This window comes from Capricornis sumatraensis, chromosome 22, assembly GCF_032405125.1.
Source record: "Capricornis sumatraensis isolate serow.1 chromosome 22, serow.2, whole genome shotgun sequence".
Lineage (NCBI taxonomy): Eukaryota > Metazoa > Chordata > Mammalia > Artiodactyla > Bovidae > Capricornis > Capricornis sumatraensis.
The window spans coordinates 33,205,391-33,277,479 of NC_091090.1; the positions used below are offsets into that span (position 1 = coordinate 33,205,391).

The window sequence follows — 72,089 nt, forward strand, 5'->3', positions numbered from 1 at the left end:
GTTTATTCCTTCCATCATTTCAAACATGGAAAGTAGGGCCCGTAAGGATATTTGCTCACAGTATATTTACGTCTCCCACATTCACACCATTATATATCAGATTTGCTCCTTTTTCTTTTACAGTGATTATTTAAAGTCTTTCTATAAAACTCATTTTGTACTGTTATAGAAAACCTCCATTCTGAAAATCTACATTATACAGAAGCTTGTCTTTAATGTTTCCAAACAAAAAAAGCCTTACAGTTCATTTTAATGTTTGCACTTTTAGATGCAACTTTCAAGGAAGGCATGAAAAAGAATGGGAAAAGTTATTAGGTGTTTTTAGTAAAATATTGCCCCTGTCTCTTTAGAACATGTAGACTATGCACTTTGAGTAAATGTTTTTAAAGCTAGAAATACTTTGTTATTGTAGCTAAAACAATTCTTAATCATAAAATTTCTGCAATTCTTGCAATTTCTTCACACTTAATAGAACACCAACTTATTATTTTTGTTTGAAGTGTGATTCCCAACCTCTCTTGCAAAAAAATAAAATAAAGAAGTGGGTTTCTGCTAATGAATTGAGCAGACAATTAATATTTTATATGTATTTTGAGCTGTGTGACCTAGTATTTTGATACTTGACAACTTGTTTCATTATGTGATTGATAAAATAGTGAAATATATTAATGTTAGCTTAACCATATATTTACATGACCTAAGAACATGTGATTATATTTCTGTGGGATAAATAATTTGTCAGTGTCCATCATCTTTTAAAAATCCAGTAGGAGAGCTTATAGTTGCTGCTGTTTAATCACTAAGTCATGTCCGACTCTTTTGCAATCCCGTGAACTACAGCCCACCAGGCTCCTTCTGTCCATGGGATTCTCCAGGCAAGAATCCTGGAGTGGGTTGCCGTTCCCTTTTCCAGGGAACCGTCCTGACCCAGGGATTGAACCCACATCTCCTGCATTGACAGGCAAGTTCTTTATCATTGAACCACCAGGGAAGCTTGAACATGAAATAAATAAAGAAGCACATTTTTTTAAAAAATGAGAAAAACTTAAGGAATTTCTGGGACAACATCAAAGGTACCAAGACTCACCTTATAGGGATCCCAGAAAGAGAAAAGAGAGAGAAGAGTGTGGAAAATGTAAACGTGGAGCTGCATCTTGAACCAAGTAGGGCTGGAGCAATCCTGAGGCTCAGGCTGGAACATGAGCCTAGGGGCAGTCCTGGGACACTGGCCAGCCCCTCATACAGATTTCAGTTCTTCTTCTCCTCACTGTTTCAGGAGCAAGTAAGTGTGCGTGTGTTCCTAAAGAGTAGAGTTCAAGCTTCCCACAACCCTTCTGTTAGTCGGACTAGCTCTCCAACCAGCCTATGGGGTTCATCTTCCCTGTGCAGGACCCTAGGGCTGGTATGCCCAGTATCTGGCTGAACCACTCACTCCCTGGGGAGGATCTCTGCCCATGTAATCTCTCTTTTCCTCTGAGTCCTCTACCAGGGCACAGGTCCTGACCTGACACTTTTCTTCCTACTGGATTTCATGTGGATATTTCTTACAGCCTTGGTTGTACAGGAGTCTTTCTCCCAATCTCCAGTTCGTTTCCAGTAAGAATTGTTCTACATGTAGATGTATTTTTGCTGTGTTCATTAGCGAAGGGAGTTCCCCACCCTGCTACTCCACCATCTGTTCTCTTCTAGTGCATAATTCATCTAATGGGGCTTTGGTGAGGGGTGTTTTCTATTTAAACAACTTTCTCTTCCCTAGTCTTTCTCTTTTGCCTTTACATCATGTCAATGATATATTCAATATTAGGTAGTCAGTATTTTATCTATTTTTTTATATCATTAAACAATAAATATTGTGTCACACAATTTTTTTCATCACCCTATATATATATCTGATTCTCAGTTCTTTTTTTATTACTTTTGATAGAAACAAATAGGTACTTTGTCAAACTCAGTTGTAATTAGAAGATTATTATGATTTATTAGAGTCTTTTATGGTAATGAGAATAAGCAATAATTGCTTCAATATAAGATGATATGAAAGTTACTTATGTCATATTCATAATATTTTGATGACTACTTGGTTTAATTCAAACAAAAATTATAATTATTTTTTGAGTATTTCATCTTAATAGTATAGAGTGGTCACATAAATATTTGATTCCAGTAATACATTTCTCTTGAGTTAATATCCCATTGTGTACAGAGTCTATGATAGCAGTTACCTAAATGATAGGTTGTATTATTTTACTGGTAATGATAGGTTGTTATATTTTACTGTTGATTCACTCTACTTTCGTTCTACAGTAAATTTTTTTTTTTTTTTTTGCCCACAATGCAGCATGTGGGAACTTAAGTTGTCTGACCAGGGAAGGAACCAGTGCCTCAAGCACTGGAATGTAAGTCTTAACCACTGCACTGCCATGGAAGTCCCTATATTACCTACTAGATTTATCATTTTGCTTTCTAAATATTCATTTTTACCATAAATACAGGCTGACTTGAGAGAGAGAATTCCTGAGAGATAGAATCAAACTGCTTCCTGACATACTCTAGTGAGAAGAATATGTCTCCTGGGGAAGGGAGGCAGGATAAGGATTCAGAACAAGGAGAAGAAATGAAGTAAAACTATTCATATACCATTTTTTCAAGGCAAGAATAGTTCAAATACATCGTTGTGTAAACAGCACAGCCAAGCATGCTTGTGTGTGTGTGTGTATGTGTGTGTGTGTAGCTGATGGCATTGCTAGTAAGAATATAATGCTATCAGAGAAGACACAGAATCTTGTCTGGGTTCAGACATGGTCCTAACTACAAAAAAAAGCTTCCCAGTGCATGGTCTTAGAAGATTGGGGAGATTTACATTCTCTAAATTTTGGTGAGGTTATATTGAGAATGTTCAGACAAAATTCGGGAGTGGATCATCAGAAGAAAATACCATCTACTTTTTTCCTCAAATATTAGGATCAAAGGTATGTGGTATAACTGATGCCTTAAAAAAAAAAGCCTGCATTAAATGGTAGATTAAAATGTGAAAATGGATAGACAACACCAAAATCATTATTCAGTTCTGGACATTATTTTAATCAGTTCTTTTTCCTTCTCTAAGTAGTATAATGATTTACTCATTTTGCCAGGATCCCTGTCTTAAAATTGCTATAAAGTGTTCCAAAATAATTACTTCTCAGGAAATAGATATATCTCTTATTTTGGAGTAATAGAAATGCCTAGATTATCCTGTACATGTTACTCCAATCAAATGATAGTTTCTGCTGGGTTATGTTGAAGCATCACCCAGCTAAATATTAGGTGCTCGATAAAATGGTTATGGGTGAATCATCTCTACAAAATTTAATGATCTATTTACATAAATTGTATCTACTATTCAAGCATTTTAGAAATGACAATTTCAGAATAACACATTAATATTTATTGAGTTTCCCTTGTATGCCAGGCACTGTACTGTTTAAGGTGAAATTTTAATAATGTCTCAGACGTTTCCCTTTAGCTGTTAGGAAACAAAGAAATATTTCATTGTGAGAACGGAGATTAATAAGGGACTGAGTCAGTGAAAGATCATTTCTAATTATGTGGCACTGACCCAAAATTAAACACTTATGCTGGATTATTTCCAATGCAGAACTGTATAGAATGCACCTGTCTTGGATCTTGAGGCTGGGGAAGGTGGCGCATGAAGTCAAGCCATTGAGGTATTAAAATTATCTTGTCTCCTTCCTCTGTTTATTTCATATACCCAACTGTCAGTCAAACTCCATCTCAAGATTCAAACTGTCAGAACCTTGTCAGTGTCCAATGGTCACTTAATCTTTTATTACATTGAGTAGGAATAGACAAATTCAATTTGCCATTGAGCATTAAACTTGTGTATCTTTAGATTAATATCACAGTGCACATTTGCTTGATGACTAACACTGAATATAGGTGATTTTAATAGCTTGGCAATAATAGGGAATATTGTAGGCAACATTCTATGAGATCATTAACATGAGGCTTTTAAAAAGTAGGGATGATACAGGGAGGGAAGTGGGAGGAGGGTTCAGCATGGGGAACATGTGTACACCTGTGGCGGATTCATGTTGATGTATGGAAAAACCAATACAATATTGTAAAGTAATTAGCCTCCAATTAAAATAAATAAATTTTAAAAAATAAAAAATTTTTTTTAATAAAAAGTAGGTTTTGAGACTGATAAAGTACATTTTAGTTCTCGATTTTTCAGTCGTGGTTTGCTTCTATGTTTCCCTTTTAACTCGAAACAATTCCTCAAGAAAGATAGGAAGGGCTTCATCATCCTTCCTTTACACAGAAATGATGGATCAGAAACTTTGTCAAGAAAATATATGAGGTGAGAGACAGAAGAATGTGCCAAATTGTTGTACTGCCCATGATGCTCCTTTCTGCAGACTCCTGATATCCTGCTCTTGAACAACTCATTCTCTTTCTATAGACAATGATTAAAATTAAACTTTCTTGGTATGTACATAAGACTGACCTCTACTACATGGAACTCAGGGTTCCTGGACAAAGATCAATAGATTAAATCCCGAAAACAATAGAAAGAATAATGAAAAAAATCAGATTTTACATGATGTAGAATTATTCCTGGTGACAGGAATGGAGAAGAGAATTTGACTGTCTGTATTCTCCCTTCCAAGTGAATATATACATTTATTTCTATATGATTTAATTTTTATTTCTAGACAAAGTATAATTCTTTGTCAGTTTAAATACTTAGAAGCACTTACAGATCTTCACTATCTTGGACATGTAATTTTTTCAGCTTTGTATTTTGTAAGGTTTTTTTTTTATTAAATTTTTATTTTTACTTTATTTTGCTTTACAATTCTGTATTGGTTTTGCCATACATTGACATGAATCCACTACGGGTGTACATGCGTTCCCAAACATGAACCCCCCTCCCACCTCCCTCCCCATAACCTCTCTCTGGGTCACCCCCGTGCACCAGCCCCAAGCATGCTGTATCCTGCATCGGACATAGACTGGCGATTCGATTCTTATATGATAGTATACATGTTTCAATGTCATTCTCCCAAATCACCCCACCTTCTCCCTCTTAAAAAGTATTTACCACAGGATGACTTTTTAATTCATCTTGTGGGTCTAAGAATATTAAATGACTAACAGCATGCATTAGCCCTCACCATGTGCCGCCTACCAGTAGGTTTCTCCCATTCCTCATATCCCCTGACTCTCACCCCCAACACAGGCATTTGCATTTATCGTCTACAGTCTAAATGAGACAAGGATATATATGAAATGAAATCTTTACAATGTCACTACTTAAGAGTCATGTATTCTCCTTTTCTGGTTGGGATTTCCACCTTGGTTCCTCCATCATTGTCACTGAGGAAATTGCAGTTCCTTTCAGATACAGGAAAATAAAATTAGTTTGAAAAATTATTTGGGTATTTAAGTGACAAGAAGAATGAAAATATCTCCACATCTAGAGTTTTTAAGTAACTGCATAGGTTATTATTGTGAACTGATGATATTTAAGAAAATATTTTGGGTTTTTAAAAACGATAAGTAAACTATTGTCTGTTTTCTTTGCCAAAACCTTTATTGAAATGTGTTCCTACATGAGGAATACAGATACTAAATTATATTAATTAATTTAATTTGACAGAATGCAAGGTGAATGTTTATAAATGCTATAAGTGCAAATGCATTATAATAGAATGTTTGATGTGTGAAAATTTTTTCAACAATTATATCTATAAAGGGTCCCTGTAACTGTGCTGACTTGTTAGTCCATATTTAACAGAATTTGGAAGAGTCCACTTGTTTCTATCTTGTTTTACATTGTTTAATCCCAGGACCTACAACAGTAATTGAAAAATACTTGAAAATACTATGTGTTCAATAAATACTTGTTGACTGAATGAGTGAAGAAAGCAAGTCAGTGGCAAAAGATTAGGAAATAATTAGGTATGAGAAGAACTTTATTTGATAAAATGAAAGGATAAAACAGAATTGTGCAGAAATTTCTTTTCCATTTTATGCCTGCTGACTAGACATATCTTTGACAAATCAACTGAGATAGTGAACATAAAGTAGGATTCAGTTTCAGGATGAGTCTAACTTCCAAACTTTGTAAATTTTAAATTATAGGTAAGAAATTTATCTCTTTGACTCACTAGAGCTTGTTCAGTTCAGTTCAATTCTGTTCAGTCGCTCAGTTGTGTCCAACTCTTTGCAAACCCATGGACCACAGCACACCAGGCCTCGCTGTCCATCACCAACTCACGGAGTTTACTCAAACTCATGTCCATTGAGTCAGGGATGCCATCTAACCAACTCATCCTCTGTCATCCCCTTCTCCTCCTGCCTTCAATCTTTCCCAGCATCAGGGTCTTTTCAAATAAGTCAGCTCTTGGCATCAAGTGGCCAAAGTATTGGAGTTTCAGCTTCAACATCAGTCCTTCCAATGAACATTCAGGACTGATTGCATTTAGGATGGACTGGTTGGATCTCCTTGCAGTCCAAGGGACTCTCTTCTCCAACACCATAGTTCAAAAACATCAATTCTTCGGCACTCAGCTTTCTTTATAGTCCAACTCTCACATCAATATATGACTACTGGAAAAGCCATAGCCTTGACTAGACGGACCTTTATTGGCAATGTATCTGTTTTTTAATATGCTTTCTAGGTTGGTCCTAACTTTTCTTCCAAGGAGTCTTTTAAGAGCTTGTTAAGAGCAATATAAAGATTTAAATTTCTATCTGAAAGAATCTTTCTTATGACTTCACCTTTCTTTTATTCAGGTCATGAGCATCAATTGTTCTTTGTGGCAGGACAACAGCATGTCTGTGAAACACTTTACATTTGTCAAATTCTCTGAGGTCACCGAACAGTGCTTCCTTTTATTTACCCTCATCCTACTCATGTTCTTAGCATCACTGACAGGCAACGCTCTCATAGCTCTTGCCATCTGGACCAATCCAGCCCTCCATACCCCCATGTACTTCTTCCTGGCCAACTTGTCTCTCTTAGAGATTGGATACACTTGTTCTACCATACCCAAAATGTTGCAGAACTTTGTGAGCGAGGCCCGAGGAATCTCTCGGGAGGGTTGTGCTACACAGATGTTTTTCTTTGCATTATTTGGTATCAGTGAGTGTTGTCTTTTGGCAGCCATGGCTTTTGATCGCTATATGGCCATATGCTCCCCACTTCACTATGCAACACGGATGAGTCGTGGAGTGTGTATCCATTTAGCAATGATTTCTTGGGGAGTAGGCTGCATAGTAAGCTTGGGCCAAACCAACTATATTTTCTCTTTAGACTTCTGTGGCCCCTGTGAAATAGACCACTTCTTCTGCGACCTCTTGCCTATCCTGGCACTAGCCTGTGGGGATACATCCCATAATGAGGCTGCAGTCTTTATTACAGCCATTCTTTGCATTTCCAGTCCATTTTTATTAATCATTGCTTCTTACGGCAGAATTCTAGCTGCTGTGTTAGTCATGCCCTCCCCTGAAGGCCGTCAAAAAGCTCTTTCCACCTGTTCCTCCCACCTACTGGTAGTAACACTCTTCTATGGCTCAGGATCTGTCACCTACTTGAGGCCCAAGGCTAGTCAGTCACCAGGGGTGGATAAACTCCTGGCCCTCTTCTATACTGTGGTGACATCCATGCTCAACCCTATCATCTACAGCTTACGGAACAAGGAAGTCAAGACAGCTCTTCGGAAAACTCTGGGCAAGAAAAGCAACCTCATTTAGAGGAGTCTGTTCTACAGATTTCATGGGTAAGATACTAGGGGAACAACTAAATTCCTGTCTGAAAAAGATGCACACTCAACCTAAGAGGAAAGAAGGAAAGGGAGGAAGAAAGCAGGGAGAGAGGGAGGAAGGAGGAAAGGAGGGAGGAAAGAAGGAAGAAAGGAAGGAAGAAAACACTGTTTTTGTCAGTATGTTTTATAAGAAGCTTCTTTAATAACAGTGACTGTAACAGTGATTGTAATTTTGAAGACAGCTCTCTTCTTATAGCTAAAGTTCTGACTGCCAAGTTCTGGAAGGAAGTTGGTTAGCAAAGAATTTTAAAGGTGAAGTCAACACTAGACTGGTTTTCCAGAATGTTTCATTTTAGGCTAAAGTACAGGCTTGGAGTATAAAGTACCAGATTTATACTTGGAAGCCTCAGAAATTATCACTCTATACTCTTAGGCATTTTCTATCCCCTGAGAGGTCTGTATGACATCTGCACTGGTCACTGGGGTAGTTCCCCCACATGTTTGTCTCATATGACTCGGTTCCACAATAACTATGATGTGAATTATTTCCTTCCATAAAAATGTTTTACAATTCTTCATTTTCAGTTATTGGTACATAATATAAAATTAAATGATTCTTTTTTGAGTTGTGAGTATATAAAAATGTATAAACATAAAAAAGCAAACTCTTAAAATTCAGAGGTGTTTGTTGCAGAAAATATGAGAAATTTTTGCCAAGAATCCTCATAATAAAAAATTTTTAAAAAATAATACTTAAATTTAAGAATAGAAGAAAGTTGAACTGTAAATAATTAATATGTGATATTAATATATGTTATCAATATGTACTTGATTGTGGAAATCATTTCACAAAGCACACATACATAAAGTCATCACATTATACACCTTAAGTTGTAACTCTTGACAATTTTGTCAATTTTATCTCGATAAAGATGAAGAAGAAAAAAATGTTATGATAATGTTACAACCAGAGGATGGTAGTGATGCTCACTAATGACCAAGTTGTGTTTTGCCACATATGCTGTTTTTCCCAAAACCTAATAAATTCATTTAGGACCAGAACAGCATATTGTGGTTTCTATTTGTATTTTTATTTGTGTGTAGTCAATGAAGAATGGAAATAAACTAAGCATGAAAAAATAAATACTTAAAAATTGTCCTACAAAAATGGGCAGGAATTATCTGTAGGCATTAGAGATTATTATTTATAAGTGTTTATTAATCTAAAAAATGAATGATATTAAAATTTTAAGCAAGTTAGAAACAATTTATGTAGCATGATCATTTTTGTTTCATTTACTAATTTTGAAAAGTTTTACTAGTTTGAAATGATCAAAAACTGGTCAGCTACATGTAAAAAACAAAATTACATTTCTTCTAACCATATACAAAAATAAACTCAAGAAATAGATTAAAGATCTAAAAGTAACAACAAGACTAGAAACCATAAAACTCCTAGGAGTGAACATAGAACACTCTTTGAGATAAGTCACGCCAATCTTTTTGGATCTGTATGCTAATGCAAAAGATATAAAAGCAAAATGAAACAAATTGGACTTAATTAAGGTTAAAGGCCTTTGATGGCAAAGAAAACAATCTATAAATAACAAAAGGACAACCTACTGAACGTGAGAAAATATTTGCAAATGATATGCTTGATAAGGGGTTAATAGCCAAAATATATAAATAGCTCATTCAATTCAATATTCAGAAAACCAAACAACTTGATCAAAAAATGGGCAGAAGGCATGAACAGACATTTTTCCAAAGAAGACATATAGATGACCAACAGGCACATTAAAAAATGATCATCATCACTAATTATTAGAGAACTGCAAATAAAAACCAGAAAGAGATATCACCCTCACATCTATCAGAAAGGCTATCAAAAAAAAGAAATCTTTGAGCAATAAAATTTTGGCAAGTATGTGGAGAAAAGGAACGGAAATTCTTCTTGATAGGAATGTAAACTGGTGCAGCCACTATGGAAAACATTATGGAGGTTTCTCAAAAAAAAAAAAAATATACAACTACCAATCCTGGATATGTATCTGAAGAAAACAAAAACACTAATTTGAAAAGGTACATAGAATCCAATGTTCATAGCAGCATTATTTATAATAGCCAACATATGGGAGCAATCTTAGTGGATAAAGGAGACGAAGGAGATGTCACATATGTACTGAAATACAAATAGTCCATGTCACCACTTCACACATGAAAAGTTGTCAACATGATTATTAGAGAAATGCAAATTAAAACCAAAAAAATCACCTCACACTTGTCACAGTGGCTTTTATCAAAAGGACAAGAAATAACATGTTGACAAAAAATATGGAGAAAGGGAACATATGCCTGATTCATGGAACTGAAAATTGGTGCAGACATTATGGAAAATAATATGGAGGTTCCTCCAAAAAATTAAAAATAGAACTATCATGTGATGCAGCAACTCATATTCTTAGTATTTATCTGGAGACACCAAAAACAGTAATTCAAAATGATATGTGTACATATTTGCTCATTTGCACCATTATTTACAAGAGCCAATATATGGAAACAGACCAAGTGTCCACTGATGGACGAATGGATAAAGAAGATGTGCTATTATAAACACAATGCAATCCTACTCAGCTATAAGAAAAGAATGAAATTTTGTCATTTGCAACAACACGGATGGACCTTGAGGGTATTATGCTAAGGAAATAAGTCACACAAAGACACATATCATATGATTTCAACTATATGAGATACTTTTTTAATAAAGCAAATGAACAAACAAAACAAAATTTATAGAGAAAAGATTGGTGTTTGCCAGAAGGAAGGAGGGTTGAGGCGAGGGAGAAGGGGTGAAGGGAATCAAGCAATATAATATCCAGATATAAAATAAATTGGTCATGGGGTTGTAATATACAGCATGGTGAATATAGTCAATAATATTACATTGAAATTTTTAAAATTGTTAAGAAAATAAATCTTTAAAGATCTCATCACAAAGAAAAACTGTAATTTTGCGTAATAACCAATGGTAACTAGATTTACTGTGATCATTTCAAAATGTATACAAGTATCAAATCATTATGTCATATAATGTAAAAGCAAGTTAATGTATGGCAAAACCAATACAATATTGCAAAGTAAAATGAATAAATTAATTAATTTTTAAAAGACACACTAAAAAGGAAAATAAATGAATAAAATAAAATTAGTTTTCAGTGTGTTGAAAAACCAAATGAGTCTATTTTAAAACAAATCTAGCAATAGAGGAGACGATACCAACTCCAATTCAGTAGGTAACTAATTATACATAAGGATCAGTCCCATGGAGAACTCTGTCCCATGGTACTTTGTCTGCTAGCTCGTCAGGAATAACCATAAATGGGTTGTTGAAAATAATGTCCAAGGGGCTCAGGAACATTAAAAAAAAAATTGCACACCACAAAGCACCTTTGATATTATTAATATCTACTAAGGTCTTTTTTTATTAAATTTTTATTTTTACTTTATTTTACTTTACAATACTGTATTGGTTTTGCCATACATTGACATGAATCCACCATGGGTGTACATGCGATCCCAAACATGAACTCCCCTCCCACCTCCCTCCCCACAACTTCCCTCTGGGTCATCCTCATGCACCAGCCCCAAGCATGGTGTATCCTGCATCAGACATAGACTGGTGATTCGATTCTTACATGATAGTATACATGTTTCAATGCCATTCTCCCAAATCATCCCACCCTCTCCCTCTCCCTCTGAGTCCAAAAGTCCACTATACACATCTGTGTCTTTTTTGCTGTCTTGCATACAGGGTCATCATTGCCATCTTTCTAAGTTCCGTATCTATGTGTTAGTATACTGTATTGGTGTTTTTCTTTCTGGCTTACTTCACTCTGTATAATCAGCTCCAGTTTCATCCATCTCATCAGAACTGATTCAAATGTATTCTTTTTAATGGCTGAGTAATACTCCATTGTGTATATGTACCACCGCTTTCTTATCCATTCATCTGCTGATGGACATCTAGGTTGTTTCCATGTCCTGGCTATTATAAACAGTGCTGCGATCTGGACTTTTTTTCTTTCTGACAGCATTATATCAAATAAAAAAACTCACATTGCTGAAGATATTTCTTAAGTACTCATCTGCAAACTACAGTTTCTTAGTCCTTTTCTGAAAATTTGAAAAATTCAAGTATGTTCCTTCACAGTTCCTTTTTCTGAAGTGATGTTTATCTAAAATAAGGGTAAGTAAAAAGACTTTTGCTTTAAAAGCTATCCATTCTTAGAGAAGGTTGGAATGTGTGTACATCATAGTGCCAAATATTCATAGGAAAATTGGAAAGTATTTCACTTCTGGGAACCTTCTTTAAACATTGGAAATAGCTAGTTTGGTACCTATAGAAAGAAACGAGATTTTTCTTTGTAATCAACTCAGTTTCTCAGTTGAACCGACCTTTTTCGTAAATTTTAGTAAACACTATATATGACAGATATTAAATACCTGAATTAAGTGTGTAACCTTCATACAATCATATGAACATTTTTAATAATAAAAATCTGATAGATCGACTTGTCCACATGTTTCATCCAGATGTTTTGAAGACAGATAAAAATATTTTCATTCTTAGCAATTTCTTAATCACTTAGAAAATAAATCTTAAAAGATCTCATCACAGAAAAGTTGTAACTTTGTATAATAACCAATGGTAATTAGATTTACTGTGATCATTTCAAAATGTATAAAAATATTTTTAAATAAAAAATAATATTTTCTCTCACATTACTTTTAAATCACTTCAAATATAAAGAAAATACTATGTAAAGAAAATTATATGTAAAAAGATACACTAGAATGATAATTTAGTGGAGAGACAAAGAACTTTAAACCTTCACAGATCAATAGATCCCTGTATGGTTAAACCATAAGCCTATGGGCTTTCTTTGTAGCTCAGTCGGTAAAGAATCTGCCTATAATTCAGGAGACCTGGGCTCAATCCCTGGATCAGGAAGATCCCCTGGAGAAGGAAATGGCAACCCACTCCAATATTCTTGCCAGGAGAATCCCATGGACAGAAGAGCCTGGCAGATACAGTCCATGGGGTTGAAAGAGTCAGACATGACTTAGCAACTAAATTACTATGGTTAAACAGTGATGGGAAATCACTGGAAGTAGATAAAAAATTGGATTAAAATGCCATGGTATGCAAGAGTTAGAAGTAATGAAATATCATGAGATTCATATGGAAAAAATTAGAGATCCAGGATAGAATTATAGCACTTAAATATACATTTTTGGAATGTAGAAATCTGAGTATATACTCTCATTATCTCTCTTCTTCATTGAAGAAATGTATTGATTTTTGATCCTTAAGAAATTTCCCAGTTATTAGCATACAATTGGGATGAATTATTAACAATATCTTAAGATAGGAATACTAAAGTTTCCTTTATCAAAGGATTTGGGGATCAGTACTAAATGATTTAATGGATGTAAAATGCTTCCTGTAGTGTCTGGCACACCAGGCTCATTCAGAATTAGTTGGAATTATTGTTTTATTTTTGTATTACACACAACTGACCTAGGTGTAGTGTGGAATCAAAGGGCCATAGTGATATCTTATCCCTAAGAAATTTTCTGTGACATTTCCCAGGATGGCTTTGAGGATTTAGTGAAACAGAGAAAATGAAAACTGTGCTTTGCAACCCTACAAATGTAGTCTGTTGCCCCTAAACCAATGTCTCTGATCCTAAATTGAAAAAAAGATTTTTCTCCTGGACACAAAGGCTGTCTTTGTAGCTACATAAAATTAAGTAAATCACTGATAACTGTCCAAGCTCTTACATAAAAATAAGATAATCCCACTCAATAAAGAAAAATTCCTACAACTTAGATAATTAAATTTTAACAAGAAAAATCAATTGCCCTGTTTAAATGAAGTAGTTATGCAAGACAATTTATAGCACAAAAAGAGATAATGCTTACTACTGACTGAATCCAAGTTTACTGAATGAGTCTAAATAGAAAAGGCATACCAGAAAGGTCACATTAATAGGGCTATTAACTGATTCTTATTGCTGGCAAGGTACATCAATATACCTCTTAGTGTAGCCTTCTTGTGTTATTTATTTACGAATTAATAAATATCTTAATTCTGATTATTTTCTATCTAATACATTCCATATGCACAAGAACAATTATTGGTACTCATTCCTCTGGAGAAGGGAATGGTAATCCACTTCAGTATTCTTGCCTGGAGACTCCCAGGGATGGAGGAGCCTGGTGGGTGGCAGCACAGGTTCTGTGGTGTTGCACAGAGTAAGACACGACTGAAGCGGCAGCAGCAGCAGGAGCAGCAATACCATTCCAGGACATATATCAAGAGAAAACTTGGTTTGAAAATATACATGCACCCCAATGTTCATTGAAACTCTCTTTAAATAACCAGGACATGGAAGCAACCAAAATATCAAATCAACAGAAACATCCATTGACAGATGAAAGGATAAACAAGATGTAGTAAACATATTCCATTGTATATATACATTCATAAGTGTATATATACATATACATACATATATACAATGGAACACTGTGGTATATGCATACATATATATACAATGGAATATATGTGTATACTACAAAGGTCCATCTAGTCAAGGCTATAGTTTTTCCAGTGGTCATGTATGGATGTGAGAGTTGGACTCTGAAGAAAGCTGAGCACCGAAGAATTGATGCTTTTGAACTGCGGTGCTGGAGAAGACTCTTGAGAGTCCCTTGGACTGCAAGGAGATCCAACCAGTCCATTCTGAAGGAGATCAGCCCTGGGATTTCTTTGGAGGGAATGATGCTGAAGCTGAAGCTCCAGTACTTTGGGCACCTCATGCGAAGAGTTGACTTATTGGACAAGACTCTGATGCTGGGAGGGATTGAGGGCAGGAGGAAAAGGGGACGACAGAGGATGAGATGGCTGGATGGTATCACTGATTCGATGGATGTGAGTCTGAGTGAACTCCAGGAGTTGGTGATGGACAGGGAGGCCTGGCGTGCTGTGATTCAGGGGGTCGCAAAGAGTCGGACATGACTAAGCAACTGAACTGACTGACTAATAGATAGATAGATAGATAGATATAGACAGTGGAATATTACTCAGTCATCAAAAAGAATGAAATAATGACATTTGCAGTGACACGGATGGATCTGGGGATTATCATACTAAGTGAGGTAAGTCAGACAGATGAAACTAATATATGATATCACTTACATGTGGAATCTAAAGCATTTCCCCTAAAGTCAGGAACAAGACAAGGTTGCCTACTTTCACCATTACTATTCAACATAGTTTTGGGAGTTTTGGCCACAGCAATCAGAGCAGAAAAAGAAATAAAAGAAATACAAATTGGAAAAGAAGTAAAATTCTCACTGTTTGCAGATGACATGATCCTCTACCTACAACACCCTAAAGACTCCACCAGAAAATTACTAGAGCTAATCACTGAATATAGTAAAGTTGCAGGATATAAAATCAACACACAGAAATCCCTTGCATCCCTATACACTAATAATGAGAAAATAGAAAGAGAAATTAAGGAAAAAATTCCACTCACCATTGCAAAAAAAAGAGTAAAATACTTAGGAATATATCTACCTAAAGAAACTAAAGACCTATATATAGAAAACTGTAAAACACTGGTGAAAGAAATCAAAGAGGACACTAATAGATAGAAAAATATATCATGTTCATGGATTGGAAGAATCAGTATAGTGAAAAGGGGCATACTACCCAAAGCAATTTATAGATTCAATGTAATCCCTATCAAGCTGCCAATGGCAATTTTCACAGAACTGGAACTAACAATTTCACAATTTGTATGGAAATACAAAAAACCTCAAAAAGCCAAAGCAATCTTGAGAAAGAAGAATGGAACTGGAGAAATCAATCTGCCTGACTTCAGGCTCTACTACAAAGCCAGTCATCAAGACAGTATGGTACTGACACAGAGACAGAAAAATAGATCAATGGAACAAAATAGAAAGCCCAGAGATAAATCCACACACCTATGGACACCTTATCTTTGACAAAGGAGGCAAGAATATACAGTGGATTAAAGACAATCTCTTTAAAAAGTGGTGCTGGGAAAACTGGTCAACCACTTATAAAAGAACGAAACTAGAACACTTTCTAACACCATACACAAAAATAAACCCAAAATGGATTAAAGATCTAAACGTAAGACTAGAAACTATAAAACTCCTAGAGGGGAACATAAACACTCTCTGACATCACAGCAGGATCCTCTATGACCCACCTCTCAGAATACCGGAAATAAAAGCAAAAATAAACAAATGGGACCTAATTAAAATTAAAAGCTTCTGCACAACAAAGGAAACTATAAGCAAGGTGAAAAGACAGCCTGCAGAATGGGGGAAAATAATAGCAATTGAAGCAATGGACAAAGAATTAATCTCAAAAAAACACAAGCAACTCCTGCAGCTCAATTCCAGAAAAATAAATGACCCAATCAAAAAATGGGCCAAAGAACTAAATAGACATTTCTCCAAAGAAGACATACAGATAGCTAACAAACACATGAAAAGATACTCAACATCACTCATTATTAGAGAAATGCAAATCAAAACCACAATGAGGTACCATTTCACACCAGTCAGAATGTCTGCGATCCAAAGTCTACAAGCAATAAATGCTGGAGAGGGTGTGGAGAAAAGGGAACCCTCTTACACTGTTGGTGGGAATGCAAACTAGTACAGCCACTATGGAGAACAGTGTGGAGATTCCTTCAAAAACTGGAAATAAAACTGCCTTATGACCCAGCAATCCCACTGCTGGGCATACACACCGAGGAAACCAGAACTGGAAGAGACACGTGTACCCCAATGTTCATCACAGCACTGTTTATAATAGCCAGGACATGGAAACAACCTAGATGTCCATCAGCAGATGAATGGATAAGAAAGCGGTGGTACATATACACAATGGAGTACTACTCAGCCATTAAAAAGAATATATTTGAATCAGTTCTAATGAGGTGGATGAAACTGGAGCCTATTATACAGAGTGAAGTAAACCAGAAAGAAAAACACCAATACAGTATATTAACACATATATATGGAATTTATAAGATGGTAACGATAACCCTGTATGTGAGACAGCAAAAGAGACAGATGTATAGAACAGTCTTTTGGACTCTGTGGGAGAGGGAGAGGGTGGGATGATTTGGGAGAATGACATTGAAACATGTATAATATCATATATGAAATGAATCGCCAGTCTAGGTTCGATGCATGATACTGGATGCTTGGGGCTGGTGCACTGAGACGACCCAGAGGGATGGTATTGGGGGAGAGGGGGAAGGGGGGTTCAGGATGGGGAACACGTGTATACCCGTGGCAGATTCATGTTGATGTATGGCAAAACCAATATAATATTGTAAAGTAATTAAGCTCCAATTAAAATAATTAAATTTATATTTTAAAAAATAAATAAATAAAAGAATGATACAAACTAACCAATTTACAAAACAGAAAGACTCACAGACTTAGAGAATAAACTTGTGGCTACTAAGGGAGAAGGGCCACGGTGGGGGGGTGGCGTAGAGTTTGGGATTGGCATGTACACACTGCTTTATTTAAAATATATGACCAATGAGGACCTACTGTATAGCATAGGGAACTGTGTTCAATACTCTGTAATAACCTAAATGGGAAGAGAATTTGAAAAATAATAGATACATGTAAATGTGAAAAAAAAAGTCCTTCCTCTCCACTCTTTTTAAGTTTTTTTTTCTTTTTTTTTAATTTTTATTTTTACTTTATTTTACTTTACAATACTGTATTGGTTTTGCCATACATTGACATGAATCCACCACGGGTGTACATGATATCCCAAACATGAACCTCCCTCCCACCTCCCTCCCCATAACATCTCTCTGGGTCATCCCCGTGCACCAGCCCCAAACATCCTGTATCCTGCATTGGACATAGACTGGCGATTCTTTTCTTACATGATAGTATACATGTTTCAATGCCATTCTCCCAAATCATCCCACCCTCTCCCTCTCCCTCTGAATCCAAAAGTCCGCTATACACATCTGTGTCTCTTTTGCTGTCTTGCATACAGGGTCATCATTGCCATCTTTCTAAATTCCATATATATGTGTTAGTATACTGTATTGGTGTTTTTCTTTCTGGCTTGCTTCACTCTGTATAATCAAGTTTATATTTTAAACTCAAAGTTCCTTTAGACTTAGAGCACTTGATGCCTTTTTCTCAAGAACAGATTCCATTAAGTTAGGCCTTTATATTATTTTTAATCAGTCTAATTTATCAGCAACTTTATATTTGCTTTAACTGGAGAAAATCTTATGATAAACTTTTTTTCTTATTTGCAAAGAGTGAAATTTTAATAAAAATACATAGACAAATAAAGCTAGTGCATGCGTGCTAAGTTGCTTCAGTCGTTTCTGAGTCTTTGCAACCCTATGGACAATAGCCCACCAGACTCCTCACTCCTCACTCCTCTTACCTGGAATTCACCAGGTAAGAACACTGGAGTGGGTTACCATGCCCTCCTGGGTTGCCAGGCCCTCCTCCAGGGGATCTTCCCAATCCAGGGACTGAACCCACACCTTACATATCTTGCATTGGCAGGCAAGTTCCTTACCATTAGCACCACCTGGGAAGCCCAAATAAACCTAGACTTAACACCAACTCTTAGGTGAAGCCTTCTGATCCTGTGTGAGTGCCCTGCCTTCTAGAAACACTGACATGGTGGGCCTCAGCTTCTCCAGGACTTGCATAAGTAGAAATCTGTAGCACTAAGCATGTTCGCCACAGCAACAGATCTGCCTCAAGCTTCCAGAACTTTTCTATTATACAACAAATTGCAAAGAACATCAAGAAGGTCCTGCTTGGAAGACAAATCAGCACCTCACAACCAGGAGAAACCATCAGTGGGGTAGCAGTGGGGGAGGATTAACAAACATTACCAAATATCTTCATTTCATCAGTTTCCACCAATGCCAACATAAGGTGGAAATGTACAAGTCTACTCTTGTCCAAAAGACACTGACTACAGTGATTCTGTCCTCCCTAGGCCCTAATTAGTAACTACAAAGTCTCAGAGGATAAAGGCCTTTTCACACATGTACAGTACAAGGACCACTGTTTAAGAAGCTTGGAGATTACAAACTTACATGTCCACATTAATAGTCAATGTTCTCTTAAACTAAGCTTATCTTTCTGGGACCCACAGGGCCTAATATTAAAAAAAAAAATCATTTTCCCACCTTCAGTAACCAATCCCTGTTTCATTTTTAGTTAGATCACAAGTGTAGTCATGCAGAGTTGAATTCAAATTGTTGTTAACTTATCAGCCTAAACTTCAAATTTAAGAAGTCTTAAAGAATCAAGTTAACTTGGAAAGTCTTCAGTTTCAAGGATTTACAGTCCTGCCATAAATGACTCCCCAAATCCATACCAGTGTTGCCTCATTCTCAAACACAATATAAAAACCCTATTTCTCAGAAGAAGGAAAAGAATAACTAATAAATGTTGTCAACAGTAGTACCATGACTAGATTTGATCTTTGTTGCTGTTGTTCAATTGTTCAGTCGTGTCTGACTCTTTGCAACCCCATGGACTGCAGCACACCAGGCTTCCCTGTCCATCACCATCTCCTGGAGCTTGTACACACTCGTGTCCAGTGAGTCATTGATACCATACAACCATTTGTTCTCTGTTGTACACTTCTCCTCCTGCCTTCAATCTTTCCCAGCATCAGGGTCTTCGCCAATGAGTTGGTTTTTCACATCAAGTGGCCAAAGTATTGGAGCTTCAGCTTCAGCATCAGTCCTTCCATTGAGTATTCAGGGTTGATTTACTTTAGGATTGACTTGTATGATCTTGCTGGCCAAGGGACTCTCAAGAGTCTTCTCCAACACCACAGTTTAAAAGCATCAATTCTTACAAGTTCAGCCTTCTTTATGGTCCAAATATCACATCCTTACATGACTATTGGAAAAACCATAGCTTTGACTATATGGACATTTTTTGGCAAAGTAATGTCTCTGCTTTTTCATACGCTGTCTTGGTTTGTCATAGCTTTTCTTCCAAGGAGCAAGCATCTTTTAATTTCATGGCTGCAGTCACCACCTGCAGTGATTTTGGAGCCCAAGAAAATTAAGTCTTTCACTGCTTCCTTTGTTTCCTCATCTATTGGCCATGAACTGATGTGACCAGATGTCATGATCTTTGTTTTCTGAATGTTAAGTTTTAAGCCAGCTTTTTCACTCTCCTCTTTCACCTTCATCAAGAGACTCTTTACTCTTGATTTGATCTGCTTCATGCATTTCTGGTTAACTGCTCATTAGGAAACTTCACCTCTTTGGCAACAGGAGTGGTCATATGAACAAAACAGGTAAATTAGTCTTTCTATCCCAAAGGAACATCTGAGATTAGTCAAGATCATCTTATTAAAAATGATATATGATACAATATATATAAACATATATGGTACAAAAAATTTTTCCTTCCAGTAGAATGACAACTGTGCTAGTTTCCCGTCATTGCTATGACATATTGCCATATACTTAATGGCTTAAAATAACACAAATGCTTAGTATCTTAAAGTTCTGGAGATGAGGAGACTAAAATAGGTCAACAGGGCTGTGTCCTTCTGCAGACATTAGGAGAGAATCTATTTACTGATTTTTTCCAACTTCTAGAGGCCACCTATAATCCTTTTCTCCATCTTCAAAGTCAGAAGCATAGTATCCTGTCTCCTCCCTACCTCCTGCCTCCTCTTATAAGAATCTTTGTGATTATGTTGGCCCACTTGGGTAATTCAGGTTAATCTCCCCATCTCAATTTCCTTAATTTATTTTTATCTGTAAAAGTTCTTATACTATGAAAGACAATGTATAATCATGGGTTCCAGGGACTGGGATGTGAACAATTGGAGAAAAGAGAACAATGAGGCATTATTCACATACCAAATTAAGTAATAAGTGTACAAAAAATGATGTAACTTTTTCTTTTTATTGAAATATAGTTGATATGGACATGAGTCTGAGCAGACTCCAGGGAACAGTGAGAAACAGGGAAGTCTGGCATGTTGCAGTCCATGGGATCGCAAACAGTTGGACACAACTGAGCAGCTGAACAATTATGTTCATTTCAGGTGTACTATGTAGTGACTTGGCATTTGCAGGCACCATGAAATGATCACCACAATAAGTCTAGTAACCATCTGTCCCCATGCAATATTATGGGGAACTGACAATATTCCTTATGTTGTATACTACATTCCCAAGACTTACTTATTTTCTAAATGAAAATTTGTATGTTTTAATCCCATTTCATATTTTACACCCCCTCTGGAAACTATGTACTTGTTCTCTGTATCTATGAGTATGTTTGTTTTGTTTTATTTGCTTGCTTGCTTGATTTTTTATATTCTATACATAATTGAGATTATATGGTATTTATCTTTCTCTTTATTATTTCACTTAGCATAATATCATGTAGATCTATTCATGTTGAAGTAAATGGCAGATTTCATACTTCTTTATGGCTGAGTAATATTCCATTACTGAGCATGTGTGCATGCTCAGTCACTCAGTCTTTTCTGACTCTTTGTGATCCCATGGACTGTAGCCCCCCAGGTTCCTCTGTCTACGTAATTTTCCAGGCAAGAAATACTGGAGTGAGTTTCCATGTCCTACTCCAGGAGATCTTCCCAATCCAGGGATCAAACTCACATCTCTTCCATCTCTTGCATTGGCAGGTGGATTTTTACCACTGAGCCACCTGGGAAGCCATATATATATGTCTTCTTTATTCCTCTATTGATGAACACTTAGATTGATTCCATATCTTGGCTATTAGTAATGCCACAATGAACTCTGGTGTCCCTATATTGTTTCAAATTAGTGGTTTTGTCTTCTTCTGGTAAATACCCAAAATAGAAATTGCTGGATCATATGGTAGTTCTTTGCCAGCAAAGGTCCGTCTAGTCAAAGGTTATAGTTTTTCCAGTAGTCATGCGTGGATGTGAGAGTTGGACCATAAAGAAGGCTGGGCACTGAAGAACTGAAGCTTCCGAACTGTGGTGTTGGAGAAGACTCTTGAGAGTCCCTTGGACTGCAAGGAGATCAAACTAGTCAAATCTAAAAGAAATCAATACTGAATACTCATTCGAAGGACTGAGGCTGAAGCTGAGGCTCCAATACTTTGGCCACCTGATTTGAAGAACTGACTCATTGGAAAAGACCCTGATGCTGGGAAAGATTGAAGGCAGGAGGAGAAGGGGATGACAGAGGATGAAATGGTTGGATGGCATCATCAACTCGATGGACATGAGTTTGAGCAAGCTTTGGGGGTTGATGATGGACAAGGATGCCTGTTGTGCTGCAATCCATGGGGTTTCAAAGAGTCAGACACAACTGAGGGACTGAACTGAACTGAACTGATGGTACTTCTATTTTTAATTTTGTGAGGAACCTCCACATTCTGTTTTCCATAGTGACTGCATCAATTTACAGTCTCTGCAACAGTACACAAATGTTCCCTTTTCTGCACAGGAATAAATGAACTTTAAAAAATCACCATTTTGTGCAAAATAACAATCACTGTTTCTTGGAAGAATTAATAAAGGATGCTTGATAATAAGACCAGTAGGTGATGGCTTCAGGCTCTCAGAGGGTCCTGCAAACCTAAGCTTCCTGACCACCTGAGTGCCAGTTGCCTCCAGTAGTCACAAGTAGCTCAGTGGCCCCAGAAGTTTCCCTTGGCTAGAGGAAGCTTCATTTGCTCCAAGATCCTAAAGAGGTCCTGTGAACCCAGGCTCCCAATCAAGCAGGTCACCAACCAACACCCATGGCATCAAGTTCATTCAGCTCCCACGACCATATCAAGTATCTTTTCTTACCAGAAACATAAGAAATTAGATGTCAATTACAGAATGACAATTGGAAAATTACAAGCAAATGCAAACTAAACAACACACTCCTGAACAACCATTGGTCAAAAAAAAGGGGGGAGGAAATCAAAAAATATCTTAAGACAAGTGAAGATGGAAATACAAAATACTAAAACTTGCAAGATGCAGTAAAAGCAATTCTAATAGGTAAGTTTATAAAGATAAAAAGAAAAAAATTACAAAAAGCAATCTATCTTTATCTCAAGTAACTAGAAAAAGAAATAAACTAAGCCCAAAGTTAGAAACAAGAAAGAAAATAACAAAGAGCAGAAATAAATGATAGAGATACAAGAAAAGCAATAGAAAAGACCAACAAAACTAAGAGTTGGCTTATTTGAAAGGTAAACCTGAGAAACCTTTAGCAAGATTAGCACAGAAAAACAGAGAGAGCAGCTTTATTCACAATAGTTAAGACATGGAAACAACCTAAGAATCTATCAAAAGATGAATGGATAAGTAATATTTTACATACAGTGAAATATCCTTCAACCTTGAGAAAGAAGAAAATATTGCCTTGTGCAAAAATATAGATGAAACTTGAGGGCCTTATGCTAAGTAAAATAAATTAGAAAGACAAACACAAGTACTGTATGTTCTCACTTTTATGTGAAATTAAAAAAAAAGGCAAACAGAAAAATAGCTAGTAAAAGGACGGTTACTAGGGGCTGATATTGGGAGAAACAGAAAATGTTGGTTAAAGAGTACAAATTCTCAGCACTAAAATACTTTTTGGGGATTTAATTTACACATGGTGACTATAACAATATGTGCGTGTTAAGTCACTTCAGTCTTTGCGACTCCAGGGACTGTAGCCCACCAGGCTCCTCTGTGGAATTCTCCAGGTGAGAAAGCTGGAGTGGGGAACCATGCCCTTCTCCAGGGGATCTTCTCCATCCAGTAATCAAACACTAGTCTCTTAAGTTTCCTGCATTGCCAGGCAGGTTCTTTACCACTAGTGCCACCTACTGTATTACATACTTCAAATTCACTAAAAGAGTATATCTTAAATATTCTCACTACAAAAAAATAAATAAATGTATAGTAAATGGGAGAACAGATGGGTTAACTAGTTTTTGGTAAATATCTGCAATATATACATGTATAAATCATTACAATGTACACCTGGAGCTTGAACATGTTGTAAGTCAATGATACCTCAATAAAGCCAGAGGAAAATAAAATATAAATAAATAAAAATTATGGATGAAAATTAAAGGAAATTGGAATTCCACCTAATTTCGACCTTCTCCCCACCAGGTTCTTATGAATTACCAAATAAACATAGTAACTTTATAGTAAAGAAGCCTAAAAGACACCGTGTTATCCAAGTGTTCAAAGTTCATATCATCAGTAATAGAATAAGTAAATACCAGGTTCCTTCTAATAAAATGCAGCTGGGGTGGACACAATATCAGTTTTGTGGAGTCTCATTGTCAAAAAGGAAAATTCTAATTCTGCATACACACTAGGCAAATATAAATTGAAAAACATTGTATAAAATAAATGGCCTATACTCTTCAGAAATATTTAGCTATTAAAGGCAAAGAAAAACTGAAAAATGGTTTCAGATTAAAGGACACTAAGAGACATAACACTTAAATCTAATTTGTTATCCTGAATTAGATCTTCGCTTTAGGAAATACTCTCAGGAACAGTTAGGGATGGGTGTGCATATACACTATTTCAGAAAAATATTTAAATTCATATTAACATTATATAATTATAGACAGAATGGCAAAGCACCCATGGTAAAACATTAACCCTATGAAATCTGGTGGAGGTCTAAATCTGTACTATTTTCTTTTCTGTAAGTTTTATTGCTGTTGAATTGTAATTCGAATGTGGTGTATTTGTATTTGAAACTTTATTATGCTTGAAACCACTTGATGTTGTCATAGCATATGATAACCAGTGACCTTTCAGCTTCATATTTGTAAAAAGAATACAATGTATGGCAATGAGGCTAATAAAATAGTAGAGAATGAGTGAATCTGAACTGGAAGCTAGAGCTAGTTTCTATAACTGAAGGCATATTCGTGACAATACGCCTGCACTTCTGAGATACACTAAGAACAAATAATTGAGGATGTGTTTAGGGAATATGCTGCACTGGAATCAGTATGAGAAGTGGGCAAAGATTGGGAGATATTGTCCTGAAGAGGAGGAATCTTTCTCTAAGATAAAAGAAGATGATCCTTCAGCGCATTTAGCTTCCATTTTTAGCAGAGAAAATGCTTTCATCGTCAGTTCTTCAGTAAAGTTGCCTGTGACCCAAATTCACATGGGCTGTGTAAATGTCAATTTACCAAATATTGGTTGGAGGCTTAGGGTTGGCAATGATAGAGTCTCAGATCTCCTAGCTGTTGTTGACCATAACAAGAGAACTCAGGTAAAAATCTATTGTCATTACCTGATTTGTCATATACAAGTTGCTTAAGCTTAGGTAAGTCTCATATCTACTCTTCAGTTTTCTCATCTAGAAAGTGAGAAAAAAAAAACACTTATATCCTGCCTGTGATAAAAAAAAAATTCCATGTAAGAAGTATGAAAATACAAGCAACAAAAATAATAGCTTTTTGAAAGTAATCTTTATTTTAGATTACAAATAAATATTATAGCAACATGGCTAGGATTCAAAATCATAAACACTAAATTTATACATTTCAAGAAAAATAGTCTACACATACAAAAAGATATTTCTTTTTCAAGCATAAAAGGAATAGAAGAAATGGGAAATTTCAAAGCTTTTTCAAGTTAGATAGTGAGATACTCTGGTACCGTATCAGGTATACCAAACAATAAGAATTCCGTAAGTACAACGTGGTTCAAAGAACTAAACTATGTCTTTTAAATTCTTAAAAGATTTTTGCTCTGTGATAGTTCTTTTGTGTGGCCCCAATGATTTACTAAAAGTTATTTTATAGACATGATTCTTGGTTCTTCATTTCTTGGAAAGTAGTTTAAGGACAAATGTATATACCCCCTAGTATTGTTTATGGCTAGTTTGAGAAAAAACTCACAGACACGCAAAGGCAAAGACATCAGAATCAACGTACATGAGAGCCACACAAGAAACTGAGAGGAAGATGTGGGATGTTTTTCTTTTTAATAATTTAGGGGAAAGGGCTTGAATCAATCATATCTAAACTAAACTTTAGAGGCCCCCAAAACTAAAACTAGTCTTTCATTTGGAGAAGGCAATGGTAACCCATTCCAGTACTCTTACCTGGAAAATCCCATAGACGGAGGAGACTGATGGGCTGCAGTCCATGGGGTCGTGAAGAATCGGACATGACTGAGTGACTTCACTTTCACTTTTCACTTTCCTGCATTGGAGAACGAAATGGGAACCCACTCCAGTGTTCTTGCCTGGAGAATCCTAGGGACAGGGGAGCTTGGTGGGCTGCCATCTATGGGGTTGCACAGAGTCGGACACGACTGAAGCGACTTAGCAGCAGCAAAACTAAAACAGACATTTAAGAACCATACAAAACTCAGGTGTTGCCAAGATTTTACTTTATTCCTCATTCCATTTTTTAGCTCAATATGGTGCAGTTTAAAGTGTTACATACACAGTGCACTTATTTCAGGTGGAGATGGTATCAATAATATAGGAAACAACACTATTACTTAAATTAAAAGTGCATTTATTTATTTATTTGAAAAATACATGCTAATTTTCATAAGAACTTTCTAACCACAAATAATCAAATGAGATGGAGCTTAGAAAAGAAAAAAACTGCCATTTTCATAAAGCTTTTATCATAAAATTTTTCCCGTATATTTTCAAGTAATTCCTTCAAATACCCATTGGATTCACCAATACATTTTTCAGAGTCTCGCACTTGGTCGCTTTGGATATTATTTACTGCTTCTTGGGTTATGCAGATGCTACAAACACTTATTTCACCTAACAATACCTAGCCTATGATGACCATTACTTTATGAGCTGTATAGCACAGCTTTAAACTTATTTCCACTTCCTTTCCACTTCTCACTGACTTGAAAAAAAGGGAAATAGGAAATTCTTACTTCTGTTGCATTACTGAGAGCACTTCTTGTTACAACTCATGCAAGTCACTTTGTTACTAGTGATAATGGGATATTATAGAATACAGACCAAAACTCCTCTCAATATTAACTAGCATTCAAAAAAAGAATAACAATGTTGGAGAAAATATGTAAAGTGTTTCAAAATGTCTTTCGTTAGACCAAAGATGGAAGACAAATTGTATGACAATTCTGCCTACAAAGCAAGAAATTAAACAACATATTCTAAGTTTTTTTTAAAGGAATTTTACCTGAATTTTATCAATTTTTATAATAAATTCTATGCTTCATTTTCAATTAACAAAATTATACTTTTATTAGGTTTGTGTACTAAAAACTTAATATTCATGTTTGGTGCATTTTTACATGGCTGTCATTACCACTGAAGAATGATTAGTATTTAGACAGACTGTGTCTAATTCATATCTATTACCACAAACTGTGACCTTGTGAGTGTACACACTCATTAAGTGCTAATTGAGTGAATGAAAGAAAGACTGATGAGTGGATGACTGGAAAAACCATTGGTGAAGAGATATTCCATTTTACCATTCATGTCACCAGTATAACAGACATCCTTACCCCATTAATCTCTTTACGGCCCCTCTTACATCTCTGTTTCTGAGGGTGTAGATTAGAGGGTTGAGGCTAGGTGTGACAACAGTATAGAAGAGGGCAATGAACTTGCCTTGATCTTGAGAATTTCCTGATGGTGGCTGGAGGTATATGCACATGACTGGGATGTAAAAGAGGGATACGACCATAAGATGGGCTCCACACGTCCCAAAGACTTTCTGGAGTCCAGTTGTTGACTGCATCCTCAGCACTGCCCGGGCAATGGCACCATAGGAGCTGAGAATGATGAGAGGTACCAGAACAAAAATGGAGCTCGTGACCATGAGGGACAGCTCATTAACACGGGTATCAACACATGACAGTCGAAGCAGCGCTGGAACTTCACAGAAGAAATGGTCCACTTGGCGATGACCACACAGGGGTACCAAAAATGTAAAGAAGGAATGAAGTGCTGAGGTGGTAAAGCCACTTACCCAACAAGCCACAGCCAACAGTTGGCAGAAACGAGGGTGCATGAGGACAGTGTAATGCAGGGGTCTACACACAGCTGCATAACGGTCATAGGACATCACCATCAGTAGCACACATTCTGTGCATCCCAATGCAAGGACAAAATAAAGTTGAATCATGCAACCAGTGTAAGAGATGGTTTTTCCTGGACCCCAGAGGTTGACCAGCAACTGAGGGATGAAGCTGGTGGTGTAGCAGAGATCCAGAAAAGAGAGGTTTGAGAGGAAGAAGTACATGGGAGTGTGGAGATGGGAATCCAAGTATGACAAGATAATGATGAACAGGTTGCCTGTCAATGTCATCAGGTAGAACACCAAGACAACCACAAAGAGAACTACTTCCAGATGAGGCCAATTAGAAAAACCCAGTAGAACAAAGTAGCCTTCAGAGGTTGCATTCATTTTTTTCGTGGTCATTCATTACTTGTTATCTGAGGCAAGTATCATATATACCCTAGAAATGTAAAGAAATACTGCAAGAGCAAAAAAAAAAAAAATCACATCAGGGCCACCTGTAGTTACCTCTTTTGGGGTCTTTTAATTGGTTGTGTTTTATAAATGCAACTCCTGAAAAAAATGTTAGCAGTAGACAAATACTTGAATTTCAGCAAGCACGTTAAAAACAGTTAGCCTCACACTTGTAAGTCTGATTCAGGCTTTAAAACTCTGTCTACAGCTCGGAAACCATGGAGGATAATCAGCACATTGCCTAAAAGAAACTGTGTAATTAAACATAAGATTTATTATAAAGAATTATTGAGCTATAAAAGGAGAGGAACTATCAAAAAAAAATGTAGTTAGAACTCTAAATAATGTCTTGGGCCAAGGGACAGTATCCAAGAAAGGACAAGCTTGGAAAGGGGCACTTCCTGCTCAAGGCTGCAGTTCAGACCTCGTCAAAGAGGGTGTGGTTGAGTTCACTGGATGATGAAGTTAACTGTGGCTGAATCAAAAAATAGCAATTGTCAAAGAGTGAATTACAAAGATACATCACTTAGAGATCACTGCCATTTGAGGGGTAATAGGAAAATTTCAAGATTTTAAAAAAATTCTTTAGAATGAGACAGTATATCATGAGAAATATAAACCCACACGGTTTTGTTGCTTCTTCTGATGCAGATATAATTTTCTTCTTCCTTACACAGTTGCATAAATAACATAATACATTAATTTTAAACAGTAGCAGCTCTGAGATATATTTATCTGCTGCATGACCCATCCTTCAGCATTCTTATCGAAGTTAAAATAAGATATGAGACCAAAAATAGATGTAAGTAGAAAACAGGTAGGAAATTTAGGATTAAATTTCTACTTACAGTAAGAAAGGAAAATAAAGACCTCATCAAAGGTTGCTTTCATAGGCTGTAGAATGAAATATCTCTTCTCTATTTTTGAAATACAACATTATGGAGGATTCCCTGTATTTGTCTGCCTAATCTATGCCTCTTTATCTGTGGGCCAATGATCTCTTTGAAATCACCAACATAAATGTCTGCCTACACCATGTATTCTAATCTACTACATCAATACAGGAAGGCAGACTCTGAAAATTACTCTGATTATCATTACAACACAAGAAAGGATCCTGAGTCTACCAAAAAGATCTCATTTTAGCTGGAAGGAGGAACTAGTTGGAGCATATACTGTGTCAGGGAATGGACCCCTTTTCCTAGAGCAAACAGAGCCCTTATGGAAACAAAAGAATACTGTGTTTTGTCTTCCTTGACTGAGGCCACTGGGAGTATAAATCCCAAAGTAGCAATTAATGCCCTTCAAGGAGTTGTGCTAGGTTAGGACAGTTTCCTGCTTTCTCCCAAAGCAGAGTGGAAAGGACCACTTGAAATCACTCAGTTAGCTGACTCATTTCCCTGGACTGCCCTTGTGCATGCCCCACTCTGAGCTGAGCAAACACTCACAGCTCCACACTGGAAGGAGGACTGCCATGACCGAGGGAAAAGCTCAGTGTGGAATGCTGCGGCAGCTGAAAAATCAAATGGCCTCTGAGCAGGGAGGGGGCAGCCGTTATTGGCACTTACAGAGGCAGCACATCATGAACAGAACAAGTCTCTGATGGCAGTGAGACCACCACACCCAATACAATGACTATCTCCAAATAAACATCCCCAGCCTCTCTTACTCCAGCACTGCTCCCCACTGGGGCTGAGGGGGCCAGTGCTGGAAGGGAGAAGAGCACACACTACAAGGGAATGGAGCCAACTAATGCAACCCTCAGGGCTTCTGTTCCAGCAATGTGGGACCCACCATTGCCTTAAAAAGGGTGGTGACAGCAATTGAGCAGAGAGGATGTCTTGGCTCACACCTGGCTCTGGCCCTAGCCCCTTCCTCTCTAACCCCACCTCCTAACCAGGTGGTACTTGCCAGCACACTCTGAAGAAATATCTGTCTTGTATTCAAATCAAACTCAGCTTTTCCCCCAAAGCCACTGCACCCACACGAACTGTACAGGGGCACTCCCAAATCTGAACATTATTTCAAGCTTGCCAAGTGGTAAATGTTTCACTGAATTTCATAAAAACAGAGGAAGTCAAGCAAAATGAGAAGACAGAGTAACTTTTCTCAGTTGAAAAGGCAAGAGAACACTCCTAAAAAAAAAACTAATGAGATGAAATAAACAATTTACTAAAGAATTAAATAACCTCAGCTATGCAGATGACACCACCCTTATGGCAGAAAGTCAAAAGGAACTAAAGAGCCTCTTGATGAAAGTGAAAGAGGAGAGTGAAAAAGTTGGCTTAAAACTCAACATTCAAAAAACTAAGATAATGGCAACTAGTCCCATCACTTCATGGCAAATAGATGGGGAAACATTGGAAACAGTGACAAGCTTTATTTCCTTGGGCTCCTAAATCACTGCAGATGGTGACTGCAGCCATGAAATTAAAGATGCTTGCTTCTTGGAAGAAAAGCTATAACCAACATAGACAGCATATTAAAAAGCTGAAATGTTACTGCAAACAAAGGTTCGTCTAGTCAAAGCTAAGGTTTTTCCCATAGTCATGTATGGATGTGAGAGTTGAACCATAAAGAAGGCTGAGCACTGAAGAACTGATGCTTCTGAACTGTGGTGTTGGAGAAGACTCTTGAGAGTCCCTTGGACTGCAAGGAGACCAAACTAGTCAAACCTAAAGGAAATCAACCCTGAATACTCATTCAAAGGACTGAGGCTGAAGCTGAAGCTCCAATACTTTGGCCACCTGATGTGAAGAGCCAACTCATTAGAAAAGACCCTGATGCTGGGAAAGATTGAAGGCAGGAGGAAAAGGGGATGAGAGAGGATGAGACGGTTGTATGGCATCACCAACTCAGTGGACATGAGTTTGAGCAAGCTCTGGGATACGGTAAAGGACAGGACAATGCCTTGCTGTCATCCATGTGGTCACAAAGAGTCAGAGACGACTAAGCAACTGAACAACAACAAAAAAAGTTGAAAGCAGTAGTGATAAGAATACTAACTGAATAAATGGAAAGTGCAAGATGAAAAATGGATGAAAAGAATAGATGAAAACTATAAGAATTTTACCAAGAAAATAGAAAATTTTAAAAGAATAAGTCTGAACTGTAGCATACAATAACTAAAATTTAAAACACACTAGAAGGAATGAAAGAAAGTGACAGTAGCAGCAGCAGCAGAAGGAATGAACAGCAGACTAGGTGACAGAGAAAACTACATAAGGAATTTGAAGAATTACTTTAAAATCACCAACAGAAGTGTCCTTCGTCTCTTTTCACAGCCTTTGTTTTAAAGTCTATTTTATCTGATATAAGTATTGCTACTCCTGCTTTCTTTTGGTCTCCATTTGCATGGAATATCTTTTTCCAGCCTTTCACTTTCAGTCTGTATGTGTCCCTTGTTTTGAAGTGGGTCTCTTGTAGACAACATATATAGGGGTCTTGTTTTTGTATCCATTCAGCCAGTCTTTGTCTTTTGGTTGGGGCATTCAACCGATTTACGTTTAAGGTAATTATTGATAAGTATGATCCCATTGCCATTTACTTTATTGTTTTGGGTTCAGGTTTATACGCCCTTTTTGTGTTTCCTGTCTAGAGAGTATCCTTTAGAATTTGTTGGAGAGCTGGTTTGGTGGTGCTGAATTCTCTCAGCTTTTGCTTGTCTGCAAAGTTTTTGATTTCTCCTTCATATTTGAATGAGATCCTTTCTGGGTACAGTAATCTGGGCTGTAGGTTATTTTCTTTCATCACTTTAAGTATGTCTTGCCATTCCCTCCTAGCCTGAAGAGTTTCTATTGAAAGATCAGCTGTTATCCTATGGGAATCCCCTTGTATGTTATTTGTTTTTCCCTTGCTGCTTTTAATATTTGTTCTTTGTGTTTGATCTTTATTAATTGGATTAATATGTGTCTTGGGGTGTTTCGCCTTGGGTTTATCCTATTTGGGACTCTCTGGGTTTCTTGGACTTGGGTGATTATTTCCTTCCCCATTTTAGGGAAGTTTTCAACTATTATCTCCTCAAGTATTTTCTCATGGTGTTTCTTTTTGTCTTCTTCTTCTGGGACTCGAATGTTGGAGCGTTTAATATTGTCCTGGAGGTCTCTGAGATTGTCCTCATTTCTTTTAATTCGTTTTACTTTTTTCTTCTCTGATTCATTTATTTCTACCATTCTATCTTCTACTTCACTAATCCTATCTTCTGCCTCCGTTATTCTACTATTTGTTGCCTCCAGAGTGCTTTTGATCTCATTTATTGCATTATTCATCATATATTGACTCTTTTTTATTTCTTCTAGGTCCTTGTTAAACCTTTCTTGCATCTTCTCAAAGACAGAAATACAGATCAATGGAACAAAATAGAAAGCCCAGAGATAGATCCACGCACCTATGGACACCTTATCTTCAACAAAGGAGGCAAGAATATACAGTGGATTAAAGACAATCTCTTTAACAAGTGGTACTGGGAAAACTGGTCAACCACTTGTAAAAGAATGAAACTAGAACACTTTCTAACACCATACACAAAAATAAACTCAAAATGGATTAAAGATCTAAACGTAAGACCAGAAACTATAAAACTCCTAGAGGAGAACATAGGCAAAACACTCTCCAACATAAATCACAGCAGGATCCTCTATGACCCACCTCTCAGAATACCGGAAATAAAAGCAAAAATAAACAAATGGGACCTAATTAAAATTAAAAGCTTCTGCACAACAAAGGAAACTATAAGCAAGGTGAAAAGACAGCCTGCAGAATGGGGGAAAATAATAGCAATTGAAGCAATGGACAAAGAATTAATCTCAAAAAAACACAAGCAACTCCTGCAGCTCAATTCCAGAAAAATAAATGACCCAATCAAAAAATGGGCCAAAGAACTAAATAGACATTTCTCCAAAGAAGACATACAGATAGCTAACAAACACATGAAAAGATACTCAACATCACTCATTATTAGAGAAATGCAAATCAAAACCACAATGAGGTACCATTTCACACCAGTCAGAATGTCTGCGATCCAAAGTCTACAAGCAATAAATGCTGGAGAGGGTGTGGAGAAAAGGGAACCCTCTTACACTGTTGGTGGGAATGCAAACTAGTACAGCCACTATGGAGAACAGTGTGGAGATTCCTTCAAAAACTGGAAATAAAACTGCCTTATGACCCAGCAATCCCACTGCTGGGCATACACACCGAGGAAACCAGAACTGGAAGAGACACGTGTACCCCAATGTTCATCACAGCACTGTTTATAATAGCCAGGACATGGAAACAACCTAAATGTCCATCTGCAGATGAATGGATAAGAAAGCCATGGTACATATACACAATGGAGTATTACTCAGCCATTAAAAAGAATACATTTGAATCAGTTTTAATAAGGTGGATGAAACTGGAGCCAATTATACAGAGTGAAGTAAGCCAGAAAGAAAAACACCAATACAGTATACTAATGCATATATATGGAATTTAGAAAGATGGTAATGATAACTCTGTATGCGAGACACTAAAGAGACACAGATGTATAGAACAGTCTTTTGGACTCTGTGGGAGAGGGAGAGGGTGGGATGATTTGGGAGAATGGCATTGAAACATGTATAATATCATATAAGAAACGAATTGCCAGTCTAGGTTCGATGCAGGAAACAGGATGCTTAGGGTTAGTGCACTGGGATGACCCAGAGAGATGGTATGGGGAGGGAGGAGGGAGGGGGGTTCAGGATTGGGAACACATGTACACCCGTGGCGGATTCATGTTGATGTATGGCAAAACCAATACAATATTGTAAAGTAAAAATAATAATAATAATAAAATATTTTTAAAAATAAAATAAAATCACCAAATGAGACTAGCAAAAAGAAAACAGAATTTCAAAAAATGAGCTTCTCGGTGCTGCTCACTGCAGGGTGGAGTCCAACACCCTTGTCAAAGCCAAAAAATCTACCACCACCTTGTGACAACAACCTCCTCCCCTGCCCTGCCACCGCCACCACCTGTGTCACCACCACTTGGGGACAGGATGGATAATTAGGCCACAGTCTTTAGTGAGGAGACATATTCCTCAGTTCTGTGGTGTTCTTCATCACACATTTATGAAGTTTCTGAAGGGCACTGGAGACTATTGCCAAGCACAGCACGACCTCTATGTAGACAAGTGATTTGTAGAAATTCACTACCACTCCAATAAGAAGCTCCCAGTGAGTAACCTGGACACAGAAGAACTGAACTGAAATTCACAGAGCATTTTTTACAAGACTTCTGGCCTGGATGGAGTAAACCTCAGCACACTTCATTTCTATCACCTTAGTATTACTGGACCAAAGAATTGTTGCTTCTTGTTAGGAGGGTCATTTCATTTCCCATTACTCTCAACTTCATACTCTAAAGCACTGAGTATTTCAAGTGGAGTATATTGAAGTAGATTCAGTTTCTTTGCATAATTTCTGTTATTCAATTTTTAAATTTTTTCATAATCTTATTGAGCATTTTTTAACTAAATTAACATGCTTCAAATGAACCAACAAGATCCTGTGGAACTCATATACAAGAACATGAGATTTCTTATTACACACAATCAAATTAATGCAAACTTAAACAACTGTATAGAGGAACTTAAGTACCACAATAATAAGAGTATGTGTTGCTGTTCAGTCGCTCAGTCCTGTCTGACTCTTTGCATCCCCATGGACTGCAGCACGCCAGGCTTCCCTGTCCATCACCAACTCCCGGAGTTTACTCAAACTCAAGTCCACTGAGTCAGTGATGCCATTTCATCCTCTGTCATCCCCTTCTCCTCCCGCCTTCAATCTTTCCCAGCATCAGAGTCCTTCACTATCTCATGGAGGTTTCTCAAACTCATTTCCATTGAGTCAGTGATGCCATCCAGCCATCTCATCCTCTGTGGCTCCTTTCTCATCCTGCCCTCAATCTTTCCCAGCATCAGGGTCTTTTCCAATGAGTCAGCTCTTCACATTGGGTGGCCAAAATATTGGAGCTTTAGCATCAGTCCTTTCAATGAATATTCAGGGATGATTTCCTTTAGGACTGACTGGCTCAATCTTCTTGCTGTCCAAGGGACTTTAAGAGTCTTCTCCAGTACCTCAGTTTGAAAGCATTAATTCTTCTACACTCATTCTTTTTTTATGGTCTAACTCTAACATCCATACATGACTACTGAAAAAAACACAGCTTTGACTATACGGACCATTGTCAGCAAAGTTTTACCACAATTATAAGAGTATGTGAAGTTACCACAATAATAAGAGTGTGTGAAGAAACTTACAACACTATTCTTGAGAAAGAAGGCATCTGTGATCTCAGCTGGCCTTTTGATGATGGTGCTGAATAGTAAGGACTTGTTCATAAATTTAGAAGTTGAATGACTCCTTACTAAGATAAATGAACCCCCTTTGAGATAGTGCTTTATCTTTTAGCTAAAACTTGTTCACATGGTAAGATCATGAGGCTCCAAGGGATAGAGTGGAAGCATGCAACACCTCTGAAGTCCAGTGCAATATTCCTTCTGCCACACACGTTCTATTAGCCAAGCAAGTCACAGGACCAGTCAAAATTCAAAATTCAAGGGAGGAAACACTTGAGAAACACTAACACATCACTCAAAATTTTCCAAGCCAGGCTTCAGCAATATGTGAACCGTGAACTTCCAGATGTTCAAGCTGGTTTTAGAAAAAGCAGAGATCAAATTGCCAACATCCGCTGGATCATGGAAAAAGCAATAGAAAAACATCTATTTCTGCTTTATTGACTATGCCAAAGCCTTTGACTGTGTGGATCACAATAAATTGTGGAAAATTCTGAAAGAGATGGGAATACCAGACCACCTGACCTGCCTTTTGAGAAACCTATATGCAGGTCAGGAAGCAACAGTTAGAACTGGACATGGAACAACAGACTGGTTCAAAATAGGAAAAGGAGTATGTCAAGGCTGTATATTGTCACTCTGCTTATTTAATTTCTATGCAGAGTACATCATGAGAAATGCTGGGCTGGAAGAAACACAAGCTGGAATCAAGATTGCCAGGAGAAATCTCAATAACCTCAGATATGCAGATGACACCACCCTTATGGCAGAAAGTGAAGAAGAACTAAAAAGCCTCTTGAGGAAAGTGAAGGAGGAGAGTGAAAAAGTTGGCTTAAAGCTCAACATTCAGAAAACGAAGATCATGGCATCTGGTCCCATCACTTCATGGCAAATAGATGGGGAAACAGTGGAAACAGTGGCAGACTTTAATTTGGGGGGCTCCAAAATCACTGCAGATGGTGACTGCAGCCATGAAATTAAAAGACGCTTACTCCTTGGAAGAAAAGTTATGACCAACGTAGATAGCATATTCAAAAGCAGAGACATTACTTTGTCGGCTAAGGTCCGTCTAGTCAAGGCTATGGTTTTCCCAGTGGTCATGTATGGATGTGAGAGTTGGACTGTGAAGAAGGCTGAGCACCGAAGAATTGATGCTTTCGAACTGTGGTGTTGGAGAAGACTCTTGAGAGTCCCTTGGACTGCAAGGAGATCCAACCAGTCCATTCTGAAGGAGATCAGCCCTGGGTGTTCTTTGTAAAGAATGATGCTAAAGCTGAAACTCCAGTACTTTGGCTACCTCATGCGAAGAGTTGACTCATTGGAAAAGACTCTGATGCTGGGAGGTATTGGGGGCAGGAGGAGAAGGGGATGACAGAGGATGAGATGGGTGGATGGCATCACTGACTCGATGGACGTGAGTCTGAGTGAACTCCGGGAGTTGGTGATGGACAGGGAGGCCTGGCGTGCTGCGATTCATGGGGTCGCAGAGTAGGACATGACTGAGCAACTGAATTGAACTGAACTGAACACATCACTTGTGCATGGAAGGAGCTAATCACACACATTGCAGAGAGTGTGGAGAGAGAAAAAGGTAGCTATTTTTGCTAACCATCTTCAACAGACACTATGCTTCCCCTGTAATTAATGAATTCCTTATCTATTTTGTGTCAAGTCTACCATTATATCTTTAGTGTGTGTGTATGAATCCCTGAAAAACCAATGATTAGTGTTACTTTTTAAATAAATATTAGTTGAATAAATTCCTTAGAAAATACTAAAGAATAATCTTTTAGAGAGGAAATATCTATAATAACTCTAACTTTGAATCAGAACCATATGGAGAGAAATAAGGTGGGTGTTCCCTGGTAGCTCAGTTGGTAAAGAATCTGCCTGCAGTGCAGGAGACACAGGATCCATCCCTGGGTCAGGAAGATCCTTTGGAAAAGGAAAGGGCAAACCACTCCAGTATCTTTGCCTGGAAAATCCATGGACAGAGGAGCCTAGTGGACTGCAGTCCAGGGGATCACAAAGAGTTGAGCATGACTGAGTGACTAAAACTTTCACTTTCAAGGTGGGTGTAATTTATGTGAAATTAAAAGGAATTTTATTCATTAAAAAATACTTCCAGCTAAAACAATTCTTAATCATAAAATTTCTGAAATTCTTGTAATTTTCTCATACTTGTCTGAAGTTGTTTACCAACTTATTTTTGTTTGTAGTGTGATTCCCAACCTCTCTCACACACACACACACAAAAGTGGTTTCTGCTAATGTGTTGAGCAGACATTTAATATTTTATATGCCCTTTGGAGCTGGGTAACTTAACATTTGAAACTTGACAATTTGTTTTATTATGTAATTGATTAAAACCATATATTTACATTGTCTGGGAACATGTGGTTATAGTTCTGTGGGAGAAATAACTTGTCAGGGTTCACCAGCTTATAAAAACACAGTGTAAGGACTTAAACATTAAATAAATAATGAAATGCATTTCTCTTTAAAAATGAAAACAATTTAAGGAGTCTCTAGGACAACATCAAGGGTACCAACATTCACCTTATAGGGATCCCAGAAAGAGGACAGAGAGAGAAGCGTATGGAATATGTAAATGTGGAGCTGCACCTTGAAGCAAGCAGAGTTGGAGTGTTCCCTAGGCTCAGGCTGGGACATGAGCCTGGGGGCCAGTCTTGGGAAACTGGTCAGTCACTCATGCAGTTTTCAATCCTCTCTCTCCTCACTGCTTTAGGAGCAAGCAAGTGTGCACGGCTCCTAAGGAGTGGAGTCCAAGCTTCCCACAGCCCTTCTCTTAATCTCACAAGTCCCCCAATCAGTCAATGGGGCTCGTCTACTCTGTCGAGGAACACAGAGCTGGGGTGCCCAGAATCTGACTGGAATCACTCACTCCCTGGCGAGGATCTCTGCCCATGTCAACTCTCTTTTCTTCTGAGTCCCATCCCAAGGGTACAGGTCCTGACCTGATGCTTCTCTTCCTAAGTGGCTTCCATATGGGTATTTCTTATAGCCTTGGTTGTACAGGAGTCTTTCTCCCAGTCTCCAGTTAGTTTCCAGTAAGAATTGTTCCACTTGTAGGTGTAATTTTTGTGCATTCATTAGGGGAGGGAGTTTCCCCATCCCCCTATTCCACCATCTGTTTGCTTCCTATGCATAATTCATCTAATGGGACTGCAAGATGCAGAATTTATATCAAATGACAACTTCCTCCTCCTTAGTCTTTAGCACTTCCCTTTAGATCATGTCAATGAAAGGTATTCAGTACCTTATCCACTTTTTAAATCATTTAAACAATTAGTATTAAGTATCATCTACTTTTTTCATCATCTTAATATATATCTTTGACTACTAAGGATTTTTTTATTACTTTTGACAGAAGCAAATAGATACTTTTGTGAACTCATGTATCTGGAAGATTATTAAGATTTATTAGAATGTTTTATAATAATCAGAATAAATACTAACTGCACTGATATAATATGATATGAAAGTTATTTGTTGTCTTCATAATTATTTTGGATGACTACTTAGTTTAACTCAAACAAAAATTTTAAATCTGAGAATTTCATAGTAATATTAATGGCATAGAGTGGTCACATAAATATTTGATTCCAATAGTACATTTCCACAGAATTAATATCACATTGTGTATGCACTCTATGATAGCAGTTACATATAATATAAGTTATTCATTATATTTTACTGTTAATGTACTTTTATTTTTGTTTTACTTTTTTTTTTTTTTTTGCCATACTGTGAGGCATGTGGGATCTTAGTTTACTGACCAGGGATTGAATCCATACCCCTTACACTGGAAGTGCAGAATCTTAAACACTGTACCATTATGAAAGTCCCTACATTACCTCTTATATTTATTTATTTTGCTTCCTAAATGTTCATATTCACCAACAAATGGAGACAGATGTGTCCATGGCAATCCCTGAGAGATGGATCAAACTACTTCCTGACATACTTCTGAGAATATGTCTCCTGGGCAAGAGAGACAGGATAAGGATTCAGAACAGGGAGAAGAAATGAAGTGTAACATATTCATATACCTTCTTTTTTTCATGGTGAGAAAAGTTCAAATATATCATCATGTAATCAGCACAGCCCTTACACATCCATACATGCGCATGTGTGCATGTGTGTGTATGTCTGTGTATGTGTGTGTAGTTGAGAGCATGGCTAGGAGGGACATAGTGCTCTCTGAGAAGACAATCATCCTGGGATCAGACGTGGCCCTGATTACAACAAATCTTCCCAGTGCATGGTCTTAGAAAAGAGAATTAGGGAGATATACATCCTCTGAATTTTGGGAGGTTATACAGAGAGTGTTTAGACAAAAATCGGGAGTGGCTTATCAAAAGCAAATACTATCTACTTTTTTCTTCAAATATTAGGATTAAAGGTATGTGATATAACTGATGCCTTAAAAGAAAAGAGCGTTGTAGAAAACAGTGGATTAAAATGTGCACATGGATAGACAATACCAAAAGCGTTATTCAGTTCTGGAAATTATTTTAATCAGTTCTTTTCTCCTTATCTGAAGAGTATAAGGATTTACTCAGTTTGCAGTATCCCTGTCATAAAATTGTTATAAGTTGCTCTAAAATAATTATTTCTCAGGAAATAGGCATATCTCTTATTGTTGGGTAATGCAAATGCCTAGATTATCCTGTAAATGTTACTCCAAACAAATGATAACATAGTTTCTGCTGAGCTATGGTAAGGCATCACCCAGCTAAATATTAGGTGCTTGATGAAAAGGCTATGGGTGAATTGTGGAAAGCAATGGGAAATCTTCTCTACAAACTAATGGCCAATTTATATAAATTGTATCTATTATTCAAGCATTTTGAAATGCGATTTCAGAATAACAAAAGTTAATATTTACCGAGGGTTTTTTGTATGCAAGGCACTGTATTGTTTCAGGTAAAATATCTGATAATGTCTCAGACGTTTTCCTTTGACTAATAGGAGCCAAACATTTCATTATGAAAACTGAGATTAATCAGGGATTGAGTTAGTTAAGGAGCATTTCTAATTATGTGATGCTGACCCAAAATGAATCACTTCTGCTGGATCATTTCCAAAGCAGAACTATACAGAATGTGCTTGTCTTGGATCTTGAGGCTGGGTAAGGTGGTACATGATCCCAAGCCATTGAGTTATTAAAATTATCTTGGCTCCTTCCTCTGTCACTGAAACTCCATCTCAAGATTCAAACCTTCACACACATGTCAATGTCCAGTGGCCACATAATCTTTTATCACTTTGAATAGGAATAGGCAAATACAATTTAAAATAGGGCATGAAGCTCTTATGTCTTTATATTAATATCACAGTGCATATTTGCTTGATGACTGACTGAATATAGTTATTTCAATAACCTGGTAATAATAGGGAATACTGCAGGCCATATGAGTTGAGTTTAGATGACGATAAAAGTCAATTTTAATTCCTTATTTTTCATTCATGGTTTCCCTCTATAATGTTTCCATTTTAACTCAAAACAACTCAGCAAGCAAGACTGGAAAGGCTTCATCATCCTTACTTCATACAGAAATCATTAATCAGAGGCTTTAGGTCAAGAAAATGTATCAGGTGAGAGACAGAAAAATGTCTGTGCCAAAGTGTTATACTGCCTGTGATGGTCCTTTCTGCAGACACCTGACACCTCTCCTTGAGCATCTCACTCTTTTTCTGTAACAATGATTAAAATGAAACATTCTTGCTATGAACATAAAGCTGACCTCTACTACATGTATCTCAAGCTCCCTGCACAAAGGTCAACAGAGCAAATCCTGAAAACAATAGAAAGTGCAATGAAGAAATCAGATATTACCTGGTATAGTTTTATTAATATTCTTAAGTCAGTTTAAATATTTCGAAGCACTCACTTCACTGTCTTGGACAACTTATTTTTTCAAATGTCTATGAATTTCATGAGGTTTTAAGAAGTACTTAACACAGGATGACTTTTTATTCATCCTGTGCATCTAAGAATATAGAATGACTACCAGCATGCATTAGCCTTTGGGCAGTCAAGCCTCCCTGTGTGCCATCCACAACTAGGTTTCTCCCATTCCCCACATCCCCGGACTTTCCCTAACACAGGCGTTTGCATTTATGCTTACAGCCTAAATGGGACAAGGATACTTATGAAATGAAATCTTTGCAATATCACTACCTAGGAAAGAGTAAGGTGTTCTCCTTTTTTGGTCAGAATTTCCCCCTTAGTTCTTCCATCAGTGTCACTGAGAAAGCTGCAGTTCTTCCCAAATACAGGAGAATAGAACTAGTTTTTTAAAACAATTGTGTGTTTAACTGACAAAACAGATGACAACTTCTCCTCATCCAGAGCTTTTATGTAACAACATAGGCTATTATTTAGAAGTGAAGATATATAAGAAAATGTTTGGGGTTTTAAAAAAAGATAAGTAAACAATTGTCTCTTTTTCTTGCCACAGCCTTAACTGAATTTCTTTGCTACATGTCGAATATAGATATTCAATTATATTAATTAATTTAATTAGATATAGTGCAAGGTAAATATATGAAAATTAGTTTAAATAATGTAAATGCATTTAATATTTTATGTGTGAGCAAATTTTTCAACAATCATACCCATCAAGGGTTCTTGTCATCATGCAGAGTTGTTACTCCATATTTAACAGAATTTTGAATCAGTCCACTTATTTCTGACCTTTTTTCCTACTGTTTAAATCCCATGACAACAGTAAATGCAAAATAATCTGAAAAAACTCAATGTTCAATAAATGTTTGTTGAATGAACAACTGAAGAAAGCAACTAAGCAACCAAAGAAGAGGAAATAAATAGAAATCTTAAGACCTTTATTTGATAAAATGAAGGCGTGAAAGAAAATTGTACTGAAATTTTTTTTCCAGTTTATGCTTGCTGACTAGACATATATTGGACAAATCAACGGGTACAGTGAACATAGGATAGGACTGGGTTTCAGGATGAGTGTAACTCCCAAACTGTTTAAATTTAAATTGTAGTTAAGAAATTTATCTCTTTGACTCACTAGAGCTTGTTAAGAGTAATATAAGGATTTATATTTCTATCTGAAATAATCTTTCTGATGACTTTGCCTTTCGTTTATTCAGGTCATGAGTCTCAATTGTTCTTTGTGGCAAGACAACAGCATGTCTGTGAAAAGCTTTGCATTTGTCAAATTCTCTGAGGTCACTGAACAGTGTTTCCTTTTATTTTCCCTCATTCTATTCATGTTTTTAGCATCACTGACAGGCAATGCTCTCATAGCCCTTGCCATCTGGACCAATCCAGCCCTCCATACCCCCATGTACTTCTTCCTGGCCAACTTGTCTCTCTTGGAGATTGGATACACTTGCTCTACTATACCCAAGATGCTGCAGAACCTTGTGAGTGAGGCCCGAGGAATCTCTCGGGAGGGCTGTGCTACACAGATGTTTTTCTTTACATTATTTGGTATCAGTGAGTGCTGTCTTTTGGCAGCCATGGCTTTTGATCGCTATATGGCCATATGCTTCCCACTTCATTATGCAACACAAATGAGTCATGGAATGTGTGTCCATTTAGCAATGATTTCTTGGGGAGTGGGTTGCATAGTAGGCTTGGGCCAAACCAACTATATTTTCTCTTTAGACTTCTGTGGCCCATGTGAAATAGACCACTTCTTCTGTGATCTCCCACCTATTCTGGCACTAGCCTGTGGGGATACATCCCATAATGAGGTTGCAGTCTTTGTTGCAGCCATTCTTTGCATTTCCAGTCCATTTTTATTAATCATTGCTTCTTATGGCAGAATTCTAGCTTCTGTGTTGGTCATGCCCTCCCCTGAAGGCCGTCAAAAAGCTCTTTCCACCTGTTCTTCCCACCTGCTGGTAGTAACACTCTTCTATGGCTCAGCATCTGTCACCTACTTGAGGCCCAAGTCTAGCCATTCACCAGGGGTAGATAAACTCCTGGCCCTCTTCTATACTGTGGTGACATCCATGCTCAACCCTATCATCTACAGTTTACGGAACAAGGAAGTCAAGACAGCTCTTTGGAGAACTCTGGGCAAGAAAAATGTTTTGACTCACAGGTAGATACCAAAGGACCACACCAATTTCTTTGAAAAAGATGCACACTCAACCTCAGAGGAAGGAAAAAAAGAAAGAAAGACAGAGGTAGGGATAAAGAGAGGGAGTATGGAGGGAGGAAGGAAGGGTGAAAGGAGAGAAAGAAAGAAAGAGGGAGAGAAGGAGAGAGGGAGTGTAGGAGGTTGAGGGGGAAGAAGGAAGGAAGACAGAAAGGAAGGAAGGAAACTCTGTACTTGTCAAGGTGTTTTTTTAAGAAACTTCTTTAGTAACAGTGATTTTAATTTTGGAGATAGTTCTCTTCTTATAGCAAAAGTTCTGATTGCCAAATTCTGAAAGAAAATTGGCTACCAATAAATTTTAATAAGTGAATCTAATAATAGACTGGCTTTCTAAAACATTTCAGTCTAGGCTAAAGTACAGGCTTAGAGTATAAATTACCAGATTTTGTCTCAGAAGCCTAGGAAATTCTCACTCCATACTCTCAGGCATTTTCTCTCCTCTGAGAGGTCAATGTGACTTCTGCCATGGTGACTAGGGTAGCGCTTCCACATATGCCAGTCCCACATGACTCTTAATTCCCTAATAACTCTATGATGTTCATTACTTTCTTCCATAAAAATGTTTTAAATACTTCATCCTTAATTATTGGTGTATGAAGTAGTCAAATAATTCTTTTTTGAGTTATGGATACTATAAAAATGTGTAAACATTCAAAAAAGCAAACTCTTAAAATTCAGAGGTAATTGTGGCAGAATATTAAAAGAAAAGCATGAGAAATTTTTACCAAGAGTCCCCATAGAAAAAATGTTTTTGAAAAGAAAGAGAAATCATATTTAAATTCAAGGGTGGAAGAAGAAAACTGAGCTTAAAGTAATTAATGTAAATAATGTTAATGATTTTATGTAATTTACAACATGTACAAATGTGCAGATGAATCCTGGCAGGATATATTTGGAAATTATCCAAAACTTGCTCTTAAGAGAAATGAACATAGTTACAACAAAATCTAGTATCTCAAGGTACCTATAGAAGAAATTATCTTGGATTTGAACTCTAGTCCTTGGGGAAGAGCTGTGGTCTAAGGATTTAGCAACTACCCATACAGTAGTGATAACATGACAGGAATGGAGAACTCTGCTGCCATGACAACTTACAAATAGGATCAATAAATTTTAGTGATCTAACATATAGCATGCTGACTGTAGTTAATAATACTGTATTGTATACTTGAAACTTGCTAAGAGAGTAGACCTAAGTGTTCCTACCACACACATACACAAAAGATATCTATGTTAGGTGATGTTATTTAACTTGATTTTGGCAATCATTTCATGATGAACACATATATAAAATCATCACATTATCCACCTTAAGTTTTAACTCTTGACAGTTTTTTTCCATTTTATCTCAATAAAGCTGAAAAAGAAAAAGAAGATGTAATAATGCTACAATTAGGGGATGATAGTGATGTTCACTAATGATCAAGATTTGTTTTACTGGACACATTTTACCAAAAGCTATATAATTCATTGAAGACCAAAACATAATATATTGCAGTTTTTATTTATATCTGTGTGAAATTAACAAAAAATGGAAATAATCTGAACATGAAAAAATAAATATTTAACAATTATGCTATAGAAATAGGCAGGACTTATATGCAGGCATTAGAGATTACTATTCAAAGTGTTTATTAATCTAGAAAAATGATTATTAAAAACTAAAGCAAGTAAAAACAATTTGTATAGCATGATCATTTTTGCTTAGTTTACTAATTTTGTAAAGTCTTAGAAGTTCAAAAATATCAAAAACTGGGAGGTTACATGTAAAAGCATAAGATTAGAACATTTCCTCTCATCATATACAAAATGCAAATGTATACTCAAATAAGTATATTTTTTGAGTATACAAAAGTATACTTAAAATGGATTAAAGACCTAAATGTAAAACCAGAAACCATAAAACTTCTAGAAGAGAACATAGGCAGAACACTAGTTCAGTAAAATCACAGCCATGTTTGTTTAAAACTGTATGCTAAGGCAAAAGAAAAAAAAAGCAAACAAACAAATTGGACCTAATTAATGTTAAAAGCTTTTCCACAGCAAAGAAAACAATCTATTTATAACCAAAAGACAACCTACTAAGTGGGAGAAAATATTTGCAAATGATATGACTGGTATGGGATTAATATCCAAAATATATAAATACAACTCAGTATCAAAAAATAATAATAATAATGCATTCAAAAAAATGGGCAGAAGGCATGAATAGACATTTTTCCAAAGAAGACGTATAGATAGCTAACAAGCACGTTAAAAGATCAACATTACAAATTATTAGTGAAATGTAACTCAAAACCAGAATGAGATGTTACATCACACTCATCAGAATGGCTATCATCAAAAAAATGTATGCACAACAAATGTTGGCAAGGATGTGGAAAAAAGAAAATTCCTCGTGATGGGAATGTAAATTGGTGCAGTCACTATGAAAAACATTATGGAGGTTTCTCAAAAAACTAAAATACAACATATACTACAATCCAGGATTTCCATTCCTGGGGATACATCTGAAGAGAGAAAAAAAAAAACACTAATTTGAAAAGATACATGCAGTCCAATGTTCATAGCAGCATTTTCTTGCCAAGACATGAGAGAAACCTTACTGTTCATCAACACTTGAATGCATAAAGGAGATAAAGGATATATATATATATATATATATATATATATATATATATATATATATATATATATATATATATATATAGAGAGAGAGAGAGAGAGAGAGAGAGAGAGAGAGAGAGGAGAGAGAGAAATATTGATACAAATGCTCCATATCATCACTTCTATTGGAATCTAAAAAAAAAAAAGCAAATGTATGTAACAACAAACTCACAAATATAGAGAACAAACTAGAGATTCCCACAGGAAAGAGGGAAGGGAGGGGCAAGATAGGAGTAAGTATGGGATTAATAGATACAAACTATGTATAAAATAGACAAGCAACAAGAATATATTGTATAACACAGTCAACTATAGCCATTTTCTTGTAATAATTTTTAATAGAATATAATCATTGGAAAGACAGATGCTGAAGCTGAAACTCCAATACTTTGGCCACATGATGCAAAAAACTGACTCATTGAAAAAGACCCTGACATTGGGAAAGATTGAGGGTGGGAGGAGAAGGAGATGACAGAGGATGAGATGGTTGGATGGCATCACTGACTCAATGGACATGAGTAAGAGCAAACTCTGAGAGTTGGTGATGGACAGGGAGACCTGGAGTACTGCATTCCATGGGGTCATAAAGAGTTGGACACGACTGAGTGACTGAACTGAACTGATAATCTGTAAAAATACTGAGTCACTATATTATATACTTGAAACTTCTATAATATTCTAAAATAGCTATACTTCAATAAAATGCTAATAAGATAAAGGGAAAAGAGAGCACTATTTAGTTATACCGATAACAGAGTAAAGACATAAAGACAAAAATTGTTACCACAGTCAAAAAATCTTTTCGTAGTGATAAATTTATGCTATCCATCAAGAAGATATAATGGTTACAAACACATATGTATCTAGTAACAGATTGCAAAATATGTAAAGTAAAAAGTAACAGAAGTGATTGAAGAAATAGTTAATTCCACAATAATAGTTGAACTTCAATACCCCACTTAAAATAATGGAAAGAACAATTGGATATAAAATCAGCAAAGAAAGAGAAGATTTGAAAAATATAAGCAAACTAAAACTAACAGACATCTACATAACACTGCACCCCAAAAAAACAGAATACATATGTTTCTCATTGCATATGGAACATTCTACAGAGTAGATCATTTGTTAGGCCATGAAAAAAATCACAATAAATTTTAAGTGACAGAAAGTATGTTCTCTATGCACAATGAAATGATGTTAGTATAAATTTTTAAAATATTGTGAAACATACAAGTATGTAGAAATTAGATAATGCACTCATACATAATAAATGTCTCAGAAGAAATAAATGTCTTAGCAAAGAATTTGAGAATAAAAACACAGCATACCAAAATATATGGAATGTAGCAAAAGTATTTCAGATATGTTTTGTATAAAAAAGAAATATATTATTTTTTAAAAGAAATATATTTCAATTATTGATTTATCAATTTATCTGCCATGAAAACGTTTATGTGTGTGTATAAAAATCAACTGACATAATATGTAGAAGATGACTCTATTATACTTTTTCAGTTACTAGCGTCATGAAATTTACATCTTTCAGAGAAAAATAATTTTGTATATACTTGGAAAGCAAAATAATTTAGGAAATACATAGTGTTTTGATTGAAATTTTAAAAGAATATGATATTGAGATACCGGGTAGTAAATTCATATCGGGTATTCCTTCCTAGAAGGTGATCTTTAAACTCAAAACTGAAAGACAGGAAGACGCCAGCCATGATGAAATCAGGGAAACAGCGTTTAAGGTGAGAAAAAAGGTAATTCGAAAGTTCTGGAAGCCACCAGAGACGGAGAAATATAGTATGACATCCCTTAAATGTGGAAACTAAAAAGAAATGATACAAAAGAACTTACAGAACAGAGACTCAAAGACTTAGAAAACAAACTTATGGTTGCCAGGGGGACAGGACAGTTGGGAGTTTGGAAAGGTCATGTACACACTGCCATATTCAAATCAGATAGCCAATAAGGACCTATTGTATAGCACAGGGAATTCTGCTCAATGTTATGTGCCAGCCTGAATAAGAGAGGTCTGGGGGAGAATGGGTACATGTATATGTATGGCTGAGTCCCTTCACTGTTCACCTGAAACAACCACAACACTGACAATTGGCTATATCCCAATAAAAAATAAAAAGTTCAAAGTTTGGGGAAAAAAAACAAAAACAAACAGTATGGAAGCCAGAAATGATCTTGGCCTGTTTTTAAATGGAGAGTTTTATCAGCTATGATCCCAGCATAAAATAGATGCACATTCCAACTGGGAAAATGAGAAAAGCTGAACAAAGGAAGAACTGACAAAAGTGTGAGAAGCATTTAAACGTCAACAAAGGATTTCTATATGTGTACTACACGTGCACTACCCTGGAACTTGTCACATTTAGGAGTCTCTCTCAAACTTAAGGCTTGAGGTATCAAAGAATTCTTTAGTTCTTTTGATTTGGATCCCTCACGTATACTTCAAGTATTCAAAACAAAAGAATTAAAGAATTCCTTGATTTATGGCTTTTGGTTGGGTTCAGCCAATGAGAGTGCACAACTGAGGATTAGAGAATAAGAGAAAAAACTAATTTGTGTTATTTTCCATTTGCTCCCTCTTAGCTGGGAAACCAGGAGAAGGCAATGGCAACCCACTCCAGTACTCTTGCCTGGAAAATCCCATGGATGGAGGAGCCGGGAGGGCTGTAGTCCATGGGGTCGCTAAGAGTCAGACTCGACCAAGCGACATCACTTTCACTTTTCACTTTCATGCATTGGAGAAGGAAATGGCAACACACTCCAGTGTTCTTGCCTGGAGAATCCCAGGAATGGGGGAGCCTGGTGGGCTGTGGTCTATAGGGTCGCACAGAGTCGGACACGACTGAAACAACTTAGCAGCAGCAGCAGCAGCTGGGAAACATGAGGCTGCCTATGTTGCTCAACCAAAAGTCAGCTCCTGGAGATATCACACAGGAGTCATAGCTCCTATGTGTTACAGATTCTGTTTTTCTGGTTTCACTTGAGGTAGAGCAGAGAATAAGACATCAGTTCAGTTCAACCACTTAGTAGTGTGCAACTCTTCTGCTGCACCCCATAGAATGCAGCACGCCAGGCCTTCCTGTCCATCACCAACTCCTGGAGCTTACTCAAATTCATGTTCATAGAGTCAGTGATGCCATCCAACCATTTCAAACCCTGTCATCCCCAGCTTTAATCTTTCCTAGAATCAGGGTCTTTCCAATGAGTCAGTTCTTCTCATCACGTGAGCGTTGAAGTTTCAGCTTCAGCATCAGTTTCACCAATGAATATTCAGGACAGATTTCCTTTAGGATGAACTAGCTGGATCTCCTTGCAGTCCAAGGGACTCTCAAGAGCCTTCTCCAACATCACAGTTCAAAAGCATCAATTCTTCAGCACTCAGCTTTCTTTATGGCCCAACTCTCACATCCATACATGATAACTGGAAAAACCATAGCCTTAACTAGACAGACCTTGGTTGGCAAAGTAATGTCTCTGCTTTTGAATATGCTATCTAGGTTGGTCATAACTTTCCTTTCAAGGAGTAAGCGTCTTTGAATTTCATGGCTGCAGTCACCATCTGCAGTGATTTTGGAGCCCCAAAATATAAAGTCTGACATTGTTTCCACTGTTTCCCCATCTATTTCCCATGAAGTGATGGGGCCAGATGCCATGATCTTCATTTTCTCAATGTTGAGCTTCAAGTCAACATTTTCACTCTCCTCCTTCACTTTCATCAAGAGGCTTTTTAGCTCCTCTTCACTTTCTGCCATAAGAGTGGTGTCATCTGCATATCTGAAGTTACTGGTATTTCTCCAAGCAATATTGATTCCAGCTTGTGCTTCTTCCAGTCCAGTGCTTCTCATGATGTACTCTGCATAGAAGTTAAATAAGCAGGGTGACAATATACAGCCTTGATGTACTCCTTTTCCTATTTGGAACCAGTCTGTTGTTTCATGTATAGTTCTAACTGTTGCTTCCTAACCTGCACATAGGTTTCTCAAAAGGCAGCTCAGGTGGTCTGGTATTCCCATCTCTTTAAGAATTTTCCACAGTTTCTTGTGATCCACACAGTCAAAGGCTTTGGCATAGTCAATAAAGCAGAAATGGATGTTTTTCTGGAACTCTCTTGCTTTTTCCATGATCCGGCCAATGTTGGCAATTTGATATCTGGTTCCTCTGCCTTTTCTAAAACCACCTTGAACATCTGGAAGTTCACAGTTCATGTATTGCTTAAGCCTGGCTTGGAGAATTTTGAGCATTACTTTACTAGCATGTGAGATGAGTGCAATTGTGCAGCAGTTTAAGCATTCTTTGGCAATCCCTTTGAATGAAAACTGACCTTTTCCAGTCCTGTGGCCACTGCTGAGTTTTCCAAATTTGCTGGCATATTGAGTGCAGCACTTTCACAGCATCATCTTTTAGGATTTGAAATAACTCAACTGCAATTCCATCGCCTCCTCTAGCTTTGTTCACAGTGATGCTTCCTAAGGCCCACTTGACTTTGCACTCCAGGATTTCTGGCTCTAGATGAGTGATCACACCATAATGGTTATCTGGGTCTTGATGATCTTTTTTGTGCAGTTCTTATGTGTATTCTTACCACCTCTTCTTAATATCTTCTGCTTTTGTTAGGCCCATACCATTTCTGTCCTTTATTGTGCCCATTTTGAATGAAATGTTCCCTTGGTATCTCTGATTTTCTTGAAGAAATCTCTAGTCTTTCCCATTCTATTGTTTTCCCCTATTTCTTTGCATTGATCACTGAGGAAGGCTTTATTATCTCTCCTTGCTATTCTTTGGAACTCTGCATTCAGATGGGTTTATCTTTCCATTTTGCTTCTCTTCTTTTCTCAGCTATTTGTAAGGCCTCCTCAGACAACCATTTTGCTTTTTTTCATTTCTTTTTCTTGGAGATGGTCTTGATCACAGCCTCCTGTACAGTGTCATGAACCTCTATCCATATTTCTTCAGACACTCTTTTCTATCAGATCTAATCCCTTGAATCTGTTTGTCACTTCCAGTGTATAATCATAACGGATTTGTTTTAGGTCATGTCTGAATGGTCTAGCGGTTTCCCCTACTTTCTTCAACTTAAGTCTGAATTTGGCAATAAGAGTTCATGATCTCTGAGCCTTGGTCTCATGATCTCAACTCCTGGTCTTGTTTTTGTTGACTGTATAAAGCCTCTCCATCTTTGACTGCAAAGAATAAAATCAGTCTGATTTTGGTATTGACCATCTGGTTATGTCCATGTGTTGAGTCTTGCCTTGTGTTGTTGGAAGAAGGTGTTTGCTCTGGACCAGTGCGTTCTCTTGGCAAAATTCTATTAGCCTTTGCTCTGCTTCATTCTGTACTCCAAGGTCAAATTTGCTTGTTACTCCAGGTAGCTCTTGACTTCCTACTTTTGCATTCCAGTCCCCTAAATGAAAAGGACATCTTTTGGGGTTGTTAGTGATAGAAGGTCTTGTAGGTCTTCATAGAACAATTCAACTTCAGCTTCTTCAGCATTACTGATTGGGGCATAGACTTGGATGATTGTGATAGTGAATGGTTTGCCTTGGAAATAAACAGAGGTCACTCTGTCATTTTTGAAATTGTATCCAAGTACATTCAGACTTTTTTGTGGACTATGAGTGATAAATAGATTTAAGGGCCTAGATCTGATAGATAGAGTGCCTGATGAACTATGGAATGAGGTTTGTGACATTGTACAGGAGTCAGGGATCAAGACCATCCCCGTGGAAAAGAAATGCAAAAAAGCAAAATGGCTGTCTGGGGAGGCCTTACAAATAGCTGTAAGAGAGGTGAAAAGCAAAGGAGAAAAGGAAAGATACAAGCATCTGAATGCAGAATTCCAAAGAATAGCAAGAAGAGATAAGAAAACCTTCTTCAGCGATCAGTGCAAAGAAATAGAGGAAAACAACAGAATGGGAAAGACTAGAGATCTCTTCAAGAAAATTAGAGATACCAAGGGAATATTTCATGCAAAGATGGGCACAATAAAGGACAGAAATGGTCTGGACCTAACAGAAGCAGAAGATATTAAGAAGAGGTGGCAAGAATACACATAAGAACTGTACAAAAAAGATCTTCACAACCCAGATAATCATGATGATATGATTACTAATCTAGAGCCAGACATCTTGGAATGTGAAGTCAAGCAGGCCTTAGAAAGTATCACTACGAACAAAGCTAGTGGAGGTGATGGAATTCCAGTTGAGCTGTTTCAAATCCTGAAAGATGATGCTGTGAAAGTGCTGCACTCAATATGCCAGCAAATTTGGAAAACTCAGCAGTGGCCACAGGTCTGGAAAAGGTCAGTTTTCATTCCAATCCCAAAGAAAGGGAATGCCAAAGAATGCTCAAACTACCGCACAATTGTACTCATCTCACATGCTAGTAAAGTAATGCTCAAAATTCTGCAAGCCAGGCTTCAGCAATATGTGAACCGTGAACTTCCTGATGTTCAAGCTGGTTTGAGAAAAGGCAGAGGAACCAGAGATCAAATTGCCAACATCCGCTGGATCATGGAAAAGGCAAGAGAGTTCCAGAAAAACATCTATTTCCACTTTATTGACTATGCCAAAGCCTTTGACTGTGTGGATCACACGAAACTGTGGAAAATTCTGAAAGAGATAGGAATACCAGACCACCTAACCTGCCTCTTGAGAAATATGTATGCAGGTCAGGAAGCAACAGTTAGAACTGGACATGAAACAACAGACTGGTTCCAAATAGGAAAAGGAGTTCATCAAGGCTGTATATTGTCACCCTGCTTATTTAACTTCTATGCAGAGTACATCATGAGAAACGCTGGACTGGAAGAAGCACAAGCTGGAATCAAGATTGCCAGGAGAAATATCAATAACCTCAGATATGCAGATGACACCACCCTTATGGCAGAAAGTGAAGAGGAACGAAAAACCTCTTGATGAAAGTGAAACAGGAGAGCGAAAAAGTTGGCTTAAAGCTCAACATTCAGAAAACAAAGATCATGGCATCTGGTCCCATCACTTCATGGGAAATAGATGGGGAAACAGTGGAAACAGTGTCAGACTTTATTTTTTGGGGCTCCAAAATCACTGCAGATGGTGACTGCAGCCATGAAATTAAAAGACGCTTACTCCTTGGAAGAAAAGTTATGACCAACCTAGATAGCATATTGAAAAGCAGAGACATTACTTTGCCAACTAAGGTCCATCTAGTCAAGGCTATGGTTTTTCCAGTTATCATGTATGGATGTGAGAGTTGGACTGTGAAGAAGGCTGAGCGCCAAAGAATTGATGCTTTTGAACTGTGATGTTGAAGAAGACTCTTGAGAGTCCCTTGGACTGCAAGGAGATCCAACCAGTCCATTCTGAAGGAGATCAGCCCTGGTATTTCTTTGGAAGGAATGATACTAAAGCTGAAGCTCCAGTACTTTGGCCACTTCATGTGAAGAGTTGACTCATTGGAAAAGACTCTGATGCTGGGAGGGATTGGGGGCAGGAGGAGAAGGGGACGACAGAGGATGAGATGGCTGGATGGCATCACGGACTCAATGGACGTGAGTCTGAGTGAACTCCGGGAGTTGGTGATGGACAGGGAGGCCTGGCGTGCTGCAATTCATGGGATCACAAAGAGTTGGACACAACTAGCGACTGAACTGAAACTGATGAGGGCTACTCCATTTCTTCTAAGGTATTCTTGCCCACAGTAGTAGATATAATGGTCATCTGAGTTAAATTCACCCATTCCAGTCCATTTTAGTTCACTGATTCCTAAAACGTTGATGTTCACTCTTGCCATCTCCTGTTAGACCACTTCCAATTTACTTTGATTCATGAACCTAACATTCCAGTTTCCTATTCTGCCAGGGTCCAGCCCCGGTGGATCCAGGGAATTCGAAGGGGAGGCGGCATCAGCAATCATGAAAGAATAGTTTAATTAAGTATTAATTAAAGATATAAAGAGGGGTAAGGATAGCTCAGTGTGAAAATTCAGTGGAGAAAAGGGGCTGAATAACTTGGTTTACATCGAAAACCAATAAAACTCTAAGACAAGGAGTTTGCACCCCCTCGTAGGCCACAGGTGTCTTCCCGTTCTCCAGAAGGAGAGGAGACACAAAGGCCTCCCCGATCAGATCTTAGGAGCCCCAGCAAAATCTGTAGGCTTAGCGAGCCTCCACGCTCCAGATGGGAGTTCAGCCAGAAGGTGAGAGAAAGAACAACATGAGGAGACCACTCTTTCCAGGAACTGATCCGTTTCTTAATTTTCCAAGTTCGCTTATATACTTTTTGTTATACATAGAGGTAAATTGAAAATACAAAGTCACGTGGGGTCAGCAGTCCTGATCCTTATCAAAATCAGGTGTTTCATACAAATGTGTACAAATATCTTAAGGGATTTACATCATCTTCTGGCCAAGGGGCCTGCTAACATTGTATGACCCTTTCTTTCCGATAACAGTCAGTCAACCAGAAAACCTATTTTCCAGGGGTGATTTTTCTTAAACCAGGCACCACCCTCCGAAGGCACCAGATAAAGTTGCACTCCTATAGGGTGAAGGTGCAGTGGGTTACAATTAAGAAAGGAATTTACTTAGCCTAAGGTTTAACATGATTAATATCAAAGGTTAATACTTATTTCTCCTATATGCTAGTTATATTCATTACAAGGGCAGGGAATATGGAGATTTAGCAGCAAATATTGGCTCAACAAATGAAAACCCTTCACCAATGATTTCTAACCAACCAACTAGTACTATACTAATAATTTCCTAACTTCTCAAAAGAGTCTGTATTTTGAAAGTTTAAAGCATCTCGTGCCTCTCACGGTTTGGAGGCTGTGAACAATCACATGTGGCTGGACAAAACTGTCAGGCAGGCTGGAGAATTATCAGAGGAGTTTGTGGATTGAAACACTCTTGTCATGCCCAGGAATTTTATTAACTGGAGCTCAAAGTTAACACCTTCTCAGAGAGAGGTGATGGGGGACAGCCCCCGTAATGTCAGAAGTGTAAGTGAAAGTACAAGGCAGTAAGGCAGGCAGACTCTGGTTTCGAGGGGTGGATGCTCGAGAATGACCAGGAGGACCCCTGAGGCCTGACCCACGACCTTTGCATTTAGCCAGGCCTCCTTCCTCATGACCTTTGCCAAGGGCAGGATTCCTCATGCTGGCTCCCGGCACTATGCAATATTGTTCTTTACAACATCGGAGTTTACTTCAGTCACCAGTCACATCCTCAACTGTGTGTTGTTTTTGCTTTGGTTTCATCTCTTCATTCTTTCTGGAGTTACTTCTCCACTGTTCTCCACTAGCATATTGGCACCTACCGACCTGGGGAGCTCCTCTTTCAGTATCCTATCTTTTTGCCTTTTCTTACTCTTCATGGGGTGTCAAAGCAAGAATACTGAAGTGGTTTGCCATTTCCTGCCTCACTCAGTGCCCCCGACCCTGCAGCAAGCCACCATCAACCAACACCTTCACTGGAGACACCTGGACACTCATGGAAAGTCTGAGTCAGTCCTCTTGTGGGGTCACTGCTCCGTTCTCCTGGGTCCTGATGCACACAAGGTTTTGTTTGTGTCCTCCAACAGTCTGTTTCCCCAGTCCTTTGTAAGTTCTGGGGGCTCTATTATGGGGTTAATGGTGACCTCCTCCAAGAGAGCTTATGCCATACCCAGGTCTGCTGCACCCAGAGCCCCTGCCCCTGCAGCAATCCACTGCTGACTTGTACCTTCACAGGAGACACTCAACACTCAACGGCAGGTCTGGCTCATTCTCTGTGAGTTCTTCTGGTATGCACAAGATTTTGTTTGAGCCCTCTCAGCATCTCTGACAGGTATGGGGTTTGATTCCAAACATGATTTTGCCCCTCCTACCGTCTTCTTGGGGCTTCTTCTTTGCTCTTGGACGTGGGGTATCTTTTTTTTGGTAGGATCCAACATTCTCCTGTCAACAGTTGTTCAGCAACAAGTTGTAATTTTGGAGTTCTCACAGGAGAAGATGAGTGCCCGTCCTTCTATATACCTAATGCAATAAAGAGGGGATCTGGACAGAAGAATGAAATATATCCACCCATCACACTTGTAAAGTGGAACAAACATATGATTCACTTTATACTAGCGGCTCCATTTAGGGAAAGGATAGTGGGATTATAAGCCATGGAAAGAGAATGTTCAAAGAGAGATATATCTGTTTATAACTGTTATTCAGTACATTTAAATTTGCTTTTTTTCAAAATATATAATATACTCATGGATACGAGTGAAATTTTTTATATGTAAGAATTTAATTTTTTAATTAATTTATTTTTTAACTGAAAGATAATTGCCTTACAGAATTTCATTGTTTTATAACAAAATTCTACATGAATCTGCCATAGGTATACATATGTCTCCTCCCTCTTGAACCTCCCTCAGGTCTCCCTCCCTAGCCCATCCCTCTAGGCTAATACAGAGCCATTGTTTGAGTTCTTGAGACATAAAGCAAATTCCCATGGGCTATCTATTTTACATATGGTAATATAAGTTTCCATATTATTCTCTCCATACATCTCACCCTCTCTTCTCCTCTGCCCGTGTCCAAAAGTCTGTTCTCTATGTCTGTTTCTCCATCTCTGCCCTTCAAATAAATTCTTTGGTACCATCTTTCTAGATTCCATATATATGTGTCAGTATACAGTATTTATCTCTTTCTGACTTACTTCACTCTGTATAATAGGTTCTAGGTTCATTTACCTCATTAGAACTGACTTAAATGCATTCCTTTTATGGCAGAGTAATATTCCATTGTGTAAAAGTATCACAACTTCTTTATCCATTCATCTGTCAATGGACGTGTAAGTTGCTTCCATGTTCTAGCTATTGTAAAGAATGCTGTAGTGAACGTTGGGGTACATGTTTCTTTTTCAATTTTGGTTTCCTCAGGGTATATGCCTAGGAGTGGGATTGCTGGGCTATAGGGTGGTTTTATTCCTAGTTTTCTAAGGAATCTATGAGTGTAATGTTTTAATCTTAAGGCATATATACAAATCTGACTACTATTATGTGTAAGTGAGAGATTAAGAGAAAGAGAGTGAAAGGTTGAAAGAGAGACTGTCTTGAGCCCTTATATTAGAGAAATTTTTTAATGTTCTAAATAATTTTTTAATGTCACTTTATTCTTCCTCACTGGAAAGACCAATTATGGGGTTTTTTTTCTTTTCTTTCCAACTCATTTTTATGCCCCTTCATTGTATGGTCAGAAATATTAAGTCTTATGTGAGATATTCTACAAATAAACAAAATAAGGTATTTAAGAAACTCACATTTAAATCCTCCAGAATCATTTACTCAAACTAGCTTTACTTTGATGATATCTTATTTTAAATTGTTGCTTAACAACTATGTGAAAGAAAAATTAAGAAAGCAATCCCATATTCAATTGCACTGAAAATAATAAAATACCTGAAAATGAATTTAACCGAAGAAGTTAAAGATCAGTACATTGAAAACTACAAGACACTGAAAAAGGAATTGAAGGACGTACAAATAAATGGAAATATTTTCCACAGATTGATGGAATTAATTTAAGTATCCATACTACCCAGAACAATATACAGATTCAGTGAATTCCCTATCAAATTCAAATGGCATTTTACACATTAGAACATACAATTTTAAATATTTCTATGGAACAATAAAAGTTCCTGAATAGTCAAAGAAATCTTAAGAAAGAAGACCAAATCCAGAGGCATCTATCTCCCTGATCTCAAACTATATTAAGAATCAACAGAAAACAAAACAGTATGGCACTGGCATTTAAAAAGACATAGTAATCAATGTAACAAAAATAGAGAGCCCATAAACAAACTCACCCACATAAAGTTGATTAATTTATGGCAAAAAAAGGCAATAATGATGTGGTAAATGACAGTCTCTTCAACAAATGGTGTTGTAAAAATTGGAAGTTCAGTTCAGTCACTTATTCATGTCTGACTCTTCGTGACCCCATGGACTGCAGTGTGCCAGGCTTCCCTGTCAATAACTCCCAGAGCTTACTCAAACTCATGTCCATCAAGTCAGTGATGCCATCCAACCATCTCATCCTCTGTCATCCCCTTCTCTTACTGCCTTCAAACTTTTCCAGCATCAGGGTCTTTTCAAATGAATCATTTCTTTGCATTAGGTGGCCAAAGTATTGGAGCTTCCACTTCAGCATCAGTTCTTCCAAGGAATGTTCAGGACAGATTTCCTTTAGGATTGACTGGTTGGATGTCCTTGCAGTCCAAGGACCTCTCAAGAGTCTTCTCCAACACCACAGTTCAAAAGCATCAATTCTTTGGTGCTCAGTTTTCTTTAGAGTCCCAACTCTCACATTCATACATAATGACTGGAAAAACCATACCTTTGACTAGACAGACCTTTATCAGCAGTAACATCTCTGCTTTTTAATATGCTGTCTAGGTTTGTCATAGCTTTTCTTCCAAGGAGTAAGTGTCTTTTAATTTCATGCCTGCAGTCGCCATTTACAGTGATTTTGGAGCCCAAGAAAATAAAGCTTTTCACTGTTTCCCCATCTACTTGCCATGAAGTGATGGGACTAGATGCCATGATCTTCGTTTTCTGAAGGTTGAGCTTTAAGCCAGCTATACACTCTCTTCTTTCACTTTCCTCAGAGGCTCTTTAGTTCCTCTGTGCTTTCTGTCATAAGGAAGATGTCATCTGCATATTTGAGGTTATTTATATTTCTCCCAGCAATCTTGATTCCAACTTGTGCTCCACCCAACCCAGCATTTGGCATGATATACTCTACATATAAGTTAAATAAGCAGGGTGACAATATACCACCTTGACATACTCCTTTCCCAATTTGGGACCAGTCCATTGTTCATGGCTGGTTTAACTGTTGTTTCTTGACCTGTATATAGGTTTCTCAGGAGGCAGGTAAAGTGGTCTGGTATTCCCATCTCTTGGAGAATTTTCCACAGTTTGTTGTGATCCACACAGTCAAAGGTTTTAGCATAGTCAATGAAACAGGAGTAAATGTTTTTCTGGAATTCTCTTGCTTTTTTGATGATCCAACAAATGTTGGAATTTGATCTCTGGTTCCTCTGCCTCTTTTAAAACCAACTTGAACATCTGGAAGTTCTCAGTTCATGTACTGTTGAAGTCTAGCTTGGATAATTTTGAGCATTACTTTGCCCGTGTGTGAGGTGAGTGCAATTGTGCAGTAGTCTGAGCATTCTTTGGCCTTGTCTTTCTTTGGGATTGGTGTGAAAACTGACCTTTTCCAGTCTTGTGGCCACTGTTGAGTTTTCCAAATTTGCTGGCATATTGAGGGCAGCACTTTCATAGCATCATCTTTTAGGATTTGAAATAGCTCCACTGGAATTCCATCACATCCATTAGCTTTGTTCATAGTGATGCTTCCTAAGGCCCACTTGACTTCACACTCCAGGATATCTGGCTCTAGGTGAGTGATCACACCATCGTGGTTACAAAGGTCATTAAGATCTTTTTTGTATGAAACTGGGCAGCTACCTGACACTATACACAAAATTGACTCAAAATTGATTAAAGACTCCAATATGAGATGAAAACACATAAAACTCCCAGAAGACAATGTAGACAATAAGCTCCTTGACATCACTCAAGGCAATAGTTTTTTTGGATCTAACCCCAAAAGCAATGGCAAGAAAAGCAAAAATAATCCAATGAGTCTGCGTCAAACATAAAAGCTTCTTCACAGTGAAGGAAACCACGAACAGAATAAAAAAGGCAACGTAGAGAATGGGGAAAAATATTTACAAATCATTATATACAAAAATTTGTAAAAACAATATCCAAAATAAACAACCCAAATAACTCAATCACAAAACAACAAACAATCCAACTGAAAACAAGTAAAAGTTCCAATAGACAATTTTTTGAAGAAGACATACAGATGGCCAACAAACACATGAAAAGATGTCCAACATGCCTAATTATTAGAGAAATGCTAATAAAAACCAAAAGTATGACCTCACATTTGTCACAGTGGCTTTCATCAAAAGAACAAGGAATAATAAGTGTTGGGAAGAATGTAAAGAAAAAGGAACCACTCATGGGAAAGAAAATTGGTGGAGACACTATGAAAATCATATGGAGATTCCTTCAAAAATTGAAAATAGAATTATTATACAATCCAGCAATTTCCATTCTTCGTGTATATCTGGAGATGACAAAAACACTAATTCAAAAAGATATATGCACCTATATGTTCATTGCAGCCTTATTTACAATGGCCAAGATATGGAAACAGCTTAAGTGTCCATCAATGGAAAAATGAATACAGAAGATACAGCATCACATACACAACGCAATTCTATGTAGCCGTAAGAAAAGAATGAAATCTTGCCATTTGTAATAACACAGATGGACCTTGAGGAAGTTATGCTAAGAAAATAAGTCACACAAACAAAGACACATACTGTATGTGGAATATTTTTTAAAAAGCAAATGAGCAAACAAAACAGAACTTATAGAAAAAAGACTGGTGTTTGCCAGAGAGGATGAGGGTTGAAAGGTGGGAAAGAGGGTAAAGGGAATCAACAGGTTAATTTCCAGCTATAAAATAAATTAGTCATGGGGATGTAATGTACAACGTTGTGAATATGGTCAATAACATTACATTGCAAATTTGAAAATTACTAAGAAAATAAATCTTAAAAGATCTCATCACAAAGAAAAAATTGTAACTTTGTATGATGATCAATGGTAATTAGACTTACTGTGATTGAAATGTATATAAATGTCAAATCATCATATTGTACACCTGAAAATAATGTAATATATGTCATTTATACTCTAAAACATACATTAAAAAGGAAAATAAATGAATAAAATAAAATTAGTTTCCAGTGTATTGGGAAATCAAATGAGTCTATTTTAAAACAAATCTAGCAATAGAGGAGGTTTAATACAAACCTCAATTCAGAAGGTAAACAAATGTACATAAGAAGCATTCCCATGGAGAACTCTGTCCCAAGGAACTTTGTCTGCTAACTCATCTGAGATAACCATAAATGGGTTGTTTGAAAATAATGCCCAAGGGTCTCAGGAATATGATAAAATTGCACACCCACAGGGGTATTATCTACTAAGGTCTTCCTAAGCTGGGCTTTTTTCTTTGTGGCAACGTTTTATCAAATGGAAAACTCACACTTCTGAAGATATTTCTTAAGTACTCATCTGCATACTCCAGTTTCTCATCCTTCTCTGAAAATTTGAAAAAATCAAGTGCATTCCTTGATGTCTCACACTTCTTTTTCTTAAATGATATTTATCAAAGTAAGGGTAAGTAAAAAGATTCTTGTTTTAAAATCTATCCATTCTTAGGTAAGGTTGGAATATGTGTACATCATAGTGCCAAATATTCAAAGGAAAATCAGAAAGCATTTCAATTCTGAGAGCCTTCTTTGAACATTGGAAATAACTAGTGTGGTGTTGTAGAAAGAAACTAGATTTTTCTCTGTAATCAAACTCATTCTCTCATTTGAACCTACATTAAAAGCATGTACATTTTAATAAACATTATAAAAGTGTGAAAGTGAAGTCACACAGTCATGTCTGACTCTTTGCAACCATATGCACTTCAGCCTGCCAGTCTCCTCCATCCATGGGATTTTCCAGGCAAGAATACTGGAGTCGGTTGCTGTTTCTTCTCCAGGGGATCTTCTCGACCCAGGGATGAATCCTGGGTCTCCTGCACTACAAGCAGACTCTTTACCATCTGAGCCACCAGGGAAGCCCAATAAACACAAAATCTGACAAATATTAAATACCTGAATTAAATGTGTAGCTTGTATTCAATTATGTGAACATTTTTAATATGTAGTAAAAATCTGGTGGATCAACTTGTCTACATGATTGATCCAGATGTTCTGAAATCAGATAAAAAATTTTATTTCTTCAATAATTTTTTCCACATATAACTTTAAAGTCACTGTAAATATAAATAAAATTCTGGGTAATGAAAATTACATAGTAAAAGATATACTACAATAAAATTTAGTGGACATTAAACCTTCACAGATAAAGAGATCCCTATGTGGTTAAACAGTAATGGAAAAATCACTGGAAGTACTTCCAAAGTTGGATTAAAATGTCATGATATTTGAGATTTAAAATTAAAGAAATATCATGAGAATCACATGGAAAAGACTAGAAAGAGATCTAGGATAGGATTACAGCACTTAAATTTACAGTTTGAGAATCTTTAAATTTGAAATTTTACTCTCATTACCTCCTCCATCGAAGAAATTGATTGCTTTTTGATCTTTAGAACATTCATAGCTGTTAGGCTACAATAGGGATAAATGATTAATAATATCTTAAAATATGGATACTAATATTTCCTTTGTCATGAGGTTTAGGGATAGATAACTAAATGAGTTAATGGATGTAAAATGATTCCTGTAATGTCTGACACATCTCACTCATTAAGGATTAGTTGGAATTATTATTTTATTATTGTATTTCACACACCTGACCTGGGGTAGCATGAAATCAAAGAACCATGGTGACATCTTGGCCCTGAGTAACGTTCTGTGACACTTCCCAGGATGGCTTTGAGGATTTGATGAACTAGTGGATGTAAAAACTTTTCTCTGCAACCCTACAAATGTAATCTGTTGCCCCTAGACTGATAAGTCTCCTATTCTGAATAGAAATAAAGATTTGCCTCCTGATCTAGTTCCCTAAACATAAAGATTAGATTTGTAGCTACTTTGCCAACAAAGGTCTGTCTAGTCAAAGCTATGGTTTTTCCAGTAGTCATGTATGGATGTGAGAGTTGGACTGTAAAAAAAAAAAGCTGAGCACTGAAAAATTGATGCTTTTGAACTGTGGTGCTGGAGAAGACTCTTGGAGTTCTTGGACTGCAAGGAAATCCAACCAGTCAATTCTAAAGGAAATCAGTCCTGGACAGTCATTGGAAGGACTGATGCTGAGGCTGAAACTCCAATACTTTGACCATCTGATGCAAAGAACTGACTCATTTGAAAAGACCCTGATGCTGGGAAAGATTGAAGGTGGGAGAAAAAGGGGATGACAGAGGATGAGATGGTTGGATGGCATCACTGACTCAATGGACATGAGTTTGAGTAAACTCTGGGAGTTGGTGATGGACAGGGAAGCCTGGCGTGCTGCAGTCCACAGAGTCACAAATAGTTGGACACAACTGAGCAACTGAACTAACAATTAACTAAGTCATTGATAACTATCCAGATTCTTATGTAGAAACAGGATAAGCCCAGTCAATAAAGAAAAATTCCTGCATGATAGATGATTAAAATTTAACATGAAAAACCAATTGCCCAGTTTAAATGAAGTCGTTGTGCAAGAAAATGTACATTCTAAAACAAAGTTCTGAGTAGAGGAAAACATGTCATAGCTAAATCCTCTCCATTTATATTTCAGGACACTGGCACAAAAATGTTTAAATTTCTTTTTCAATTATAAATTATTAATATGGACTTGAATAAAACCTGCCTTGTCAGTTCCTATGTGGATGATGTAACTCTTCAACTATAATAATATACTTGTATCTGAACAAGGCTACCTTGATGATGCTTAAGTGAAGGGTTTTTTCCACCTCATTCTTGTGCTATAGCTATAGCTATAGCTAACAATTTTAGTCTTAATATTTCAGTAATACCTTGCAGCAGTGATTCTGAAAAGGAATTATCTGATTCCTAGGTCCCATGCCACATCTACTCTACTAGACATTTGAATATAGGAACCAATAAACTTCATTTTAACTGCATCTTCAGCTGATAAGTATGCAAACATAGTATGAAAATCATTCCTTTGGAAAATATAGTCATTTCTACTTGACATTTAATCCTCACCATAGCACAAGGACATAGTCATTGCATCTTTATTATACACAAAAGAAACTTCAATTTCAAAAAGGTTAGGTTACTTAAGCTAGCTACCTTTATTTTGTAGACTCTTGAAAAGAAATTAAGTCACCTAGTATCACATTTGTTTCATTAGTCCTCTCCTCCAGTTCATATGGTAAAGCATCTGCCTACAATGCGGGAGACCCAGGTTTGATCCCTGGGCCTGGAAATTCCCCTGGAGAAGGAAATAGCAACCCACTCCAGTACTCTTGCCTGGAAAATCCCATGAACAGAGGGTGCTGGTAAGCTACAGATCATGGGGTCGCAAAGAGTCAGACATGACTGAGCGACTGCACTTTGACTTTTTTCCAGTTAGTTACTATACTCAACCTCCTATGACTGGATGCTTAATTGTGCAAGCTACATAATTCTGTTTAATCATTTCTCAAAATTTTTCTACCTTTCTTGCTACCTCCCTGCCATAGGTGAAACAAATTGAAGATAATGGAACCAAATAACAAAAGCCATCCTGAAGAGTTTATTCTACTAGGCTTTACTGACCATCCTTGGCTAGAGTTTCCTCTATTCATTATTCTGCTTATAACATACCCCATGGCCATGATGGGAAACATAGCCATCATTCTGGTGTCCAAGTTAGACCCCTGTCTGCACAGCCCCATGTATTTCTTCCTCACTAACCTCTCCTTTTTGGACATGTGCTACACCACAAGCATTGTCCCTCAGATGCTCTTTAACCTGGGAACGTCTAAGAAGACAATCAGCTATATGGGGTGTGCTGTTCAGCTTTATTTCTTCCACATAATGGGGGGCACAGAATGTCTGCTTTTGGCTCTTATGTCTTTTGATCGCTACGTGGCCATCTGCAAGCCTCTACACTACACCCTCATCATGAATCAGCGCGTCTGTATCTTATTAGTGGCCACTGTGTGGCTGAGTGGAATGACCTATGCTGTCTCAGAGGCCACTGTCACCTTACAGTTACCACTGTGTGGTCACAATACCCTGGATCACTTGGTATGTGAGATTCCTGTTCTGATAAAGACTGCCTGTGGCGAAAAGGGGGCTAATGAGCTCACACTCTCAGTGGTATGCATTTTTTTCTTAGCTGTGCCACTGTGCTTAATTCTAATTTCCTATGCTTGCATTGGACATGCTGTATTTAAGATTAAATCTTTGGATGGAAGGAAAAAAGCCTTTGGGACATGTTCTTCCCATCTCATTGTAGTTTTCTTATTTTATGGCCCAGGTATCAGCATGTACCTTCAGCCCCCCTCCTCCATCTCAAGAGACCAGCCCAAGTTCATGGCTCTCTTCTATGGAGTGGTGACTCCTGCACTCAATCCTTTCATCTACACCCTGAGGAATAAAGGTGTAAAGGGGGCACTGGGCAATCTGATGAGGAGCATTTTCACTTCCAAGTGATAGTTGGTAGACATCAGATGAAATTATTTACCTATTTAGTAGCTATATAGAGATTTCTTTAATAACTCAATCTTGTCTCATAATTTCCCACATCATGTTATTTCATAATAGATGTTCTTGTAAAACATGTCATGTTTCTCATATTCTTAGGCAAGTTTGAAACTTGGCTAATACACACCAGTAAGAGCATTCTGTGGAAATGTATTTAAAAAATCACTCTATTTTGTTTTATATATACTGAAATAGTGGCTGTTAAACACACACACACAAAAAGTACTGTAAACTATAACATAAACTAATCAGTTCTGTTCAGTCGCTCAGCATGTCCAACTCTTTGCAACCCCATGAATCACAGCACGCCAGGTCTCCCATCACCAACTCCCAGAGTTCACTGAAACTCATATCCATCGAGTCAGTGATGCCATCCAGCCATCTCATCCTCTGTCGTCCCCTTCTCATCCTGCTCCCAATCCCTCCCAGCATCAGAGTATTTTCCAGTGAGTCAACTCTTCGCACGAGGTGGCCAAAGTACTGGAGTTTCAGCTTTAGCATCGTTCCTTCCAATGAACACCCAGGACTGATCTCCTTTAGAATGGACTGGTTGGATCTCCTTGCAGTTCAAAGGACTCTCAAGAGTCTTCTCCAATACCACAGTTCAAAAGCATCAATTCTTCAGCGCTCAGCTTTCTCCACAGTCCAACTCTCCCATCCATACATGATTACTGGAAAAACCATAAACTTGACTAGACAGACCTTTGTTTGCAAAGTAATGTCTCTGCTTTTGAATATGCTATCTAGGTTGGAAAGCTATCCTTTCCTTCCAAGGAGTAAGCATCTTTTAATTTCATGGCTGCAATCACCATCTGCAGTGATTATGGAGCCCAAAAAAATAAAGTCTGACACTGTTTCCCCATCTATTTCCCATGAAGTGATGGGACCAGATGCCATGATCTTCGTTTTCTGAATGTTGAGCTTTAAGCCAACTTTTTCACTCTCCTCTTTCACTTTTATCAAGAGGCTTTTTATTTCCTCTTCACTTTCTGCCATAAGGGTGATGTCATCTGCATATGCTAATCATAAAATAGCATGGTAGCATTCATCACTGGACTTCCTATGACCATGTGCATACCAAGTCACTTTAGTCATGTCTGACTCTTTGCAACCCTATGGATTGTAGCCCACCAGGCTCCTCTGTCCATGGTATTCTGCAGGCAAGAACACTGGATTGGGTTGCCCTGCCAGCCTCCAGGGGATGTTCCCAACCCAGGGATGGAACTCACGTCTCTTACATCGCCTGCATTGGCCAGTGGTTTCTTTACCACTGCCACCAACTGGGAAGCCCTCCTATGCTCTTGGCACCTAAGAAACATTTCATCACTGTCTGCAAGATTTGCCACGTCTAAGTGGGCAGCAATGTGCCACTGTACATTCAGTGTGAGGCACTCTACACCTTCGACCAACCATGAGTTTATCTCACAAGTTTCAGTTTAGTTCAGTTCAGTCACTCAGTCGTGTCCAACTCTTTGTGACCCCATGGACCGCGGCATGCCAGGCCTCCCTGTCCATCACTAACTTCCAGAGCTCACCAAAACTCATGTCCATTGAGTCAGTGATGCCATCCAACCATCTCATCCTCTGAAGTCCCCTTCTCCTCCTGCCTTCAATCTTTCCCAGCATCAGGATCTTTTCAAATGAGTCAGCTCTTTGCATCAGGAGGCCAAAGTAGTTTCAGCTTCAACATCAGTCCTTCCAATGTACACTCAGGACTGATCTCCTTTAGGATGGACTGGTTGGATCTCCTTACAGTCCAAGGGACTCTCAAGAGTCTTCTCCAATACCACAGTTCAAAAACATCAATTCTTCAGCACTCAGCTTTCTTTATAGTCCAATTCTCACATCCATACATGACTACTGGAAAAACCATAGCCTTGACTAGATAGACCTTTGTTGGCAAAGCAATGTCTCTGCTTTTTAATATGCTGTCTAGGTTGGTCATGACTTTCCTTCCACTGAGTAAAATAAAAATTACTTTTAATTTCATGGCTGCATTCACCACCTGCAGTGATTTTGGAGCCCAAAAAATAAAGTCAGCCACTGTTTTCTCTGTTTCCCCATCTATTTGCCATAAAGTGATGGGACCAGATGCCATGATCTTTGTTTTCTGAATGTTGAGCTTTAAGCCAACTTTTTCACTTTCCACCTTCACTTTTATCAAGAGGCTCTTTACTTCTTCACTTTCTGCCATAGGGTGGTGTCATCTGCATTTCTGAGGTTATTGATATTTCTCCCTGCAATCCTGATTCCAACATGTGCTTCATCTAGCCCAGAGTTTCTCATGATGTACTCTGCATATAAGTTAAATAAGCAGGGTGACAATATACAGCCTTGGTGTACTCCTTTCCCAAATTGGAACCAGTCTATTGTTCCATGTCCAGTTCTAACTGTTGCTTCCTGACCTACATACAGGTTTATCAAGCGGCAGGTCAGGTGGTCTGGTATTTCCATCTCTTTCAGAATTTTCCAGTTTATAGTGGTCCACACTCAAAGGTTTTGGCATATTTAACAAAGCAGAAATAGATGTTTTTCTGGAACTCTCTTGCCTTTTCCATGATCCAGCAGATGTTGGCAATTTGATCTCTGGTTCCTCTGCCTTTTTTAAAACCAGCTTGAACATCAGGGAGCTCGCGGTTTATGTATAGCTGAAGCCTGGCTTGGAGAATTTTGAGCATTATTTTACTAGCATGTGAGATGAGTGCAATTGTGTGGTAGTTTGTGCATTCTTCAGCATTGCCTTTCTTTGCGATTGAAGTGAAAACTGACCTTTTCATTCCTGTGGCCATTTCTGAGTTTTCCAAATTTGCTGGCATATTGAGTGCAGCACTTTCACAGCATCATCTTTAGGATTTGAAATAGCTCAACTGGAAATCCGTCACCTCCAGTAGCTTTGTTTGTAGTGATGTTTCCTAAGGCCACAAGTTTATCAACCTCAATTTATCTAAATGCTACAACACATTGTTACTCTAACAAGCAAGTGTGCAATGTTTTATAATTTTAACTAAGGAATGTATCATTAAATATAAAATGAATAAAATATATGGACAAAACATATGGGTTTCTTAATGTTCCTTGTATATATCATAAGCATGAGCCTTCTGAATCAGTGAGAGAACAAGATAGTGATATTAATAATGAACCACACATGGAACCATTTCATGCATAATGGGAACATCCAGGAATGCTTTTTGAAACTGTGCAAGAATCAGGATGAGAAAGAAATAATTTGAATTTCTAGAATAGACAGAAAATTGATTACTTCAACAAGGTAAGTATATTTTTGAGGTTTAGAATCTGTTTCATTAAAAGTTGAAAGTGTCAAAATTAGTTCTAGGACTCACATCCAACTTCAAACTCTGTCATAAAACATCACATTTTTTAAAGCAAATTAAAGGGTATTACATTTATTTGGTGTTTAAAATATGGTTAGAAATCAACATTACGGTGCTCCCCTGGTGGTGCAGTGGTAAAGAATCTGCCTGCCAATACAGAAATCAGCATAATGTTGTATAGTGAAAAATTAATAGGTAAGAACAACAAGGGTGACTTAGATATTTCTGGCATGCCTTCTGGTCTAGCAAATCAAGGTCTAAGCAAATTATTGGATGATAAATCATATGTTTTCCTGAACAAGAATTAACTGCAATACAGATTCATTTTTTTGAAACAGAACACACCATGCTTGGTGCTTGGTCCAGTTCTTGAGACAAATGGACTTTGGTATATTTACTTTGAAAATAATTCTAAACAACTTTAAATGTTGGCTGATAGGTGGCTGATGTGCCATAAAAGGTTTTTAAATTTGACACAAACATTCACACAAAGCAAGAAAAATAAAAATTCTGTGATGGTACATAATATCTCTGATCATTTTTATTAGTTAAGATAACATTTGTTTAACTTAATTTTATTTAGGCAAAATGATATCTTCTGTTTAGAGTACAAAATTCAAGATTTAAGTTGAAAACTTAGCTACAGAGACTGTTTAGAGCTGTTTAGATCACTTCTTTATCTTTTAGATCTGTAAAGACAACTCACTTCAGGATTGTAATTGTCTTCCACTCAGAAATCAATAGTGACAAAATACGCCTTCAAGAATGGGTTTCTGCCCTCTCAAGTTTTAAAGTTCACAAACTCATGACCAGTGCTCATCTCACAAACAAACAAACAAACAAAAACGCATGGAGCACAAGAAGTCTTTGGAGGTGATGGTTTATATTGTTTGTGATGGCAGTATCATAGGTATAGGCCCATTTCCAAATTTATCAAAATGCATACATTAAATATAGTCAACTTTTTGTGTACTACGCATGCATGTGTGAAACTTGTTCAGTCATGTCCAACTCTTTGCGACACCATGGACTATACAGTCCATACAATTCTCCAGGCCAGAATACTGAAGTAGGTAGCTATTCCCTTCTCCAGGGGTCTTCCCAACCCAGGGATCAAACTCAGGTCTCCCACATCGCAAGCAGATTCTTTATCAGCTCAGCCACCAGGGAAGCCCAACAATTTTTAAAGGACGCACAACAATTTTTAAAGGAATATAATGGTACAGGGTGCTCAGAGCTGGTGCACTGGGATGACTCAGAGGGATGGGATGGGGAGGGAGGTGGGAGAGGGGTTCAGGATGGGGAACACATGCACACCCATGGCAGATTCATGCCAAGGTATGGCAAAAGCAATACAATATTGTAAAGTAAAATAAATAAATAAATTTAAAAAATAAAGGAATATGAATCTGAACAGAAGAATAAAGCTATATTCCCAAAAAAGAGGAAGAATTGAAACTTTTTTCCTAGAATCAAGTAGCAAAATTAGCTAGTGGGAAGCTGCTGTATAGCACAGGATTCTCTGGTGTTCTGTGAATGACTGATAAGGGTGGAATTGTGGGTATGGAAGGGAGATTCACAATGGAGTGGATATGTATATACACATAAATAATTCACGTGCTTGTACAGCAGAAACTAACACTGTAAAGAAATTACACTCCAATTAAAAAAACAAATGACAACTTACTCTTCTGTAGGTTTTTTCCTTTGCCTTCATATCATGTCAATAATAGGTATTTATTATCTTATCCACTTTTTTATGTCATTTAAAGAAAAAATATGAAGTATCATACAGTTTTTTCATCATCATAATATATATCTTTGACTTGGGTTTTTTTTTACTTTTGATACAAACAAAAAGGTACTTTGACAAACTCATGTTACTAGAAGATTAGAAGATTATTATGATTTATTGAGTCTCTTATAATAATCAAAATAAATGCTAACTGCATCAATATACTATTAATATGACATGAAAGTTACATGATTTTCATAATTACTTTTGATAACTACTTAGTTTAATTCAAACAAAAATTTAAATGTGAGTATTTTATATTAATAGTATAGAGTGGTCACATACATATTTGGTTCCAGTAGTTGATTTTCCTTGAATTAATATCACATTGTGACCCAGCAATCCCACTGCTGGGCATACACACTGAGGAAATCAGAATTGAAAGAGATGTGTGTACCCCAATGTTCATCACAGCACTGTTTATAATAGCCAGGACATGGAAACAACCTAGGTGTCCATTAGCAGATGAATGGATAAGAAAGCTGTGGTACATATACACAATGGAGTATTACTCAGCCATTAAAAAGAATACATTTGAATCAGTTCTAATGAGGTGGATGAAACTGGAGCCTATTATACAGAGTGAAGTAAGCCAGAAAGAAAAACACCAATACAGTATACTAACACATATATATGGAATTTAGAAAGATGGTAAGGATAACCCTGTATGCGAGACAGCAAAAGAGACACAGATGTATAGAATGGACTTTTAGACTCTGTGGGAGAGGGAGAGGGTGGGATGATTTGGGAGAATGGCATTGAAACATGTATACTATCATGTAAGAAATGAATCGCCAGTCTATGTTCGATACAAGATACAGGATGTTTGGGGCTGGTGCACAGGGATGATCCAGAGAGATGATATGGAGTGGGAGGTGGGAGGGGGGGTTCAGGATTGGGAACTCATGTACACCCGTGGCTGATTCATGTCAATGTATGGCAAAATCAATACAGTATTGTAAAGCAAAATAAAGTTTAAAATATATATATATATATATATATATATATATATCACATTGTGTACCCAGTCTATGATAGCAGCTATCTATACTATAGGCTACTCATTATATAT

General features: G+C 37.4%; 4 protein-coding genes across 4 annotated transcripts; 3 read left to right on the top strand and 1 right to left on the bottom strand.

The window, feature by feature from the left end:
* Positions 1 to 6,795: 6,795 nt before the first annotated feature.
* Positions 6,796 to 7,764, top strand: LOC138069582 (olfactory receptor 10C1-like). Its single transcript, XM_068960922.1, has one exon. The coding sequence runs from the start codon at positions 6,808 to 6,810 to the stop codon at positions 7,762 to 7,764; it is 957 nt and encodes a 318-aa protein (XP_068817023.1). The 5' UTR covers positions 6,796 to 6,807.
* A 19,637-nt stretch (positions 7,765 to 27,401) lies between these two features.
* Positions 27,402 to 28,325, bottom strand: LOC138069464 (olfactory receptor 2J3-like). Its single transcript, XM_068960772.1, has one exon. The coding sequence runs from the start codon at positions 28,323 to 28,325 to the stop codon at positions 27,402 to 27,404; it is 924 nt and encodes a 307-aa protein (XP_068816873.1).
* A 14,513-nt stretch (positions 28,326 to 42,838) lies between these two features.
* Positions 42,839 to 43,816, top strand: LOC138069554 (olfactory receptor 10C1-like). The gene has a single exon (XM_068960883.1). It carries the CDS (start codon positions 42,854 to 42,856, stop codon positions 43,814 to 43,816), a length of 963 nt encoding a protein of 320 aa, XP_068816984.1. The 5' UTR covers positions 42,839 to 42,853.
* Positions 43,817 to 64,897: 21,081 nt separating this feature from the next.
* Positions 64,898 to 65,836, top strand: LOC138069534 (olfactory receptor 2B6-like). The gene has a single exon (XM_068960858.1). It carries the CDS (start codon positions 64,898 to 64,900, stop codon positions 65,834 to 65,836), a length of 939 nt encoding a protein of 312 aa, XP_068816959.1.
* Positions 65,837 to 72,089: the final 6,253 nt, after the last annotated feature.

What these genes read in the sequence shown, in the direction of transcription:
- LOC138069582 (XM_068960922.1), top strand. Translation starts at nt 6,808, where the DNA reads ATGAGCATCAATTGTTCTTTGTGGCAGGACAACAGCATGTCTGTGAAA.
- LOC138069534 (XM_068960858.1), top strand. Translation starts at nt 64,898, where the DNA reads ATGGAACCAAATAACAAAAGCCATCCTGAAGAGTTTATTCTACTAGGC.
- LOC138069464 (XM_068960772.1), bottom strand. Translation starts at nt 28,325, where the DNA reads ATGACCACGAAAAAAATGAATGCAACCTCTGAAGGCTACTTTGTTCTA.
- LOC138069554 (XM_068960883.1), top strand. Translation starts at nt 42,854, where the DNA reads ATGAGTCTCAATTGTTCTTTGTGGCAAGACAACAGCATGTCTGTGAAA.